Genomic DNA, 72,089 nt, shown 5'->3' on the forward strand with positions numbered 1-72,089 from the left:
GGGCGAGGCGGGGGAAGGTGGCGGTGGGCGGGTGGTGAGTGGCAGGGCTTCTGTCCACCAGTTTACACTGATATTGACTCTGTACCAATCCCTGGGCACAGGATCATTTACATAAAGGGATAGGCATTCATGACATTTACAGGACCTCCTGAGCAATGATCCTTCACGGGATCAGGAATAGCAGAGCAGCTCTTTTCTACTCTGTGGGTGGGGAGAAGACAATCCAATTCCCAAATTCTACCTGCCTTCCTCTCTTGTATATACCACTACCCTATTCTCCCAGGACCAGGAAGGTCAGACTTGTAGTATCTAATCTGACAGCAGATTGCAAGGCCCTTGAAAACCTGGATCAGTGTCAATGTCAGAACTCCATAGATTGATGCTTTATATTTGCAATGGCAGGAGAAATGATCTGTATTCTGTCAACCACACTCCTTCAAGGTAAACTTATTTCTTGACTTTTTTTGGGATCTGTTAATGTATTATTGTGCAGCAGAAGGAGAAATGAATATATTTTTCACACAAACGCATTTCTTGCCTCAGTTCATGCATGAAAAAAATGCTTTCACTTTCTTCCGTTCCATTCAAGAAAGTAAAACAAAAATCAGAATTGAACTATAAATTTAGTTTATAGGTCATCGATCTGAAACATTGGGCAGAATTTTAACACATGGATCCACTGACAGTGGGAGAGGCCGGTAGTCTGTCGGAAATCCGAAAGTTCGAGGAGCAAGTTTTATCGTAGCTCTTTAACTCAGCCACAGCATTAGCATCCCGCCTCCGGTTTCCCAACCAATTGGAGTGAACGGGGGGACAGGTGTGATCAAGACCCACACCTGACTGTGCAATCCTATGTTTCACACAAGTTGGCTCTTTTAGGACCTCAAATGGAAATTGTGTAGTGACAAAAGCTTCTCAATAAAGAATTTTAAAAACTACTGGCGAAGGGAGGGAAGTAGGAACAGAATAAAATCAGGGATCAGGAGATTGCTTGAATAGTTTAAAACCCTAAAACCACGGGACAATAGTTTCCTTCAGCTTCTTCTCTACTTAGGTCTCCCCTGGTAGGCCAAAAGGGCATTCTATTCAATAGCTGAGCCATGCAAGCTCGGGAGGGTCCCAGTTTCAATTTTAGGGCTGTTTTGAATTCGGGGAATTCTTCTTTTCCCTCCCACACTTAGTTACTTCCTTTCTTTACTTTCCTCCTTCAGCAATGAACAGTCGTTCTTTAGCAATGTGTGGCTGACTCCAGCTCTCTCTCACTGGTCATAATGACACATCATCTTCCTTACTTTAGTTTTAAAAAAACTGTTCATATCATTTTATGACATTGATACAATGTTGTTACGACCTGGTGAGAAAGCTGTCTAGGGGTCTCTCTCAGACTTCACCTGGTCTTACTGTAACAAGGTTTAATTTTAAACACGCTGTTTTTAGCTCCCCCTTGGTGAATCCTTGTTCACCACATTCCAATTATAAGGCAAAGAAACCAGCACAAATAGGTTTTCTTAGGTTTAAAGAAAAATGTTGAAATTTATTTAACTTGAACTTAAACTCTAATTCAGTTGACGCCTACAGATGCAGGCCGCGCCCACGCTAGCATGCATACACGATACACACATGCAGACAGAGACAGAAAAGAACAGAAGAAAAATAAAGTGGAAAAATTTGAGGCAATATCTGAAGAGTTTTTGTTACGGTTCTTCGAGCTCACTGTAGAGTCCTTGATTGTAGGTAGATCTTGCTTTTCATTGGGGCCTAGTATTCTTCTTAATCCTTGTTTGCTGTAGGAAACTTTTGTCTCTTGGGGTTCATGTGTCTTCAGTGGATTCAGAGGCTTGTGAGAAATTGATGGGAGCAGACAGGAGAGAGATTGTCTCAGACCAGGAGCAAACCGACTTTCTGAGTTCAAACTCTCTGTGTCCAGTTCAAAAGAAAACCCTGGAACAGCCAGTTAGTCATGTGACCAGCTGGCCTAACCAGTCCTGGACATTTCTGCCACCTGCAGCGTGATACCATCATCAAACACATCTTCCCCTCCCCTTTCAGCATTCCGAAGGGACCGTTCCCCCTGCGACACCCTGGTCTACTTCTCAGTCACCCCCAGTGAGATCAATAATTTTAGATCATAACTTCTACTCCCATTTTCTTTTTTGTGCTTTCCCTCCCCCACCCCCACCCTTTATCTTTCTTAATCCCGTTACTTTATCTTCAGACGGCTGCTGTCCTGCCATCTACACCTCATCCAGACATATCTTTTGTTTCTTTACTTGGCTTTGTACCATAACACCTTTTGTCATTTAATCTCTCCTGCCCTCCATCCTATCACAGACCTTCCCTTTTGTTCTTCTTCTGCCCTCCCCCCCTTTCACTTGTTGAAAACCTATTACATTTCTAACCATTGCCAGTGCTGATGAAAGGTCATCAACCTAAAACGTTAACTCTGTTTTGCTATCCACAGATGCTGCCTGACCTGCTTACTATTTCGAGCATTTCCTGTTTTTGTTTCAGATTTCCAGCATCTGCAGTAAACTGTTTTTATTCCAGATTACAATAAATGTATCCTGATGGAACCATCAACAAAACCTTATTGATTTTGACTCACATCAGAATTTGTGTAAGTGTCACAGTGTCTAGTAGAGTTGCTGAGGTTTAAATACCTCTTTCCCTAACTCTACTGGAATAACATTGTAGCAATATGAAAAGCAATGAATTTGGCCTAACCATCAGCCTCAAGAAAACGAACATCATGGGGCAGGATGTCAGAAATGCTCCATCCATCAATATTGGCGACCACGCTCTGGAAGTGGTTCAAGAGTTCACCTACCTAGGCTCAACTATCACCAGTAACCTGTCTCTAGATGCAGAAATCAACAAGCGCATGGGTAAGGCTTCCACTGCTATGTTCAGACTGGCCAAGAGAGTGTGGGAAAATGGCGCACTGACACGGAACACAAAAGTCCGAGTGTATCAGGCCTGTGTCCTCAGTACCTTGCTCTACGGCAGCGAGGCCTGGACAACGTATGCCAGCCAAGAGCGACGTCTCAATTCATTCCATCTTCGCTGCCTTCGGAGAATACTTGGCATCAGGTGGCAGGACTATATCTCCAACACAGAAGTCCTTGAAGCGGCCAACATCCCCAGCTTATACACACTACTGAGTCAGCGGCGCTTGAGATGGCTTGGCCATGTGAGCCGCATGGAAGATGGCAGGATCCCCAAAGACACATTGTACAGCGAGCTCGCCACTGGTATCAGACCCACCGGCCGTCCATGTCTCCGTTATAAAGACGTCTGCAAACGCGACATGAAATCGTGTGACATTGATCACAAGTCGTGGGAGTCAGTTGCCAGCATTCGCCAGAGCTGGCGGGCAGCCATAAAGACAGGGCTAAATTGTGGCGAGTCGAAGAGACTTAGTAGTTGGCAGGAAAAAAGACAGAGGCGCAAGGGGAGAGCCAACTGTGCAACAGCCCCAACAAACAAATTTCTCTGCAGCACCTGTGGAAGAGCCTGTCACTCCAGAATTGGCCTTTATAGCCACTCCAGGCGCTGCTTCACAAACCACTGACCACCTCCAGGCGCGTATCCATTGTCTCTCGAGATAAGGAGGCCCAAAAGAAATATGAAAAGTAAGAGACCCCGATATTTTATTATAATAAATGGTAAGCACTAATGTAATTAACATTTATGTATCTATTACCACATTCTACTTTAGTAAAATAATATAAATATATTTTTGAGTGTACAAGATGATTAAATTGAAAACAATTTCAAATTTCTAACTCGTTATTTAAAATCCATTGTACACAGTTGAACTCCACCACAATCTTTTCCTGCATGCTGCTAATTATTCTTTAACCAATCTTCTTCAGTAATCTTGTTTAGTCACTAGAATTTCTATCCATGTACTGTGAAGAACTGAACTTTGATATCTATTTCTCTCCTCACGAAAGATTTGCAATTTGTGTTGTGAAGAGACAGATTTGTTGTACAGCATTTTCTCTTTAAGTTAACTGAGCAAGCAGCTCGGCTGGATTCTATCCTTGCTGGGTGCCCTTCTGTTCACTAAGCAGTCTATAGCCGTCTCGAGCTCCAGTGATGAGGGTTCTTCATCTAAATCATCCGTGACAGGAAATTGAGGGAGAGCGTCAAGCATGGACTGGGAGATGTCCGACTCACAGGAGTACAGCTCACAGTAGTGTTCAGCCCCGTGGGACATCTGTTTATTTCTGTTGATGAGTACTTAACCATCTGCCGACTTCAGGGGAGCAACTTTGGTGATGTCAGAGCCAAGCGCCCTCTTGATCCCTTTGTACATAGCGTGTAGATTTTCTTTGTCATAGGCAGTTTGGACTTCTTGACATAAGCTGATCCAGTGTTTGTTTGCACAGTATCTCCCGGTCTTTTTCATGGCTGTCTTGACCACTTTCAGATTGGGTAGTGTCTTAGCTGTTGGGTTTATATTGTGCATCATGTAGGCTTTGTTTTTTGCATCAGTGACAAATATCATCTCAGCTCAGTAGGTCTCAAACCAGCTCTTATTGTGGGTTCCACCTTTACCAAGTGATGCTTCTGTTGCTTCATAAATGATTGAGTTTAGTGACTTCCAAGCTTCATCAATGCTGACATTGGTGCTTCCCGTTGAGGCTTTGGTGGGTAGCAAGCATTCTAGCGACAGTGCGAAGTGCTGGTATTTGGCAACATTGTTTGTGCAAGGGACATTGATGCATGGTGGGCCATCATGTTTGGAGCTGTGGAACTTTTGGGGGTGCACCTTCACTCTGCTGCTCATAAGAGAGTGGTCGGTGTCGCATTCTGCACTATGGTAGGTGCAGGTGTGAAGAACACTGGGCAGATTGTGCCTCCTCGTGATGACTAGATCTAGTTGCTGCCAATATCCAGACCTTGGTGATGCCATGATACTTTGTGAACTCTCAAGCACAGAAAGTCCCATGTATTGCTACACTTTTATGACCTTCTCCTTCTCTGCTGGTAAGTATACTGTTCCACAGGAGATGTGTGACACCAAAATCATCACACTATACAAAAACAAAGGCGACAGAGGAGACTGCAACAACTATAGAGGTATGTCACTCCTTAGCATCATGGGGAAGGCCTTTGCTAGGGTCATACTTAAGAGATTCCATTTACTTGCAGACCGAGTGTACCCAGAAGCGCAGTGCAGTTTCCATGCTGACAGATCTACTGTGGATATGATCTTCTCCTTACACCAGTGACAAGAGAAGAATAGGGAACAGGGTATACCCCTTTACCATACTCTTGTAGATCTCAGTAAAGCATTCGACACCATCAGCAGAGCAGGGCTCGACAAGATTTTGGGAAAAATTGTCTGTCCACCAAAGCTCCTCAGTCTCATCCGCTCCTTTCATAACAACATGCACTGCACTGTACAGTTTGATGGCTCCACTTCCAACAGTTTCAGAGGGAAGAATGAAGTGAAACAGAGTTGTGATTTAGTCCCCACTCTGTTTGGCATATTCTTCTCCATGTTCCTGACCTTCGCCTTCCCTGCAGATATGGAAGGAGTCTACTCGCACACGAGGTCAGACGACAAGCTCTACAATCTATCAAGGCTGAAATCAAAGACAAAAACACATCACATCCTGATCAGAGAACTCCTCTACACTGATAATGCTGTGCTAGTCACTTACACAGAAATTCAGCTACAAAGACTCAAAGACTATCTCTCTCATGCCTGTAACTTGTTCTCCTTGACTATATGCATCAAGAAAACCACGGTCATGGGACAAGGTGTTGCATCTCTGCCCCTGATCAGACTAAATAACATGCCACTGGAAGTCGTTCGCAAATTCTGCTACCTTGGGTCCACGGTGACAGACAATCTGTCCCTACATGCAGAACTCACTACATGCATAGGGAAAGCAGCTACCACCTTTGGCTGACTCGCAAAAAGGGAATGGAATAACACCAAGCTGACCCTTAGGACCAAGTTGATGGTTTATAAGGCCTGTGTTCTCAGCACCTTGCTGAATGGCTGTGAAACATGGGTGACTTAGAGCTACCAGGAAAAGAAACCCAATCATTTCCATCTTCACTGTCTGCAGCGCATTATCAGTATATCCTGGCAGAACAAAATCACAAATATGGCAGTCCTCTCAAAGGCAGAGCTTCCTAGTGTGTTGGCACTAATCAAACAGAGGCGACTTCGATGGATCGGGCACGTCCGCAGGATGGAAGTCAGTCACATAGCCAAGGACCTTCTGTATGGTGAGGTGGCTGGGGCCATACGACCAGTGGAGCGCTCAAAGCTCTGTTTCAAGGATGCTTGCAAGTGTGACATGGAGGACCTAAATGTCGACTATGACACTTAGGAGTCACTAGCCAACGAAACAGGGAAATAAGGACACATCCTGTGGACTGCTCATAGAGTCATAGAGTTATACAGCACAGAAAGAGGCCCTTTGGCCCATCGTGTCCATGCCGGCCATCTAGCACCTATCTATTCTAATCCCATTTTCCAGCACTTGGCCCGTAGCCTTGTATGCTATGGTGTTCAAGTGCTCATCTAGATACTTCTTAAGTGTTGTGAGGGCTCCTGCCTCTTCCAACCCTTCAAGCACCTTATCTACCTGTGCTGTTATCTTCAGTGATCTACAGACAAGTACACCAAGGTCCCTCTGACCCTCTGTACTTCCTAGGCTCCTACCACCCATTGTATATTCCTTTGCCTTGATAGTCCTCCCAAAATACACCACCTCACACTTCTCAGGATTAAATTCCATTTGCCACTTCTCTGCCCATCTTACTAGTCCATCTATATCGTCCTGTAATCTAAGGCTTTCCTCCTCACTATTTATGATACCACCAATTTTTGTGTCATCTGCGAACTTACTAATCATACCTCCTATATTCACGTCTAAATCATTAATGTAAACTACAAACAGCAAGGGTCCCAGCATCGGTCCCTGCGGAACACCACTGGTCACAGGCTGCCAATCGCAAAAGAAACCCTCGACCATCACCCTCTGCCTCCTGCCACTAAGCCGATTTTGGATCCAATTTGCCAAATTGCCCTGGATCCCATGGGCTGTTACATTCTTAACCAATCTCCCATGCGGGACCTTATCAAAAGCCTTACTGAAGTCCTTGCAGACTACATCAATTGCTTTACCCTCATCTACACATCACCTCCTCAAAAAATTCAATCAAGTTTGTTAGACACGATCTCCCCCGACAAAGCCATGCTGACTATCCTTGATTAATCCCTGCCGCTCCAAATATCCTGTCCCTCAGAATCTTTTCCGATAGTTTCCCTACCACTGATGTTAGACTGACCGGCCTGTAATTACCTTTATCCCTGCTACCTTTCTTGAATTATAAGAACATGAGAACATAAGAAATAGGAGCAGGAGTATGCCATTCAGCCCTTCAAGCCTGCCCCGCCATTCAATAAGATCATGGCTGATCTGTCCCAGGCCTCAACTCCTCTTTTGGGCCTGCTCCGCATACCCCTCGACTCCCCGAGATTTCAAAAATCTATCTACCTCCTCCTTAAATACATTTAGTGACCTAGCCTCCACAGCTCTCCGAGGTAGAGAATTTCAGAGATTCACCACCCTCTGAGAGAAGACATTCCTTTGCATCTCAGTTCTAAATGTGTGTCCCCTTATTCTGTAACTATGTCCCCTACTTCGAGATTCCCCCACTAGTGGAAACATCTTCTCAACATCTACCCTGTCAAGCCCCCTTAAAATCTTATATGTTACAATAAGATCACCTCTCATTCTTCTAAACTCCAATGAATAAAAGCTTAACCTTGATAAGACAACCCCTTCATCCCAGGAATCATCCTAGTGAACCTTTTCTGAACTGCCTCCAATGCTAGTATATCCTTCCTTAAATACAGGGACCAAAACTGTACGCAGTACTCCAGGTGTGGCCTCATCAACACCCTGTACAGTTGTAGCAAGACTTCCTGATTTTTAAACTTTAACCCCCTTATAAAGGCCAAAATTCCATTTGACTTCCTAATTATTTACTGCACCTGCATGCTAACGTTTTGTGTTTCATGTACAAGAACACATGGATCCCTCTGTACTGCAGTATTTTGTAATCTTTCTCCATCTAAATAATAATCTGCCTTTTTATTCTTCCTACCAAGTGGATGACCTCACACTTTCCCACATCGAACACCATCTGCCAAGTTTTTGCCCACTCACTTAACCTATCTATATCTCTTTGAAGATTCCTTGTGTCCTAATTACAACATGCCTTCCCACCTATTTTTGTATCATCAGCAAATTTGGATACACTACACTCTGTCCCTTCCTCTAAGTCATTAATATAAATAGTAAATAGTTGAGGCCCTAGGACCGATCCTTGTGGCACCCCATTAGTTACGGTTTTCCAACCTGAAAAATACCCATTGATCCCGACTCTCTGCCTTCTGTGTGTTAGCCAATCCTCAATCTGTGCCAACACATTACCCCCAATACCCTGAGCACATATTTTGTGCAATAATCTTTTATGTGGCACCTTATTGAACGCCTTCTGAAAATCCAAATACACTGCATCTACCGGTTCCCCTTTATCCACTCTGCTTGTTATATCCTCAAGGAACTCTAACAAATTTGTCAAACATGATTTCCCTTTCATAAAGCCATGTTGACTCTGTTTGATTGCATTATGTTTTTCTAAATGTCTTGCTATTTCTTCCTTAATAATGGACTCTCGCATTTTCCCAATGACAGATGTTAAGCTAACTGGTCTATAGTTTCCTGCTTACTGTCTCCCTCCTTTCTTGAATAGGGGTGTCACATTAGCGGTTTTCCAATCTGCTGGTACCCTACCGGAATCCAATGAGTTTTGGTATACTGTGACCAATGCCTCCACTATCTCTGCAGCCACTTCCTTTAAAACACTTGGATGCAGGCCATCAGGTCCTGGCGACTTGTCTGCTTTTAGTCCAATCAGTTTGTCTAGTATCCTTGTGATAGAGATTGTTACAAGTTCCTCCCTCCCATTTACACCTTGTTCATCTATTCTTGTTGGGATGTTTATAATGTCCTCCACCGTGAAGACCGATGCAAATATTGGTTTAAATTATCTGCCATTTCCATGTTCCCTGTTATGAATTCCCCAGTCTCATCCTCTAAGGGTCCCACATTACTTTAGCTACTCTCTTCCTTTTTACATACCCGTCGAAGCTCTTACTGTTTGTTTTTATATTTCTTGCCAATTTACTCTCATAATCAATTTTCTCCCTCTTTATTAATTTTTTAGTCATCCGCTGCTGGCTTTTTAAAAATTCCCAATCCTCTGGCCTACCACTAGCTTTTGCTGCTTTGCACACCTTTGCTTTTGATTTGATACTCTCCTTAACTTCCTTTGTTATCCACAAGTGGTTGATCATTCTCTTCGAGTCCTTCCTTCTGACAGGAATAAAGGTTTGCTGAGTGTTATGAAATATCTGCTTAAAAGTCTGCCACTGCTCATCTACTGACTTTCCCCAGTAGTCTATTTTTCCAGTCCGTTTTAGACAACTCTTTCTTCATACCTCCGTAATTGCCTTTGTTTAAGTTGAAGACACTGGTTTGAGACCCGAGTTGCTCACCCTCAAACTGAATTTGAAATTCTACCATGTTATGATCGCTTCCCCCTAGAGGATCCTTAACTACGAGATCTCTTATTAATCCTACCTCATTACACAATACCAAATCTAAAATAGTCTGTTCCCGGGTAGGTTCTGCAATGTATTGTTCTAAGAAACAATCCCTGATGCACTCTACAAATTCGTCTTCCATGCTACCCTTGCCAATTTGATTTGTCCAGTCTATATGCGGATTAAAATCACCCATGATAATTGCAGTGCCCTTCTTACACGCCTCCATTATTTCCTGATTAATATTTTGTCCTACAGAGAGACAACTCCTCGGGGACCTATAGACCACTCCCACCCATGATTTCTTTCCCTTGCTATTCTTTATTTCCACGTAAACTGATTCTACATCACAATCTATTACACTATATCATTACTCACAACTGCACAGATTCCTTCCTTTAATAGCAAAGCTACCCCACCTCCTTTTCCTTTCTGCCTATTCTTCTGGAAAGTTGAATATATGGTGTTATGGTATCACATTCGCTGTCCTCGAGTCCTCTGGTACCTCTCCTGTGGCCAGAGAGGATTTGAAAATTTGTGTCAGAGCCCCTGCTATCTCCTCCCTTGCCTCACATAACAGCCTGGGATACATCTCATCTGGGCCTGGGGATTTATCCACTTTTAAGCCCGCTAAAGCCAGTAATACCTCCTCCCTTTCAATGCTAATTTGTTCAAGTATATCACAATCCCCCTCCCTGATCTCTACACCTAAATCGTCCTTCTCCACAGTGAACCCAGATGAAAAGTAATCATTTAAAACCTCATCTACATCCTCCGGCTCCACACACAGATTGCCACTTTGGTCCCTAATCTTTCCCTGGTTATCCTCCTGCCCTTAATATACTTATAAAATGCCTTGAGATTTTTATTTTATTTTTTTTATTTAGAGATACAGCACTGAAACAGGCCCTTCGGCCACCGAGTCTGTGCCGACCATCAACCACCCATTTATACTAATCCTATACTAATCCCATATTCCTACTACATCCCCACCTTCCCTCAATTCCCCTACCACCTACCTATACTAGGGGCAATTTATAATGGCCAATTTACCTATCAACCTGCAAGTCTTTGGCTGTGGGAGGAAACCGGAGCACCCGGCGAAAACCCACACGGTCATAGGGAGAACTTGCAAACTTCGCACAGGCAGTACCCAGAATTGAACCTGGGTCGCTGAAGCTGTGAGGCTGCAGTGCTAACCACTGCGCCACTATGCCGCCCTTTATTTTCCTTTTATCTTACCCGCCAGTGTTTTTTCATGCCCTCTCTTCGCTCTCCTGATTACTTTTTTACCGCCCCCCCCCCCCAACACTTTCGATACTCCTCTAGGGCCTCCACTGTTTTCAGCGCTCTGAATCTGCCATAAGCCTCCTTTTTTTTCTTATCCAATCCTCTATATCCCTTGACATCCAGAGTTCCCAGGACTTGTTGGTCCTACCCTTCACCTTTACGGGAACATGTTGGCCCTGAACTGTCACTATTTCCTTTTTGAATGACTTCCTACAAGTAGCTGCTCCCAGTCCACTTTGTCCAGATCCTGTTTTATCATATTGAAATCAGCCTTCCCATAATTCAGTACATTTAGTGGTGTGCACTACCATGATGACCAGTAGCTACAGCAGCTTGGCAACAGGCGCCAACGTCAAAAACAACAACTCACAGTGCCATTTGGCAGCTTCACGTGCAGTACCTATGGCAGAACCTACCTCTCAAGGATTGGCCTTCACAGCCATCACCAAAGGTGCACCAAGAGAAGACACCCCACCTAAATGGATTGTTTGCTGCACATCCATCATCCTTTGCAGATAGAAAGATGCCAACAACATAATTGAGCAAAGTGAGGAATGATAGCAGAGAGAGAGAGAAAGAGAGGGAAACCGGTCACTGAAGACTGCAAGACCAGGTAGGTCTGCTCTGCGGGATGGTGGGGGCCATCTTGTGGGGGGGGGGGGGGGGTTGATGTTGATTATTGTGGGGGCAGGTCATCTGGGAAAGCCATCTCAGAGGGGGAATGGGGGCCGATCTCGGTGGGGGTTGATCAGAAGGGAGGAGATTTGGTTGGGGAGGGGAGCGAAGTCAATCCAGGGAGGGAGTGGAGGGGGAGGTCTGTTGGGTAGGCTGCTGATGCCTGGGAGGAGATCAGAGGCTTCCTGGTTGGGGGAGGTCACAGGCATGCTGCTGTGGGGTGGGCAGGGGGGAGGTGGTTGGATTGCAATCCTGGTGGTGGGGGGAGGAGGTTGAAGGTCTGGTGGTGGGGTGGATCTGAGGCCTGGTGATGGTGGGAAATCAAAGGCCTTGTTGGACAGGGTGGGGATTGGGGGCTTTGTGGTAGGATCAGCAGTTAGGGGGAAGGTCGGTGTCAGGGTGTCCAATTGTGGAGGTTCCTCAGGCAGGTACATGGATTCACGAGATGGATGTAAAGGCATTCACCCTCCAGAATCCACCAAGTCCTCGTTCCTTTAAGCTGTCAGATTTTCTGACGCACATGAAACCCAGCCAACCAGCGCCAAAGTTGAAAAACAGAATGACAATGATGTTCAAAGCCTCACCATCATATTTAAAGTTTCAACCCACTTCCTTGGGTCAGGTTGTCTGCCCGCTCCCCTTCCAGTCTCAGTTAAAGCTGGAAGTGAGCAGGTTGGAGGTGGGTTTGGGTTGGCTACAGAAGAAGGCTGAATGCTTTACACTCCTAAATGCTTGGTGCACAGGAACAGGATCATAGGAAATAGGAGCAAGAGTAGGTCATTCAGCCCATCAAGCCTGCTCCGCCATTCAAACAGATCATGGCTGATCATCTGCCTCTACACTGTTTTTCCCCACTATCCCCATATTCCTTGATGTCATAGTATCCAGAAATCTATTGATTTCTGTCTTGAACAAGCTCAATGATTGAGCTTCCACAGTCCTCTGGGGAAGAGAATTCCACAGATTCACCACCTTCTGAGTAAAAAAGCTAGGTCGCCTTTAAAGGAAATATAGCATCTTATAAAACTGTTTTTCAAGCCTTTAACGGATCTGCTCACAAAACCGTTGCAGCACGCAGCAAATCTACTGTCAGAAATGTAAATTCATAAGCTGCAACAGAAAAGTGGCAACCAATCACAATGCACCTGATATTTTCACACTTCTGGAGCAGTCAAAAAGCCACATAACCAAAATAAGTCTCAACACAAAAAAAATCCAGGTCTCCTGCTGGGGGCTGCAAAGTAACTGTAGGAAATCACACAACGATAGTTCCAGTGAGAGGACTCTGGAGATGCTGGTGAGCTTGATGTGGAGACAATGGGGGTTGGCCAAACCATTAACATGCAAAGAAGGTGCTGAGTGTGACAGTATGTCACTGATGTTATCAACAGTCTCCTCCACTCAGACAATGCACAATTTAAAGAGAAGCACAACGGTAAATTATTGTAAACTAGAAGCATGACAGTAAAAGTTATAAATTATACGTTTAGACAATACCATATCATGTCAAAAGGTTAATAGTACTTTAAAAATGAATTAATTTTGAACTGCAGATAATGTTGTCAAGTTGGCAAAGTAGGAATTTCTATAGGCTAAGTCATGGTGGGATAGAATTTCCAGGAAGAGGGGTCATTTCCCCAATCTCCTACCATAACTTCAGTGGAAATACCAGATGAATGGCCTATGACTACTTATCCTGTATCTCTCAGGTTTCTGACAGTCTTGGGTTAAAGTTACAGAGGGAGATTGGGACAATATCCATGGAAATTGCTGGTGAATGCCTCATACCTCACTGCTCTTGTGTTTTAAGGGATTACTTTAACAGTGCACATCTTCAGGCTGGAAGGTACTCATGCTATCTGATGAGAGAATGGTGGATTTGATTTGCAGGAAGAATCTGGAAGGAATTGATTCTGTGGAAATTGAAGTCTTCAAAGAATTTTTGATAAGTATCATCCTGTAGTTTGTCTAATATGTTGTATGAACATATCTGCAATGCATTAGTCTATTTTGTGATCCAGAAGTGCTTCCCTGCTACTCACTTTGTAATCCTCATTTATGCCAAGTTTGAACTTTAAATTCCTACCTTTCCATAGCTGTGTGCTGCACTCATTCCCTATTTGTGACTTTTAACAAGGTCTTAACAAGTTTAATTGGCCTTTTTATGAACTTCGTGCAATCATTTCTAACATCTGTTTTTGAGGAGCAGAATGCCCAGAGCGTGGATAACTAATCCTTTGCCGCTTTCTCCCACTTCACAAGCTGAAAATTCTGACCACCATTCAAGCGGCTCAGATTTAATCTCCAAAAATTCCTTGAATTACTGAATGATTGCAGCAAAGAAGGAGACCATTCAGCCTGTCATCTCTGTGCTGGCTGTCTGCAAATGCAACTCACCTTGTCCCACAGCACCACCCTGTAGCCCCAGAAATTTTTTCTCTTCATGTGCTGACCCAATTCCCTTTTAAAAGTTCCGATTGTATCTGCCTCCACCATACTCTCAGATAGTGCATGCCAGTCCATAATCATTCGCTGTGTAAAGAAACTTCTTCTCTTGTCGCCGTTGGTTCCTTTGCTCAGCACTTAAATCGGTTTCGTCTGGTTCTCGACCCTTCTGCCAATGGGAACAGTTTCTCTCTATCTAGTCTGTTTAGACCCCTCAATATTTTGAAAACCACTACCAAATCTCCTCTCAACCTTCTCTGAGGAGAAGAACACCAGCTTCTCCAATCTAATCTCATAACTTAAATCACTCAGCCCTGGAACCGTTCTCGTAAATCTTTTCTGCACCCTCCCTAAATCCTTCATATATGTCCTAAAGTGCAGTGCCCAGAATTGGACACAATGGACAGAATTTTACCAGCCCTCAGTGGGGGACTTTTCCCAGCTGTGGGCTGTGAGGCGGCAGCTGATTTGCATACTTAAGGGCCCTATTAAGGGCCATTTTACAGAGCCGCCGGCATTTTGCCGAACCTGCCATGTGGGGAGGCCACCAGATTAGTGGAGGTGGCTTCCCTGTGACAGCCCAGGGGACCATCAAAGCCCGAGGATCCATCACCAAAGAGGGGCACGGGTAGGGAAGGCAACACACCCGGTCCCAACAATCCTTCTGGAGGGATTTCCCCTCCGACGCTCAGCCCCCTGAATTATTGTTATTTACTTACCTGACTGAGGCTCGAGGTCCTCAACCTGCCTCAGCAGCGCCCAACTCTCCCAGTGGCACTGCTGAGGATTCAGAGCTGCTGGCCCTTTGATTCGGTCAGCAGCATCATGAGCCTGCCCGCCATCCTTAATTGGACAGTGGGCCTGCAGTCGGCCAATTAGGAAGCTGCCTGTGGTAAAGTCGCTGAGGCGGTGCTGCTTATGCTGACAAGTGCAGGCTTGGGATCTGCTTTTCGGCCTTATGCCTGGGATGAAGTTCAGTCCAATACTCCAATTGAGGCCAAAACAGTGTTTTATAAACATTCATCATAACTTTCCTGCCTTTGTACTCTACACCTCTATTTATAAAGCCCAAGATCTCATATGCCTTTTAACCATTTTCTCAACCTGCCCCGCACCTTCAACAATTTATGCGCATATATCCCCAGGTCTCTCTGTTCCTGCACTCCCTGTAGAATTGTACCCTTTAGTTTATATTGCCTCTCCTTGTTCTTCCTACCAAAATGTACCACTTCACAATTGTCTGCATTAAATTTCTTCTGCCATGTGTCTGCCCATTCCACCAGCCTGTCTGTCCTCTTGAAGTCTATCACTATCCTCCTCATAGTTCAAAATACTTCCAAATTTTGTGTCATTTTCAAACTTTGAAATTGTGCCCTACACAGCAACGTCTCGGTCATTAACCTACATCAAGAAAAGCAGTGGTCCTAGTACCGACCCCTAGGGAACTCAACTGTATACCTTCCTCCAGTCTGAAAAACAACCGTTCACCACTGCTCTCTGTGTCCTGTCACTCAGCCAACTTCATATCCATGCTGCCATTGTCCCTTTTATTCCATGGGCTTCAACTTTGCTGGAAAATCTATAACGTGTCACTTTATCAAACACCTTTTGGAAGTCCATATAGACCATATCAACCACATTACCCTCATCAACTTTCCCTGTTAATGCATCAAACAACTCAATCAAGTTATTTAAACATGATTTGCCTATAACGAATCTGTGCTGGCTTTCCCTAATTAACAATCCGCACTTGTCCAAGTGTCTTTTAATTTTGTCCCGGATTATCATCTCTAAAAGCTTTCCCACCACCGAACATATGAACATACATATGAACATAGGATTTAGGAGCAGGAGTAGGCCATTGGGCCCTTCGAGCCTGCACCGACATTCAATAAGTTCATGGCTGAACTGATTACTCCACATTTCCACCTACCCCCGATAAACTTCCACCCCCTTGCTTATCAAGAATCTATCTACCTCTGCCTTAAAAATATTCAAAGACTCTGCTTCCGCCACCTTTTGAGGAAGAGAATTCCAAAGACTCACAACCCTTTGAGAGGAAAAAATTATCCTCATCTCCAGCTTAAATGGGCGACCCCTTTTTTTAAACAGTGACCCCTAGTTCTGGATTCTCCCACAAGGGGAAACATCCTTTCCACATCCACCCTGTCAAGACCCCTCAGGATCGTATATGTTTCAATCAAGTCACCTCTTACACTTCTAAATTCCAGTGGATACAAGCCTAGCCTGTCTAACCTTTCCTCATAGGACAGCCCATCCATTCCAGGCACTAGTCTGGTAAACCTTCTCTGTGCTGCCTCCAATGCATTTACATGTTTCCTTAAATAAGGACACTAGTACTGTACACAGTACTCCAGATGTGGTCTCACCAATGCACTGTATAGCTGAAGCATAACCTCCCTACTTTTGTATTCAATTCCCCTCATGATAAATGATAATATTCTATTAGCTTTCCCAATTACCTGCTGTGCCTGCATACTAACCTTTTGCAATTCATGCACTAGCACACCCAGATCCCTGTGCATCTCAGCTCTGCAATCTCTCACCATTTAGATAATATGCTTCTTTTTTATTCTCCCTGCCAAAGTGGACAATTTCACACTTACCCACATTATACTCCATTTGCCAGGTCTTTGCCCACTCACTTAACCTATCTATATTCCTTTGTAGACCCCTTATGTCCTCTTCACAAGTTACTTTCCTACCTATCTTTGTGTCATCAGCAAATTTAGCAACCATACCTTCGGTCCCTTCATCTAAGTCTCTACTCGTTGATTTGCCATATCTTCCCAAATTTGATCCCTTGTCCCCACTATTCAGTTTAAAACCCTCTCTACTTCCCTAGTTATGCGGCTCGACCAGAACACCGACCCCAGCATGGTTTAAGTGTATACTGTCCCTAAAATACCACTTTCCCCGGTACTGGTGCCAGTGCCCCACAAACCAGAACCCACTTCTACCACACCTGTCTTTCAGCCACGCATTAATTTCTCTAATCTTATTTGCCCTATGCTAATTTGCATGCGGCTCAGGTAATAATCCAGAGATTATTACCTTTGAGGTTCTGTTTCTTAATTTGGTGTCTAGTTCCTCATACTGACTATGCAGAACCTCTTTCCTTGTCCTGCCTATGTCATTGGTACCTACATGGACCATGATGACTGGATCCTCCCCCTCCCACTGTAGGTTCCTCTCCAGCCCTGAGCAGATGTCCCGAACCCTTGCACTGGTCAGGCAACACAGCTGTCTGGACTCTCGCTCTTTGCTGCAGAGAACAGTGTCAACCTCATAACTATACTGTCCCCTACTACCAATACATTCCCTTTTTCTCCCTCCACTTGAATGGCCTCCTGTATCATGGTGCCATGGTCAGGTTGCTCATCCACCCTGCAGCCCCCACTCTCATCCAAACAAGCTGAAAGAACCTCAAACCTGTTGGACAATCGCAAAGACTGAGGCTCCTGCACTCCTGCCCTCTGGGTCTCCTTACCTGCCTCAGCTGCAGCCACTGTCCTTCCCTGACCACTGAGCAAATTAGAAGACCCTATCCTAAGGGGTGTGACCGCCTTCTAGTACAAAATATCCAGGTAACTTTCCCCCTCCCTGATGTGTCATAGTGTCTGCAGCTCGGCCTCCTGTTCAATGACTCTGAGCCGAAACTCTTCAAGCCGCAAACACTTACTGCAGACATGTTTGCCCTGGATCACACTGGCATCCAGGAGCTCCCACATGCTGCAGCCGTGACACATCACCTGTCCTGCCATCCTTAACCGAGGTTAAACTGACTGGCCTGTAGTTGCCTGCTTTATCCTTACACCCTTTTTTGAACAAAGGTGTAACATTTTCAATTCTCCAATCCTCTGGCACCACCCCCCATATTTAAGGAGGATTGGAAGATTATGGCCAGTGCTTCCACAATTCCTACCCTTACTTACCTCAACATCATCGGATGCAACCCATCTGGTGCTGATGACTTATCAACTTTAAATACAGCCAGTCTTTCTAATACTGCATCAACTTTTAGCCCATCCAGTATCTCAACTACCTCCTCTTTCACTATGACTTAGGCAGCTTCTTGTTCTTTGTTAAAGACAGATGCAAAGTACTCAATTAGTACCTCAGCCACGCCTTCTGCCTCCATGTGTAGATTTCCTTTTTGGTCTCAAATCAGCCCCACCACTCACCTTACTATCCATTTACTATTTATATGCTTATAGGAGACTTTTGGACTCCCTTTTATGTTAGCTGCCAGTGTTTTCTCATACTCTCCCTTTGCTTCTCTGAATTCCTTTTTCACTTCCCCTCTGAACATTCTATTTTCAGCCTGGTTCTCACTTGTATTATCAACTTGACATCTGTCAACCTTTTTCTGCTTTATCTTGCTCTCTATTTCTTACATCATCAAGGGAGTTCTGGCTTTGGTTGCCCTACCTTTCCTCCTCGTGGGAATGTACCTCAACTGTACCCTTACCATCTTCTCTTGAAAGGCAGTCCATTGTTCTGTTACAGATTTGCCTCTCAATCTTTGATTCCAATTTACCTGGGACAGATCCATTCTCACCTCATTGAAATTGGCCCTCCTCCAATTAAGTATTTTTACTTTAGATTGCTCTTTGTCCTTTTCCGTAGCTAACCTAAACCTTATGATACTATGATCCCTGTTCCCTAAATGTTCCCCGACTGATACTTGATCCGCTTGACCACCTCATTCCACAGAACCAGATACAACAATGCCTCCTTCGTTGTTGGGCCAGAAACAAACTGATCAAGAAAATTCTCCTGAACAGATTTCAGAAACTCTTCCCCCTCTCTCCCCTTTACACCATTACAATCCCAGTCTATATTAGGAAAATTGAACTCCCTCATTACCATTACTGTATAGTTTTTGTACCGCACTATAATTTCCCTGCAAATTTGCTCCTTTATATATCTTCCACTAGTTGGTGGCCTAGAGAATATGCCCAGCAATGTAATGGCAACTCTATTGTTTCTTAACTCTAACCAAGTAGATTCAGTCCTTGACCCCTCCAGGACATCCTCTCTCTCCAGCACTGTAATATTCTTCTTGATCATTAAAGCCATCTCTCCTCCTTTCGTTCTTTCCCTATCTTTCCTGAACACTTTATATCAAGGAATATTTAGTACCCAGTCCTTTTTTGAGTCAGGTATCTGTTATTATCGCAACATCACATTTCCATGTGGTTATTTACACCTACAGCTCACCAGCCTTATTTATCATGCTTCGTGCTTTTACCTACATTCCTAATTTAGACCTTATTGCGTCTCCACTCAGTCTGATGCCATCTAATACCTTACTATTTCTTACTCTAATGCTATCTGCTCCTCCCAATCCTTTGTCCACCTTGTTATCCTTCCTAATGATGCATCCTAGTTCCCAAGCCCCTCCCAAGTTAGTTTCAATCCTCCCCAACAGCACTAGCAAACCACCCCACGAAGACATTGTCCGGGCTCTGTTTAGATGCAACCTGTCTGGCCTGGATCGGTTCCACCTCCCCCAGAATCAGTCCCCAATGTCCCAGGAATCTAAAGCCCTCCCTCCTGCGCCATCTATCCAGCCATACATTCTCCTGCTTTATGCTCCTATTCTATAATCAGTAACATGTAGCATCAGGAGTAATCTGCAGATTACTTTCCCCTGACTACCTTTGAGATCCTGCTTGCTAGTCTCTTTCCTAACTCTCTAAAATCTGCTTGCAAAACCTCATCCTTCTTTCTACCTATGTCGTTGGTACCGATATAGAGTCAGAGAGTTATACAGCACAGAAGCAGGGCCTTCGGCCCATCGTGTCTGTGCCGGCCATGAAGCACCTAACTATTCTAAACTCATTTTCCAGCCCTGTATGCTATGGTGTTTCAAGTTCTCATCTAAATACTTGTTAAATATTGTGATGGTTCCTGCCTCTTCCACCTCTTCAGGCAGTGCGTTCCAGATTCCAACCACCCTCTGAGTGAAAAACTTTTTCCTCAAATCCCCTCTAAATCTCCTGCCCCTTACCTTAAATCTATGCCCCCTGGTTATTGACTCCTTCAGTAAGGGAAAAAGTTTCTTCCTATCTAACCTATCAATGTCCCTCATAATTCTGTATACCTCAATCATGTCCCCCTCAGCCACCACAATTCCAGCTGTTCATCCTCCCCCTCAGACTACTCTGCAGCCATTCAGTTGCACCCTTGACCTTGGCACCAGGGAGGCAACATACCATCCTGGATTCAAAGAACAAAGAACAAAGAACAGTACAGCACAGGAACAGGCCATTCGGCCCTCCAAGCCTGCGCCGATCTTGATGCCTGTCTAAACTAAAACCTTCTGCACTTCCGGGGACCGTATCCCTCTATTCCCATCCTATTCATGTACTTGTCAAGATGCCTCTTAAATGTCGCTAGCATACCTGCTTCCACCACCTCCCCCGGCAGCAAGTTCCAGGCACTCACCACCCTCTGTGTAAAGAACTTGCCTTGCACATCCCCTCTAAACTTTGCCCCTCGCACCTTAAACCTATGTCCCCTAGTAACTGACTCTTCCATCCTGGGAAAAAGCTTCTGACTATCCACTCTGTCCATGCCGCTCATAACTTTGTAAACCTCCATCATGTCGCCCCTCCACCTCCGTCGTTCCAGTGAAAACAATCCGAGTTTATCCAACCTCTCCTCATAGCTAATGCCCTCCAGACCAGGCAACATCCTGGTAAACCTCTTCTGTACCCTCTCCAAAGCCTCCACGTCCTTCTGGTAGTGTGGCGACCAGAATTGCACGCAATATTCTAAGTGTGGCCTAACCAAAGTTCTGTACAGCTGCAGCATGACTTGCCAATTTTTATACTCTGTGCCCCGACCAATGAAGGCAAGCATGCCGTATGCCTTCTTGACTACATTGTCCACCTGCGTTGCCACTTTCAGTGACCTGTGGACCTGTACGCCCAGATCTCTCTGCCTGTCAATACTCCTAAGGGTTCTGCCATTTATTGTATACTTCCCACCTGCATTAGACCTTCCAAAATGCATTACCTCCCATTTGTCCGGATTAAACTCCATCTGCCATTTCTCCACCCAAGTCTCCAACCGATCTATATCCTGCTGTATCCTCTGACAATCCTCATCGCTGTCCGCAACTCCTCCATACTTTGTGTTATCCGCAAACTTACTAATCAGACCAGCTACATTTTCCTCCAAATCATTTATATATACTACAGAGAGCAAAGGTCCCAGCACTGATCCCTGCGGAACACCACTAGTCACATCCCTCCATTCAGAAAAGCACCCATCCACTGCTACCCTCTGTCTTCTATGACAGAGCCAGTTCTGTATCCATCTTGCAAGCTCACCTCTGATCCTGTGTGACTTCACCTTTTGTACCAGTCTTCCATGAGGGACCTTGTCAAAGGCTTTACTGAAGTCCCTATAGATAACATCCACTGCCCTTCCTTCATCAATCATCTTTGTCACTTCCTCAAAAAACTCAATCTAATGAGTGAGACACGACCTCCCCTTCACAAAACCATGCTGCCTCTTGCTAATAAGTTTGTTTGTTTCCAAATGGGAGTAAATCCTGTCCCGAAGGATCCTCTCTAATAATTTCCCTATCACTGACATAAGGCTCACCGGCCTATAATTTCCTGGATTATCCTTGCCACCCTTCTTAAACAAAGGAACAACATTGGCTATTCTCCAGTCCTCTGGGACCTCACCTATAGCCAATGAGGATGCAAAGATTTCAGTCAAGGCCCCAGCAATTTCTTCCCTTGCCTCCCTCAGTATTCTGGGGTAGATCCCATCAGGCCCTGGGGACTTATCTATCTTAATGCTTTGCAAGACACCCAACACCTCCTCCTTTTTGATAATGAGATGACTGAGACTATCTACACTCCCTTCCCTAGGCTCATCATCCACCAAGTCCTTCTCTTTGGTGAATACTGATGCAAAGTACTCATTTTGTACCTCGCCCATTTCCTCTGGCTCCACACATAGATTCCCTTCTCTGTCCTTGAGTGGGCCAACCCTTTCCCTGGTTACCCTCTTGCTCTTTATATATGTATAAAAAGCCTTGGGATTTTCCTTAATCCTGTTTGCCAATGACTTTTCATGACCCCTTTTAGCCCTCCTGACTCCTTGCTTAAGTTCCTTCCTACTGTCTTTATATTCCTCAAGGGATTCGTCTGTTCCTAGCCTTCCAGCCCTTACGAATGCTTCCTTTTTCTTTTTGACTTGGCTCACAATATCCCGTGTTATCCAAGGTTCCCGAAACTTGCCAAACTTATCCTTCTTCCTCACAGGAACATGCTGGTCCTGGATTCTAATCAACTGACGTTTGAAAGACTCCCACATGTCAGATGTTGATTTACCCTCAAACAGCCGCACCCAATCTAAATTCTTCAGTTCCTGCCTAATATTGTTATAATTAGCCTTCCGCCAATTTAGCACCTTCACCTGAGGACTACTCTTGTCCTTATCCACAAGTACCTTAAAACTTATGGAATTATGGTCACTGTTCCCGAAATGCTCCCCTACTGAAACTTCGACCACCTGGCCGGGCTCATTCCCCAATACCAGGTCCAGAATGGCTCCATCCCTAGTTGGACTATCTACATATTGTTTCAAGAAGCCCTCCTGGATGCTCCTTACAAACTCTGCCCCATCCAAGCCCCTAGCACTAAGTGAGTCCCAGTCAATATAAGGGAAGTTAAAATCACCCACCACCACAACCCTGTTACCTTTACATCTTTCCAAAATCTGTCGACATATCTGCTCCTCTACCTCCCGCTGGCTGGTGGGAGGCCTGTAGTAAACCCCCAACATCATTACTGCATCCTTCCTATTCCTGAGCTCCACCCATATTGCCTCGCTGCATCACCCTTCCGAGGTGTCCTCCCGCAGTACAGCTGTGATATTCTCCTTAACCAGTAATGCAACTCCCCCACCCCTTTTACATCCCCCTCTATCCCGCCTGAAGCTTCTAAATCCTGGAACATTTAGCTGCCAATCCTGTCCTTCCCTCAACCAAGTCTCTGTAATAGCAATTCACACCTACAGCTGCTTAAATGCCTGTCTGTTCCCCTAACTATAGAATCCCCTATCCCTATTGCTTTCCCAATCTTCCTCCTGCCCCTCTGTGCACCAGAACTGAATATTGGTTGGAGAGCAAGATGCACTAAGGGGACTCCTGCACTACCTATCTGGTTCTGCTTGACTGTCTGGCGATCACCCATTCCCACTCTGCCAGCACTCTCTTCAGCTGTGAAGTGATCACCTCTAGAAACGTGCTAGCCACAAAACTCTCAGTCTCATGATGCACTGCAATGACGCCAGCTGCCAATAAAGCTGCTCCAGCTGACGATGCTTCCTACATGTGAGGTTGTCCAGGGCACAAGAAGTTAACCTGGAGTTCCCACGTGGAACAACATGTGCATCTGACAGGACTGAGGTGCCCTGCCATGCCTCTATTTATGGAACAACTAACTAAATTTATGAGAAATAAAACTTAAGACTTTGAAAACATACTTAAGGTTTAAAATTTTGTTTAATTATTCTAATTCCTTATCTTAGATCTTAAATCCTTACCATTTATGCTGATCTTAGTTCCCTTGGGTTCTGCCGCTCCTTCTTCTCCACACTGACTCTGACCTCATTCTCCTGATGCTCGTGCTCTCTATGGGCTGCCGCCCTAATGCTCCACCCCCGCACTCCTTGTCTCCTGGCTCTCTGATTTAATAAAATAATGATTACATTTCCCCATCTCTTAGTTTATACAGCTGCCCTAGCTTGTGCATATGGAGCTGAAATTAGTCTTGGTATTTAATGCAAAGCAGGCAGGAGTGAATTGGCAGCCCGTTTCACACCCCACTGACTTTTCCACTGACTTCAGTGGTTGTGCAACATACCTGCAAAGGTTCAGAGACCGGTCATGCCAAGCATAATTTGTCAGCAACGTTATCAAACTGTTGCTGTATGTATTGACAGAAACTCCACAGCATTTTATGGATTAGAAAGGGTGCAACACTGACACTTGTCACTATAAATAGTTATGTTGATGTTTATTTCAATATCAGCTGCTCTTCATGCATAATTTACATGTTGCAGATATTAGCCCAAAGATTTGGTTGATCTTTGTGAGATTCTCTTGACAGTTAAAGGTCACTGGTCATGAATTCAAAATGCACTGATGAATTGCAGATAGTCTAGTGCTGAGGATTTTGGTGCAAAATCACTTCATGCTTTGCTTACATTGGTTGCAGAGATATATGCCAACTATACTTTACCTTATATAGATGCAAAGGCCTTGTGATGCCATGATACTTAACCTGTAAAATTTGTATCATTAGAATACCAGTTGTCTTATTTTAATAGCAAGCATGTATGTGTAAATATTCTTAGTGAATTCCTTTGCTATTTTAGCACTAGCGTTAATCTATTTAAAACAAATACGTTCAGTTCTCATTTAACTAGCAGACAGGGGAATGCCATTCAAACATCCTCAGCATTCATCTGCTAATACAACAAACAGTAACTTTTAAGGACTGTTTTTCTCTAGGTACTACCACACAGGTCTGCCTGAACAGATGCCGCTGCCAAATGGAAACGTGGGTGGAGACCTGTAATGTTAAGTCTCTGATCCCACTGATCTGCCCATGAACTGCCTGCCCTGATCAGGGAAGGCTTCGCAGTGCTGTGCCTGAAGGAGGCACAGGCATTCAAAATAAATAAATCTTGCTGTGTTTATGACGTCAGAACAACATGCAGCCCAATTTCCTGCCCCAGCACTGCTGCAGATCATTTACTCCACGTCGCATAAAAAGAGGTCACCGGAAAACAAAATCAAAGCACATTTGGAGTACTGTGGGGACTAAATCATAAGAATTATATAGTACAGGAGCTTCAGTCAATGACAAAATTAGCTGCTTTGTTGCCATTTTAACCTTAAAGGGGTAGCTTTGCCTGCAGTAAGGACAGCTGCCAAAACTGCATCATGGTAATCCTGTCTGGAATCCCTCTGTACTTGTACTATCTGCAAGAGAATGAGGAGCTGGAAGCTCCTTTGGAATCAAGAGCAGTAAGGCAGCAGTACCACTTCAGAAGTACCTGGCTGAGCAGTAGAGTGAGGAGCAATGCTTCTGTCGGCTCTAGTTCAGTACAGAGGTCATTTGAGAGTAGAGTCACTTGTTAGAAGAGGTCCTGAAACCACAGTCCTGAGACTACACAGCATTGTGTGTGCCAGTGAAGGTCACCATGGCACTCTGGTTGTATGCCACTGGTTCACTGGAGATAGCTTGCACAAACCACTTAGCAGTGCACAGGTGCATTCACCAGGTCACAGATGTCTTGTTTTCCAGGGCAATCATTGTATTCTCCCTGGTTGCTGGGGAGCACCAAGCTTGTACCTTTGGCATCTACTGATTCGCAAGCTTGCATAGGGTGCAAGATGTGATTAATTATTGCATTAATGGCCGTCCAGTGTGTGACCACCATCACAAAATTATGCAGATGAATGTTACGTTCCCTGGCAGTTTGCTTGTTATTTTCATCCTCAGATAATCTAACATTCTACCCTCATTTAAAGAAAGACAAGAATCAAAGGGCTGGCTATTAGGCAGCCAGTTCCAAACTGCTCCTTCTGCCAGCTTCTATGTCATTCTATCTGTAGGCCTGAGAGCTGTCAAACTTCATGATAAGAACATAGGGATAGGAATAGACCATTCAGCTTCTCAAACCTGTTCTGACACTCAATTCAATCATAGTTGATCTATACCTCAACTCCATTTACCCTCCTTTTCTCCATATTCCTGATGACCTCCTCTGCTTGCTCCATTTCTTGCTCTTCAAGTTCTTGCTCTTCAAGGGGGCATCAAGGGATGGGGGGTGGCGAAGTGCACTATTTCCTTTCTTTTGTGAACTACCTCTTCTGTAAGCCTGTCCATGGAGGGTACTGCATTGCAGCTGAAGGTCTGTATTGTAACAGTCTGCACATTTGTGAGAAAACCATGACTCAGCTGCGGGAGGCTGCACCACTGCCACTTACTCCAAGGATGTCTGCATGCTTTCTATACCATCCATCAGCACCTCACACATGCAGCATGTGATTCTTCCATCTTGTTGCCATAATAAGCTGCCAAGCACATGATCCAGAGACTTCAATAATCCATCATACTTTAAAGCATTCTGCTTCTGATTGCAAAAAAAGAGATTTAGGTCCACTTCCTGTGCAGATACTGAACGAGGTTATGTTGTTCTCGAATGAGGAGCCTGCTCTTCTTCCTCTTGCTCTTTCCATTCCTGATCTTCAGTGCTCACTGATTCCAACTCAGTTCTCTCCCCTATCTATAACCTCTTGAGTGGATGTAACTTGCCTGCCACATGCCAAGACAAGGTTCTTCTTGCCAGTTCTGAGGAGAGTCCAACCTCTGATTTCTCTGCAGATCCTGTGAGACATAAAGAGGGACAAACATCAAGGCAAGTTAGATGCATATGTACTAATGGACGTCAGATGCACTGTCTCAGAACAGGAAGGTCCTGAAAATTGACTGGGAATAAAGGAAGGAAAGTGAACAGCAAGGTCTCATTGAGGACATGCCCATCTCCTTCAGCATCTCCTTCCACCTCTGTCAAATTTATTTACTGGAACTCTATTGCCCTTTGCCTCTAATGGGGTGATTTCCTAAACTGTAGTAGATCCCTCTCTGGTAACGGTGGCCTGTCTTCTGTTACATGCTGCCTTCTCCTGCAGAGATCTTTATTCCATAACATAATGCAACATTGTATGTACATACGTACGTATGAACATACGAACTAGAAGCAGGAGTGGGCCATTCAGCCCCTCGAGTCTGCTCCGCTCTTTGATAAGATGATGGCTGATCTTAACGTGACCTCAGCTCCACTTTCCTGTCTGCACCCATAAAACTTCTCCCTTGTCTATCAAGAATCTATCTAACTCAGCCTTGAATATATTCAATGACCCTACTACTCTCTGAGGAAGCAAATTCCACAGACTAACGACCCTCTGAGAGAGAAAATTTCTCCTCATCTCCGTCTTAAATGGGAGACCCTTTATATTTAAACAGTGTCCCCTGGTTCTAGTCTCATCCATAAGTGAAAACATCCTTCCAGCATCCACCGTGTCAAGTCCCCTCAGGATCCTATATGTTTCAATAAGATTGCCTCTCATTCTTTGACATTCCATTGGATACAGGCCCAACCTGTTCAACCTTTCCTCGTAAGGTAACCTCATCATCCCAGGACTCAGTCATGTGAACCCTCTCTGAACTGCTTCTCATGAAATTTTATCCTTTCTTAAGTGAGGAGATCAAGATCAGGATTTCATGCTGGTAACGGGTGTCTCGATGCCTGGTAAAAGTGATGCCAAGAACCCTGCATCGCCTCTTCTGGGGAAGGCCTGGCAAATCTAGTGCTAATCAGATACTTAAGTGGACAGCAGCGGGCCTTCCACAGGATTAAGGACTCTGTCACCGAAGTCCCCCCCCCCCCTCGGAGAACTGCCGGCAAATCAGACACCGGCAGCTGTTCCACTGAGCAGCATCACTGTGGAGGCAGAGGCTGCTGCTGGTGGAGCACCTACCAGAGGCCGAGCGGCAGGGCTGAACCCAGGCTACAGGTAGGTTAGGTGGGAGGGGTCTCACAGGGTGGGAGTCATGGGGGTGGCTCTCAGCAGGACCCCCACTCCTGATGCAGTGTCCCTCATTCGGGTACTAAGTGCCTTTCCCCAGAGCCAGTAAGCATCCTGCAAGGATTTTCTTGCCATGCTTCCCTACAAAGCGATATAGATAGGTTAAGTGAGTGGGCAAAGATCTGACAAATGGAGTATAATGTGGGAAAATGTGAAATTGTCCACTTTGGCAGGAAGAATAAAAAAGAAGCATATTATCTAAATGGTGAGAGATTGCAGAGCTCTGAGATGCAGGGGGATCTGGGTGTGTTAGTGCACGAATCGCAAAAGGTTAGTCTGCAGGTACAGCACGTAATTAGGAAAGCTAATAGAATGTGATCATTTATTGTGAGGGGAATTGAATGTAAAAGTAGGGAGGTTATGCTTCAGTTATACAGGGCATTGGTGAGGCCACATCTGGAGTACTGTGTACAGTATTGGTCTCCTTATTTAAGGAAGGATGTAAGTGAGTTAGAAGCAGGTCAGAGAAGGTTTATTAGACAAATACCTGGAACGGGCAGGTTGTCTAATGAGGTAAGGTTGGACAAGCTAGGCTTGTATCTGCTGGAGTTTGGGAGAGTCAGAGATGGCTTAATTGAAACATATAAGATCCTGAGGGGTCTTGACAGGGTGGATGTGGAAAGGATGTTTCCTCTTGTGGGAGAATCTAGAACTAGGGGTCACTATTTAAAAATAAGGGGTTACCCATTTAGGTCAGAGATAAAGAGAATTTTTTTCTCTCAGAGGGTAGTGAGTCTTTGGATCCCTTCAAAAGGCGGTGGAAGCAGAGTCTTGAAATATTTTTAAGGCAGAGGTAGATTGATTCTTGATAAGCAAAGGGGTGAAAGATTATTGGGAATAGGCGGGAATGTGGAGTTGAGGTTACAATCAGATCAGCCATGATCTTATTGAATGGTGGAGCAGGCTTGAGGGGCCGAGTGGCCTACTCCTGCTCCCAATTCGTATGTTCATATGTGCGGCGACTGGTCCACCTGCCGCACGACTAATTGCAGCAGTGGCATGGTGAGGCCCTTAATTTGGAGATTAGGGTCCCAATTGGCAGTGGGGTGGGAAGGCTGTTCACAGGTCTTCCCGCCCCAGACTAAATTTTGGTGGTGCCGGGAAGGTAGTGGGAAACCTTCTGCCACCATCCCACTCAACTTTATGCCCTCCCCGCCTCCAAACCCACCGTGGGGCAGAGCATAAAATTCCCCCCCAAAACTGTACACAGTACTCCAGATGTGGTGTCACTAAGGCCCTATACAGCTGTAGAAAAACTTTCCAACTTTTATATCCTATTTCCTTTGCAATAAACGACTACATTCCATTTGCCTTCCTATTCACTTGCTGTGCCCGCATAATAACTTTTTGTGATTCATTGTGACCCCTGACAACATGAGCAATGGCTTTCCCTTTGTACTCCAAAGTAATTGCACTTAATGTGAAGGTGGTGGTGCTTTACTGATCATTCATGCATTTGATCCTCACAAATGCTTGAGTGGATTGAGTGTAACTAGTGAGTCAATTATTTTTGTCTATAACATTGTCTGTAACATTCTTATATGATGCTATTTTAACTATCTCATTACGATGGGAAACACTAGGTAGTTCCAAATGACACACAACTGTGTATTTCCCATCCTGGCAAGGCCATTAAATTTCTTTAGGCATTGCCCTTGACATGGTGTTGCTGCGGTTAATGGCCTCCATCACCTGAGGCCATGCCTTGATGCCACAGCTTCACAACCTTCCTTTGTGGTAAGAATGTATCTCACCTCTGTTCTACTTCCTGCAACAGCTGTTCAATGGACTTGCCATCAAAGCAGAGTAGCCTAATGTGACTATCCCTCTTTACTGAAAGATGTAAATGGTCTTTTTTTTACTGCTGTCACAAAATCTTGCTCCTTTAAAAATAATCTCCTGGCAAAGCTCACTTCTCAGAAGCAGTCCAGGATATTTGTCTGCAAGTTGTAGGTTTACACACTGCTCAGCCAAGCATTCCTATTCCCTGCACAGGCTGAGCCAAAGCCCCAAAATATTCCAGCTTTAACCACCCACAGACCTTTAAAGTCTGAATTTCCTGTGCCCTCATGGCTGCATCCAATAGGAGGTCATGGTTTCTCCCTCCCTCTGTTAAATAATGGAGTGACACTTCCAATCCAATATGGAGAGCTTTGGACAATTATGACCAATGCATCTGTAATTTCTCATCTACTTCTTTTAATACTATGGGGTGGAAACCATCAGGTCCTAGATTTGTCTATCCTAGATCCTGTTATTTTACCCATTGCCTTTTTTGACTTATGTTAAATCTACTAAGTTATTTTTAGGTTCCCTTGCACTGCTGGTATTTTGACCTATTTCTCCACTGCGAAAACAGATGCAAGATATTCATTTAACAAATCTGTAATTTTTTTATAATCTACTATAGTCTCACCTGTAACTACTTTTAATGTGCATACATTCCCTTTTATCACTCTGATTCTCTTAATATATGTATAAAAAATGTTGCTGGTAACTTTGATATCCCTTTCAAGTTTTTTCATATTCCCTTTTTGTTTTGCTTTTTATATCTCTTCTGACCTTTTAAATTTCCACTTTTTCCTTGCATTTTCTTTTATCTTAATACTGACTGTTATTTATTGGTTGACCATGGTTGCTTAACTACACAAGTGGAGCCTTTGCCTTTTAGGGATATGTACTGCTTTTATATCGCACCAAATAGTCCTTTGAATGGTTCCCGCTGTTGGTCTGTAAGTTTACCCATTAGCAGTTTAGTCCAGTTTACTGTCGTCAATTTATTTTTCATCCTGTCGATGTTTGCCTTACTTAAATTTAAATCTTGGCTTGTGACTCTTCCTTCTCCCTCTCAAACATAGTATGAAATTTAATCTTATTATAGGCACCATTTGCAAGATATTCCCTTTATGGTCATATTGTTAACTAATTCTGAGTTGTTACTCACCACTGAACCCAGTTTCACCTGTTCCCTTGTTGGTTCTAAAATATATTGTTCTAGAAAACTGACCTGTATTCTGGAAATTTATTGCCTTCACTACTTGGGCTTTTTTTCTTCTCTCAGTCGATGAAAATCTCCCTTTATAGCCACATTATTTTGCCACATTCTTCTTTAATCTTTGTATTTATCCTTCCCTTCAGGCCCCCCACCACCTCACTATATCACTACTATCAGGAGATCTCTAGACAACTCCTACCAGAGTCCTGCATCCTTTGTTGTTTCTTAACTCTACACATAGTGTGCCCTCTGTCTCATCACCTTTACTGAAGTCCTTTCCTTCTAGTGCTAAAATTCTGTCCTTTATCAATATTGCTCCTTCCCTCCTTTCCCAATTTTTCTGTACTGTCTTAAGTTTCTGAAGCCTGGACTCTTTAGCTCATAATCATGCTTAGCTTGGAGCCAGGTCTCTGTAATGGTTAAAAACATCGTACCCTTTTTAACTGAATTTGTGCTTCGAACTCACTTGTTTACTTTCTTACTTCTTTGGTGAAGTAAGGAGAGGGTGATAAGGGTAGTGCATTTGAAGCTGTGCATATGAATTTTCAAAGGCATTTGATAAAGTACCACATAATAGATGTGTCAGCAAAATTGAAGCCCATAGGATTATATGGGCAATGGCTGCATGGTTAGAAAATTGGCTAAGGGACAGAAAGCAGAGAGTAGTGATGAATGGTTATTTTTTAGACCGGAGGTGAGTATGTATTGGTGTCTCCCAAGGGGTCGGTGTTGGGAACACTGCTCTTTTTGATATCAAAGTAATTCATGACAACGCTACGTCATCGCTCACGTCATCAGGATGCGCCGCGGTGCGCACATGAGCAGACGATCTCATGCCCCCTGCGCATGCGCTGCGGTCCGGCTTGCCAGGACCGTTGTGCGCATGCGCAGATGACGCCATCGCGTTACGTCGTCTTCCTCGGGCTACGCGCCAGTTTGGCCTCTGCGCATGCGTCAAAGCTTCGGCGCGACTTTTTGAAAGTGGAAGGAGGAGAGGTTTCGTCGGGCATTTTCTCGCATTTTATCTGAATTATTTATTCGTTTTGGAGACTTGCTTCATTTTTATTTGACACAGGAGATTGTTCCAAGGTAAATTGCTCTGCCTTTGTAAGTTGCTCTGAAAACATTTCCATTGTCTGGGCCACCGCATGTTCTCCAGTCCTTGTTGTGAGTTGCTCTGAAAACATTTCCATTGTCTGGGCCACCGTGTGTTCTCCAGCCCCTGTTGTGAGTTGCTCTGAAAACATTTCCATTGTCTGGGCCACCGCGTGTTCTCCAGCCCCTGTTGTGAGTTGCTCTGAAAACATTTCCATTGTCTGGGCCACCGCGTGTTCTCCAGCCCCTGTTGTGAGTTGCTGTGCGCAGGCAGTGCATGTGCTGCAACCTACCGTCTTAACGGTCACTTTCGTTTTTCAGGATCATAGCCACCTTCAGCGAGTACATGTCAAGGAGCAGGATGAAGGCACAGTGACTGTGATTTCTGCCGCCAAACAGTACACACTGCAGATACATGATGGCCAGGCTACCTGCAGCTGCATCTTCTCCATTCAGACTTTGTTGCCCTGCAAACATGCTGTTGTTGTGCAGAGGCATCTGGGTCTGCCTTTGGACAGGCTCGCCCCCAATTGCCGCTGGCGTGCATCTCAGACACCAACGACGCCAGGCATGGCTGCTGCCATTGTGATTACAGAGGAACAGCCAAGGCCCCTCAACCACAATGAAAAATACCGCTTGCTTTCAGATCAATTGTACCAGCTACAACAGGCCGTTCTGCAGAGTGGAACGGCAGCATTCATGAGGAGACTGGATTGGCTGCGGCAACAGACTCTCCGCTGGCAGCAAGGACTGGCTGATGAGCCCGGAAGCACCTTCGGATGGAGGTGGCCGCGCGCCGGACATCAGTCACGTGTCACAAACCCTGGATCCTGAGCGTCTCACCCCCTGGCCTAATGATCTGATGGACCATACATATGCCTGCCTGTTCAAATCTCCACTTCCCCGACCTGCGGTACCCTCTCCTTGCTGCTCAGTTACACAGTCTCTTGTTCCTGCACCCATCAGGGCAGTGCACATGGACACACAGCCACCTGTTTCCCCATCCGACTTTGAAACAACCATGCAGAGCCTTGTGAGACTCCGCAATTGCCAGCTGCTGCCTGTCAAGCAGAGAGGGCGTCCAAAGGGGTCAAGCACTTGGGGAACATTCAGCAAGAAGAGACTGAGCACTAAAAGAAACAAGCATGCCGTGTCCAGTGGTAGCAGAAATGTGAATGCTCTTGCTGTGAACACAACTGGTGATAGTAGTAGGCAGGATTAAATGGGAATGGATGGAAAGACGCACGAGTAACATAACCACTAGCAGGGAACTGCTGGGCTAAATGGCCAGCTTTATGTTCATAGCCCAAAAGAAATGTGCTTCTTTTTCCAGCACCCTCACATCATTCATGTTTTCCCTGAGAGAAGCATTGAACCATCACGAGATAGGGGCAGTAACATCATCCTGACTCCTACAGCTGAGGTGGGTACTAAGTGATTCATTGGCGGTGTTATCAGTACATGCCTTTACCGCAGAACACAAAGCATGCTCAACAGTAATTTCATTGGAGGGAGGGATGCTCTGATACTGATGTTCTTTCCTTATTTCCTTTCATGTAAAACGTGCCCTTGAAAAAACAATCCTTGACACTTAAGGACGGCATTCCAGCAAAGGAGGCAGTGCGGGAGAGGACGCAAGGATGTGCTGATTCCTGCATCTGAGGTGGGTAATAAGTGCTTCATTGGCGACGTTATCAATTGGTGCCTTCACTGCAGAACTTAAAAAGGGGTGCACAACAGTAATTTCAGTGGATGGAGGGAGGCAAGCTCTGACTCTGATTTGCTTTATTTCTTTTCATGTAAAACATGCTGTCGAGAAAACAATCCTTGAGACTTAAGGTCAGCATTCAAGCAACGAAGGCAACTGGATCATGCTGCGGAGCTGGTCACGATGTGGAAAGGAACATTGCATTTATGGATGAATTGGGAGTGCACATTGGGATGCGTTTGGGGAACATTCAACAAGAATAGACTGAGCTCAGACTCTTGTGACTTTGCCTTCTTCACATGGACAATACAGTAGTGGAATAGAGAGCCAAGCGTTCATTCACCACAAGGCTCTCCAGGAACAATCTCTTTAGCTGTGCATAGCAGAGACTCGGCCTGTCTGTCTAACGGGAATGCTGGAAACACAACACTCATGTATCCATGCACAGCAGTTCCTCGGATACTTAATGAACTTAATAAAACTTTTCAATAATTAAACCCAGAATTGTTGAGGTTTTGTTTTGCATGCTATTTCCCCGACTTTGCAACTGCACTTCAGATATTCAACTATGGTGGGGGGGGGGGTAGAGGGAGGGGTGGGTGAAGAGGGAGAGGGGGAGGGGTGGGGAGAGCGGGGAGGGGTGGGGAGAGCGGGGAGGGGTGGGGAGAGGGAGCATGCAAAATGCAGGGACCAGACAGTTGCAATGCCTGAAGTACTATGGAGAAGTAGAGAAAGCAACTGGGTAGGGGAGAAAGCAACTGGATTGGGCATCCGCAGCTGGAGGGAACGGCTGAATGGAGAGGGCCGGAAGCGAGAGGCCGTAGAGAGCCGCGGGGAGCGAGCGGCCGAAGACCTCGGTGTCACCGGGTCCAGGGACTGGCCAGTAAGTCTTTTGCTGTTGTGTTTATGGCGCATGCACAGAAAAAGGCACTCCTCTTCCATTCCGCTGCTCCCCCCTCCCTCTCCCTCTTTCTCCCCCCCTCCCTCTTTCTCCCCCCTCTCCCTCTCCCTCTTTCTCCTCCCTCCCTCTCCCTTCCTCTCCCTCTTTCTCCCCCCCCTCCCTCTCCCTCTTTCTCCCCCCCCCTCCCTCTTTCTCCCCCCCCTCCCTCTCCCTCTTTCTCCCCCTCCCTCTTTCTCCCCCCCTCCCGCCCCCCGGCACCGCGACCGCTGGTCTCCCCGCGCTGCTCTCCCCGGCCCCCGCGCTGCTCGCCCCGGCCCCCGCGCTGCTCTCCCCAGCCCGCTCCACTCTCTCACTCCGGCCATTGTATTCTGCCACGTGTTTGTTAGGTTGTCTCTCTGTGATTCTTTGACCAGCGCCATCTTTAGTCCTGGCAGCTGCTACAGTCGCAAGCTGTGACGTTTTCGTGGCACATGCTGTATTTGCGCATGTGCCAAAACAGCGCCACCTACCGATCGCGTTGTCAACAATTGCGGTCTTTTGATATATATTATTGACCTAGAGTTGGGTTTACGGGGCATAATTTCAAAGTTTGCAGATGACATGAAACTCATAAATGTAGCAAACAGTGAGGATAGTAACAGACTTTAGGAGAACATAGACAGATTGGTGACATGAGCAAACACATAGCAGATTAGATTTATTGCAGAGAAGTATGAAGTGATGCATTTGGGTATGAAGGATATGAAGAGATAATGGCCGTGAAATTGGCCCCCAGCACCATTGGTGCCAGCACTACGGAAGTCCCAAAGACCTAAAATGGTGCCAGCTGCGCTTCCAGCCACATCCAGCGCATCCCGTGCAATGCCCCTTTGACCTAGCAAGGGCATGCAGTGCATGTGCCAGAAGCTTCAGAACAGATCCTACCAGAATGTCAAACAGCCGTTCCAGCTGATTTGACACCATTTTCCTAACCTGGTCTCCACATGTGCACTGAATGGCGGTGATAATCACTCTCAGCTGAACATGTGTTCAGCAGCACAAGGGACCCCCACGAGCGTTACTTAAAGGGCCAGGCATCCAACTTGCAGGTGAGGTGCTTTTGACTTACTTCTGCTTAGGGAAAGATAGTGGAAGTATTGTGGATTGTGCTTGGAAGTGTTTTGGAGAAATGCTGCACAAAATCAGGGAGGCAACAGGATTTGGTGACCCCACTGTGCACAGGGTATGGGGAATATGGTTGCAGTTCCTCTGGGTCTGCAATATGACCATCAAGTGGAGCAATGGCTGCAGAGTGGGGAAAGTCTGCAAAGAGGGAGGAAGAGGAGGGCTCGCCACAGAAGGCCCTACTCACCACTGGTTTTTCAAGAGTACTTCTACCTCCACCCAGCACAGGAACAGTGCCTGAGGCCACTCAGGTTCACCAGCGAGGTGGTGACAGAACTGTGTCACTTTCTTTAACATGACCTGGTACCTTGCACGAGGGCAAGGACGGTGCTGCCAGTGGCCATAAAGGTCACATTGGCATTGAACTTTTATACATCCGGGTGATCCAGGCGGACATGGGTGACATCTCAAACATTTCTCAGTACACCGTCCATTGATGTATCCGGAGGTGACTGAGGCCAACTATGCCGGGGAGGCAAATACATTGTTTACGCCCCCAGCAGGGAAAAGTGGAATGAGCGGGCACATAGCTTTGCCAGAATAGCAGGATTCCCGATGGTGCGGGGGGACGGGGAAATCATCGACTGCACACAAATGGCTCTGCAGGCCATTCCCCCTCCCCACCCCCATGTCAATGGGTGAAGGCAAAAGAACCACAAGCGCTACTGTTCTATTCATGTCCAGTCGGTGTGCGAATATGCGCAGTCCACCATGTCGGTGAATTCCTGCTATCCGGGCAGCAGCCACAAAGCCTGAGGTGTATGTCATTTCCAACTTAGAGACTAGGTCTCCATGGAGAACCAGGGGGTGGCTATTCAGGGACAAAGGTTACTCCTTGTACAAGTGGCTTATGTCTCCCCTCTGCCATCTGACTATGTGAGAACAATGCACATGTAATGGAGAACCATGGAACCACCAGGAACATCATTGAGCAGACCATCAGTGTGCTCAAGCACTGCTTCCGATGCCTAGACCACTCGGAGTTGGCCCTCCAGTACACACCAGAGCGGGTGTGCAGGTTTGTGGTGCAGCACCCTCGAAACATTGGCATCATGAGGTCTCAGCCAATGGCACCAGGAATCTGGAGGAGGAGGAAAAAGAGGATGAGGAGGAAAAGGAGGCTGGTAAGATGCATCTTGGATCATTTTAATCCAGATGGGCTGTCCAAGAGTGCTGCTCAAACTCCAGTTTCCATGAAAATACTTCCTTTGCCAGCATGGATCCACCATATCCGACTGTTACATCCATCTGAGTTGGCCCATCACAGCATTCCCTTGGCCACCATCCTACAATAAAAGATACCCACAAAAACCTTTTCATTAACATCTTTATCCAGTAACACATCTATTTATACAAACAGAAATGAACAATTCACCCTTATGAATTTCCTTAGTGCCCGTCTGTGGGTGCCTTTGCCTTTTCTAATGCTCCTACACAGTGCTACCCCTGTGGCTGCAGCATGACTGGTGGAAGGCTGCTGACTTTCACTGGGGGAGACTACAGATGGCCTTGCAGGATGCCCTTGAGCACCTTTGGGCCTTGAGGGTCCGGCTTCGGACTGCACCATTTCAGCATAGGCAGCAGCAGTCTGGACTGGCTGGCTGAGAGGCAGCAGCAAAGGCAGAGTGGCAGTGGTGGGAGCATGAATGCTGTCATCCTGAGAGAGGGCAGCAGGAATGAGCTCCATGTGTCACTGTCTCGCCCACGTGCAGCACCTCAAAAATCCTGTCGTCTGTTGGAGGACCGATTGCTGGACTGCTGTGACAGGCTGCAAACCCTTTGAGCACTGAGATCCGCAGCATGATGGCAGCAGTCTGAGCCTACATGGCAGCAAACATAGATCTCATGACCTCCGTCTGAGCTTCCATTGCAGCACTCGAATGTTGGGTGGTTTCGGCTTGAGCCGCAATGGAAGCTGAGACAGCAGCCACCAGACGCTGCATCAAGGGCTTGTCTGCCAGTTTTTTTTTATTTCCAGAATATACTTTATTCATAAAAATCTGTAAAAACGTCATTACCAAATAGTTTCAAACAGCACCAAGTCAAAAAATACAGACAGCGCAAAGGTGATCAGTTTCCTTCAATACAATCATGAGTTGCCTCACAACCCTGCCATTTCATTTGTCATGCACATATACATTTTTACTTTTTACAGCAAACGAAAATTTTTCCGATACAGTTCGAGGGCTTTCCCATGGATCCAGCCCCTCCGTTCAGCTTGGTGGGGGAACCTTACACAGTGGTCTTTCCCCATTGAGCCTTTGCTGTGGCTGCCCCAAGCTTTAGTGCGTCCCTCAGCTGGTAGTCCTGGACCTTGGAATGTGCCAGTCTGCAACATTCGGTCATGGACATCTCTTTGCGCTGGAAGACCAGCAAGTTTCGGGCAGACCAAAGGGCGTCTTTCACCGAATTGATAGTCCTCCAGAAGCAGGTGATGTTTATCTCGGTGTGCGTCCCGGGGAACAGCCCGTAGAGCACAGACTCCTGTGTTACAGAGCTGCTTGGGATGAACCTCGACAAAAACCACTGCATCTCTTTCCATACCTGCTTTGCAAAGACACATTCCAGAAGGAGGTGGGCAACCGTCTCTTCCCCACCACAGCCACCGTGAGGGCATTGTGCGGAGGGGGTGAGACTTCAGGCGTGCAGGAAGGATCTGACGGGGAGGGCTCTTCTCACCACCAGCCAAGCTACATCTTGGTGCTTGTTTGAAAGTTCTGGTGATGAGGCATTCCACCAAATGACTTTGGCGGTCTGCTCGGGGAAACATCAGACAGGATCCACCGTCTCCTTTTCCCGCAGGGCCTTGAGGACATTCCGTGCAGACCACTGCCTGATGGATTGGTGGTCAACGTGCTTTTCCACAGAAACTGCTCCACGAAGGATAGCCCTTACTTCCACATTGGAGAGAATAGGCTCCAAGCTCAGTGCAATGCCCTTTGCCACATTGGAGCCAGACTCCTTTACGGTGACAGGAGGCTGTCTGGCAAGTCAACCAATGCACCCAGCATCTTGGTGTGCACGTATTCAGCATTCACCGGCATGCTGCCCCCATCAAAGTCCTCAGACTGGATTTTGTGTAGAAGGCAGGGCTCCTGCTACCTGATCAAAAAGACAGGGGAGCCCTGCCTCTGCCATTTCGCGCCTCACCACACCACTCCCCCCCCCCCATCCCCGCCTCCCCCGAGCAATCCTCTGATCCTATTCAATCAAAGAATCAGGAGCCGAGATCTCCATCCCTTTAAAGACGGGGATTCTGCCTCCATGAGCTTCTGGCCAATCAGAGGGCCGACTACTCAGTCGTATCGGCAACGCCTCCAGGAGCGTTGGCTACTGCCGGCACTGCAGAGGCCTCGGACTCAGGTCCAGCACTGGAACCCTGGACAAGAGGTAGGTGAGGCAGGATCTCTGGGGCCAGTCGGAAGGCACAGGCGAGGAGTGGTGGGGGTGTCGACGTGCAGTCCAGGGGGAGGGTGGGTACCAGGGATAAAGTGGTTCCTGGGGAGTTCCTCCGTGGGCCACAAACATCCCACGAATGAGGGACCACCCCACCCAAGCCCACAGGAAGGGTGCCTCGTGTTGCAAGGCATCCTCCCCATGCAGCGCAGGCACCCCCCGCTCGTAAGATCCCATCAGAGGCAGGAAAAGGCCCTTAATTGGCCATCAATAGCTCACTTACAGGCCTCAATTGGCCTCTGGGCGGGAAGGCCATTGTTGGCATCATCAGAAGATTGCTTGGCGACGGAGAGAGGACAGGCCCCCTGCCACGCCTCCCCTCCACCACCCGTCGCAATAATCTGTGACCCCCACCTGCACCCGACCCCCACTCAGGGGGCCACATAAAATCCAGCCACTCATTTGAGTCCCCATAGTAGACTGAAGTGCGACCTCACCCTTCTGGGTGCTGGCACACAAGCTATCCTTTCCCCCTGACCTGGCCGCAAAACACTCATGCCCGGTGATTCACCACATGCTGAACCCGACTCTATACTACCCTCTAAGGTATGCACATTGCCAGTATGTGAGCTGGTGGCTGCGAGCGTAAGATCAAGTGGTGGCGCTTCTTCCCCGGAAGTCCGGTGCAGTTCTCTCTCTCTTCCTCCTGGGGCTGCTGTGGCTGACCAGGCAGCAGTTCTTGGGTATCTGAAAACAAAAATCAGAAGGGGAGGGTTGGGGTGGGGGTGGCGAGCTGGTGGATGGAGTGGGTGGTGTGTCAAGCAGGAGGTCCATGATCACAACATCAGTAGCTTGTTCATCAGGCCAGATACCAGCATGAGGGTGCGCTGGGAGGTGAGAAGGGGCATGAAGCAAGAGCATATCATCATCCTAATAATGCCAGTTGGTATGGACCTCATGATGCACCGCACTATCTCCTCTGTTGGGCTCAGTGTTTGAAGGCGCGTGGGTACCTCGCTGGTTCGGCTTTGCCTCCTTCTATTGTGGGTAACCTTGTCCTGCAAGGAAGAGGGCAGTGATTGTGTTGCACTGTATTTGGATGATGTGCCTGTCATAGCTGAATAGCTGGAGGTATGAGGAAGCAGCGAGAGCTAGGTGTGAGGCTGGTATCATTGGAAAGTGTGCGAAGGTGAAGTGAAGTATCTGGATGTTCAGCGTGAATCCTAAGTGTCAGGGAGCATTGCTGAGTGAGTGATGGGGGTGTGGTGGATTGAGCAGCGTGAGAGGTTGGTGTTGCAGTGGGTAGGTGATGTCATGTGAAAATGCATTCACTGACCTTAACCACCCACGTGAGGTCATTAAACTTTTTCTGGCATGGCTGCCAGGTCCTTGGGGCCAGACTCTGGGCCACCTGCTCCCACTCCCTTCAGAGGGGGGTCTTTGAAGGCCCTTGTCGCCTCGAGGAAATATGGCATCTCTCCTGTCCATCTCCATGACTAAGGCCGCCAGCGCCACATCTGTGAATGGCAGAGGTCTCTTTCTGCCCTGGTGCTCCATTTCCACTTTCTTTGTTTCCTTCCATTCAGTGCAGCTTCCCTTTAAAAGGTCTTTACTGCCTTTAAGAGCTGAAAGTTAACTGCAACACTAGCCTTGCACACTGTTAGACACCTTGTTATGCGTGCAGCCAGCCAGCAGCACAGATTGCACTGGGCTGCACGCAGATATCATGGAAATAAGGACGCAGCACAAATTTCTCAAACGCCCTGCCTGAAAATGGGCCTTAATGAATTTTTAGCCCAATTCAAACTTAATGATACAATTTTAAAGGGGATGCAGGAACTGAGAGAGCTAGGGGTGTACATGCTCAAGTCTTGAAGATGACAAGTTGAGAAGGCTGCTGAAAATGCATAGAGAATCCTGGGCTTTATTAATGGAGGCGTAGGAGTTAGGCTGAACATTTATAAATCACTGGTTAGACCCCAGCTGGAGTATTGAGGCCAGTTCTGGGCACCACACTTTAGAAAGGATGTCAAGGCCTTAGAAATGGTGCAGAGAAGATTTACTAGAATGACACCAGGGATGAGGGACTTCAGATATGTGGAGAAATGAAATAAACTAGGATAAAAACAGAAAATGCTGGAAATACTCAGTGGGTCAGGCAACATATGTGGAAAGAAAAATGGAATTAACATTTCAGGTCCATAACTTTTCGTCATAGCTAGAAAATGTTTAAGATACAACAGGTTTTTAGAAAGTGCAGATGCAAGGAAAGGAGTGACGGGGGGAAAGAACAAAATAGAAACTGGGATTGCTCTTCTTAAAGCAGGGAGGGTTAAGAGGAGATTTGATAGAGGTGTTCAAAATGATGAATGGTTTTTATACAGTAAGTAAGAAGAAACTGTTACCAGTGGCAGAAGGATGAGAAACTAGAGGACATAGATTTAAGATAATTGGCAAAAAAGCCAGAGGTGACACGGGGAAACATTTTTTACACAGCGAGTTTGTGTGATCTGGAATTAACTGCTGAAAAGGGTGGTGGAAGCAGATTCAATAATAACTTTAAAAAGGGAATTGGCTAAATACTTGAAGTTCAAATAGTTGTAGGGTTATGAGGAAAGAGCAGGGGAGTAGGATTCATTGGCTAGCTCTGTTAAAGAGCTGCCACAAGCACAATGGATTAAATGGCCGCCTTCTGTGCTGCATCATTCCATGATTCTATTATGCAATGTGCATGAATGTACAGAACCTTTATCTGGGTAACTGAACCCACACTGTTCACATGTCCTGCTGGTTTTTTTCTCATGCATTTTAACTTACTGTGTAGATCTTCCCCAGTGTCTAACGTCCTTTTGAATTTAGGTTTCCCTTTCATTCTGTTATCTTCAGCTCCACCATCACACAGTGTGACATTCACTCACATTAATTGGAATAGATTAGCATATATAAAGTGCCCATTCTTGATCCTTGAGCTTGTAGATTTGAATAATTCCAATTAACTTTTGATTACTGTCTTAACCTATTCCCTGAGGCATGTTAAGATACTGTGTATAATAATTTACATCATTTCTACATCATTGCATTCAGCATTACTAATTGTCCAAAGCAACCAATACACACATGTGAATTATGGCCTCTTTGATTTTTAAAAGGACCATTGATGGTGAAATCTCCTCTTTAAGGAGAGAACTTATTTCTATCTACTGTAGCTCATTTATTGTGTTTGCAATAATGCAGAAAATCTCCAGATAATTTAGTTTTGCTATTAGGAATGCCAGAGTTATGGTGTAACCAATAACTGAAGAGCTAGAAATACAGCTCTATAGTGCCATGGAAATGCACTATGGAAGCTAGAGACTGCGTGATGCCCATGCTAGGATGGGCGCTAACATAGGCGTGCCGTGCGTGTGCTGGATAGGTCCCAACTGGCTAGATCATGGCATCAAACAGCCGCTTCTGCTGATTTGATGCACATTCGTGAAACATGAGTGAAGCGATAGGTAGGAGATGTCATGCGACGATGAATTCACTGACTTTGACCACCCACGTGAGGTCTCTGACACTGCCTCGGGCCAGACTCCAGGCATTGACTTCCCTGGTCACTTGCTCTCATTCCCTTCGGAGGATGATCTTTGAGAGCCCCCTGGCTCCCTGCAGAAACATGACCTCTCTCCTCCAGTCCATCTTTACCATTAAGGCTTCCAGCACTGCACATGTGAACCTAGGAGCCCTCTCTCTTCCCTGGTGCTCCATTTGTGCAGCTCCTACTTGCAGCCAGTGTCAGTACAGGCAGCCAGCAGTGTGGGCCCTGCTTGACCCAATGCTACAATCAGTTAAATGAGAAGGCAGCACGAAATTTGCATGCTGCCTACCTCAACAGGAACGGGCATGGGCAGATTGTGAATCAAGATCCTCGCAGCTGAAAATGGGCATTAAGAAATTTTTCACCCAAAATCTCATATAGTTGGTGCGAAATTAATTTTAAAATTATTAATGACTTTTAAAACATTTTCATTAAGCCAGCCTCACCCATTTGTTATAGATTTAAAAACATTAAATCTAAAATTATATACATGTTTCAAAGATGATAATAGTCGCACTGGAAAATTCATGTAATCTTTAAAGTATTTTAAGCTCTATTCTATTTTTCTGCAAATCCTTTGTGTAGCATTCTTAGTGAGCGTTACTTATTATGTCTGCACAGCATACATTTTGCATAGCATAACATCTAACTTAATTTTATTTTTGCAATTAGACCCAGGCAAAAATTAATCTCCAACATTTAGAAGAAATTACAGTTCCCATCTCCTAGAAGTGTAGTTACTTATTTTGTAGTTTTCTATTCCTCATCAGCAAATTGCCATTGTGAGTGCTTAAAAATGTTAAGAATGTAACAAGGCACTCAAAATAGATCATTTCAAATTGAATGGCCATCCCCTTTACAATATATTAAAAGGAAAAAAGGTATTTTAAATTGCTTTTGGAACAAATATACGAAGATAACCTTGATTATTTCTTTAGACCATAAAGCCTCTTACAATGACTTACCTGCTCAGCAATTATAATGAGTTAATACAAATTCTGCTCTGCTTCTAGTTCATGTATTTAATTTTAATTCATACAGATTTGCTCGTGGACATATGGAGTCCAGAGTAAAAAGTATCTCTTGAATCACACATTTCAGATTTCTGCTTGTTGGTAAGTGAAGGCTGGGGAAGAAATGGAGGCCAGGGAGGAAAATCAGAAATGAGGGGCCAAGTGAGGCAGGAGATAGGGCCTCTGAAAGCCATCAGTATTGGAGGGGACGAGAGGGCCTCAGGGAAGGATCAGTTTCAAAGGGACAGGAGATCAGACCTCCGGGAGAGATCAATAGCCTGGTATAGCAGTGGGAGAGGTGGTTGCAGCAGTGATTGGAAGGGGGTGGGGGGATCATCGCAGATAGAGCAGCTCTGGATGCAAAGCCAAGATAAACCACATTCCAACCCTGTTGTGTAACAATGGCCCCACGTTCAAAGACTTTGAATGGACACACCAAAAGAGAGCATCTGTGGTCACCTGACAGAAACCCAACCTGACAAGGGCTTTGCTTAAAAAAAGAGATTTCTCTGAGAGAGAGAGAGAGAGAGAGAGAGAGAAAGCCAGCCAGTGAGAAGCTGCAACATCCATTCCAGCCAAGACTAAAACCCTGCCTGTAACTTCTGTAAACCACCGGAGTGGAGATTCCAAAGGTGACCTTGAAAACTCCCCATCTGAGAAATTTTAACAAGATTGTCCACCGACTTTGACTGAATCTTAAACAAAGGAATCTGCAAAACTTGTGAACCAAGACAAGGAACATCAGGCCTGCAACACTGTAAAAAAAATCCTCCCGGAAAACCAAGAAGGTTTTCAAGTGAACTCTTTTTACAGCACCCAGCCTCCAAGCCTACCATTCAGCCCATTAACTCTGTTTCTCTCTGTACAGATGCTACCTGACCTGCTGAGCATTTCCAGCATACTCTGTTTATATTTTATGTGAGGACCCCAAGAAATCACCCCATCACCCCTTTTTTATTTTCTTTATGTATCACTTTGGTTTTCAACATTCTGTGTTTAATATGTAATTGGTTGTAAATATACCTTCTGTCAGTTTTTTCTCTTAAAAGTCAATTCACAACAAATACCTCCCATAGAGACAATGGACCAGTCTGCCAGGAGAAGGCAAACTGTGCCTGAAGCAACAACTTTATCACTTCTTTATGCTACTCCAACTGACAAACAGTGTCTCTCCTGTTTCTCTTGTGTCTCAGACAAAATGACACATCACCTCCCACACCCCACTTCAGGCAGGATATTAGAGGAATGGAGTCAGTGGCTAGGGAACAGAGTTTATAATGGGGATGAAAACAATTGCTGCGGTCTTTTCAATATTTAGTTGTAGGAAATTTCTGCTTATCCAGTAATGGATGCCAGACAAGCAGTGTGGCATATCAGAGGCAGTGGAGGAGTTGAGAGAGGTGTTGCTGAGGTAGAACTGGGTGACAGCAGCAACATGTGAAACTTGACATGCCTTTAGATGATGTCATCGAGGGGCAGCATGTAGAAGAGAAATAGGAGGGGTGCAAGGATAGATCCTCAGGTGACTCCAGAGGTAAAGGTGCAGAAATGGGAAGAGGAGCCATTGCAGATGACTCTCTGGCTGCAACTGGATAGGTAGAAATGGAACCAGGCAAGAGCAGTCCCACTCCATTGGACAATGGAGGAGAGGCATTAGAGCAGGATGTGGTGGTCAACCATGTCAAATGATGCAGACAGATCGAGAATGATGAGAGGGATAGTTTACCATGGTCACAGTTACCTAGGATGTCATTTGTGACTTTGATAAGGGCAGTTCCAGTTCTGTGGAAGTCATTACTCACACCTCAATAACATGCTGAAGAAGCTAATGAAAACCACATTGTTACAGTCAAGTGAGGAGGAGTTGAAGGGCTTCCCTCCAGTCAATGGATTAAAGAAAATTATCATTCAACAAGCAAGTTGGCGTGACAACATTGTAATAAAAGAGACAAGAACACTTGAATCCAAATGTCTTCAATTTATATACTTCCGCAAACTACTGATTAGATCGCAAATTGTGTTTAACTAACTTGATTGAGTTTTTTGGTGAGATAACACAGAGGGCTGATGAGGGTAATGTGGTTGATGCAGTAGATATGGACTTCCAAAAGGCATTTGATAAAGTGCTACATAACAGACTTGTCAACAAAGTTGATCCCATGGAATAAAAGGGACAATGGCAGTATGGATACGAAGTTGGCTAAGTGACAGGAAACAGAGAATAGTGGTGAATGGTTGTTTTTTAGACTGGAGAAAGGATTACATTGGGATTCCCCAGGGGTCAGTACTAGGACCACAGCTTTTCTTGATATATATTAATTACCTAGACTTGAGTGTACAGGGCACAATTTCAAAATTTGTGTTGTGAATTGTGAGGAGGATAGTGATAGACTTCAAAAGGACATAGACTGGTTGGTGGAATTGGCAAACACATGGTAAATGAAATTTAATGCAGAGAAGTATGAAGTGATACATTTGGTGGGAAGAATGAGGAGAGGCAATATAAACTAAAGAGTACAATTCTAAAGTGGGTACAGGAGCAGAGGGACCTGGAGGTATATGTGCATAAATCATTGAAGGTGGCAGGGCAGGTTGAGAAAGTGGTTAAAAAGGCAAATGGAATCCTGGGTTTTAGAAATAGAAGCATAGAATACAAAATCAAGGAAGTTATGCTGAACCATTATAAAACACTGGTTTGACCTCAGCTGGAGTATTTTGTCCAATTCAGGGCACCACACTTTAAGAAGGATGCGAAGGCTTTAGAGAGAGTGCAGAAAATATTTACAAGAATGGTTCCAGGGATGAGGAACATAAGTTACATGGATAGATTGGTTGTTCTCCTTAGAGAAGAGAAGGCTAAGAGGAGATTTGATGGAGGTGTTGAAAATCACAAGGGGTCTGGACAGAGTAGAAAGGGAGAAACTGTTTCTATTCAGGAATAGGCACCAACATGTTGCACCATGGACATTTGACAAAATTATTGACTCAGCTACAGACATGGGGTATTTAATCTGTATATAAAGAAACCTGGCATTGTTTTTGTTTGCACAAGTAGTCAACGTTTGCCCGGATACTTGATGTGGCGATGCAGAGAATTGGGATAGATGTCCCTCTGACAGGAGTTATCGGGATCTCTTCCTCTCCCCCCTCTCTCTCACTCTCTCTCCCCCTGTCTGTGTCCATCCCTCTCCCCTCCCTGTGTCCATCTCTCTCCCCTCTCTCTCTCTCTTCTTTCTCTCTACCCCTCTGTGTCTATGTCCATCCTCCCTCTCTCTCTTCCCTATGTCCCTCTCCTCCCTCTCCCCCCCCCCCAATCTCTCCCCTCTCTGTGCCCATCTCTCTCCCCTCTCTCTCCCCCTCTGTGTCTATCTCCCTCCTCTCTCTCTCTCTCCTGCCCATGTCCCTCTCTCTCCTCCATCTCTCCCCCCCCCCTTCCAATCTCTTCCCTCTCTGTATCCATCTCTGTCCCCCCTCTCTCTTCCCCCTCTCTGTGTCTATCTCTGTCCCCTCACTCTCTCCCCCTTCTCTGTGTCGATCTCTCTCCCCTCACTCTCTCCCCTCTCTGTGTCTCTCCTTCCCTCTCTCTCTCCCGTCTCTATGTCTATCTCTCTCCCCTCTCTCTCGCCCCTCTCTGTGTCTATCTTTCTCCCTTCACTCTCTCCCCTCTCTCTCTCTCCCCTCTCTGTGTCTCTCTCCTCTCTCTCTCTCTCTCTCTCTGCTCTCCAATCAGTGCTTGTTTAAAGGGCTGTCTGACACTCAGTGTGTTCCCTCAGTGCTACAGCACGCCGCGCCACACTTGTCTGCTTCCTGCTCTCCCCTCAGCCTCTCTCTCCATCTCCCCTGTAGCAGCCATTGCTGCTCACTCCCTGAATCACGCAAATACAACAGGGGCGGCCAATCCCAGCCCGCGACACTGTCACAGACACTGAGCAATCACAGACAGGAGTCCATTGCCTATCAGATGCAGGTCCCGCCTACCCCGACTGCCTAAAGCACACTTTAATAGGAAAGCCATCAATCAAAGTTGAGACAAGAGCAGCCAGCTGTCAATCACAGAGCATTGACGGGGCGGATGGAAACCTTTAGCTGGCCGGATTCTGGCCAGCGGGCCGTATGATGGTTAACCCAGTTTTAAAATAATAATCTAGCCGCTATGTTATTTTAAAACACATGTTTAAAGGCTTGAAACAAGACATCTAAAGTTACCATGGACCTCAAACATTTACCACAGAGACTGGTATCGATGAATGGTCATGTTGTCAACCCCTGTTCCTATTGGTGGAAGGGTCGAGAACCAGAGGACACTGATTTAAAGTGATTGGCAAAAGAACCAACGGCGACATGAGGAAAAACGTTTTTACGCAGCGAGTGGTTAGGATCTGGAATTCAACGCTCTGAGACTGTGGTGCAGGCAGATTCAATCGTGACTTTTAAAAGGGAATTGGATAAGCAGCTGGAGATATTTGGAGAAAACTTGCCAAGAGAGCATTACCCAGCTCAGTCTGTTCCAACTCTTTGAAAAAGCCTGCTAGTTTTTCATCTCCTGAGAAGCAGGGAAGCAAGTGTAAGAAACTGCCTGAAACCCCTGTTACTGCATTTTCCCTGGAAAGCCTGCCCAAACTGATCTTCAATGTCACCTGTCAAGAACTGTTCTAGAAAGATCCCAGTGACAGCCGTATATGCGTATTTGAGATGCCAAACCAAAAGGGACTTCTGACATCTTTTCATATCTTCTCTTTTTTCTTCAAGAATTAGCAAGTATTTTGGCCAACGCATCCTTTTTTAGTTTTTTTGTACTAGAGCTCTAAAGAATAAATCTCTATTTTTTCAGGGTGTGTGTGTGTGTTGTGTGAGGAGCTTAGGTAAAAAGGGAACTTTTATATTTTGATCTGTGTGTTTATACTTTGCTTCATTACTGGTTAAGACTTGTTTTATAATAAACTGATAATTTTGTTGTTTATTAAAGAAACCTGGTTGATGTGTTTTATTCTGGGATAAAAATAGAGTCTATGATTGACTGTATCAGTAAGTGTGAGAAAATTTAAATGTGTGTTGAGTCCTGTGAAGAAATGGAACTAGAATAAGCAGTGCACTCCTCCTCGGTCGTAACAATGCGTAGTCAGAAGTTTGTGTTGGAAAGTGCATTGCCCTCTCTTCACTCTTCTCTCTCTTGCAGGTCATGTACAAGAACAGACAGCTTCAGAGCCTGCGGGACAACCTTCCAACTCTGAGGAGGAGAAGGAGACCTCTGAGGATGCAGCATCACATCAGGTTCAGGCATCAACAAGGTGGCAGGTGCTGGAGCTGTAACATGAGGTGTGTGAACATCTGGCCGAGCTTCCAGAGGCTCTGCGCACCCATGCACAAATGATGGAGGTGGCCATCCAGGCCATCAGTGTAGCCATGTCTGTGGTGTTTGTGCAGATGGCATCCTCTATTGAGTGCATGGCGACCCTCTTGGAGAGCCACATCCAGCAAACCACACAGTGAATGCCGGAGGCACACATGGACCTGCATGCCATTGCCTCCTCCATGAGCTCTGTGGAGCAATAGAATAATGGCAGGGCAAGAGGGGAAATGAGCCACCTGGAGCCATCGCAGGTCCTCAAACTCCTCAGGTGAGGAGGGAGGGACAAGTGTGCCATGAAAGGGAAGAGGAACAGCTGCCTGAAACATCTGCGGGCTCCTCTCAGGGCGCTCCTGGCATGGGCAGAAGGTCTTTGCCCCATCTGATGGTAACACCAACGCCTCAGGAAGCCATGATGACCCAGATGCAGCTGCAGCTCCTGTACAGAAGGCCTCCAATATACAGGGACCCTCAAGGCCTTAGGTGACCAGAGGACAACCGCCAGGGCCATCGATAGCCATAAAGCAGCAAGATCAGCAGCCTGCCTCCACCTCATCTGATATTGCAGGGGGAGCACCATGTAGGAGCACTCACAAGTGCATGAGAAAGTTCACCTAGCTGCACTTGGGTTTCACAGGGTTATATTATGTATATACATGTTACCTTGCTGTTTATTTGTCTGTAATAAATTCTGAAGTGATGCACCACAGAAAGATTCCTTCACACTACTGGGTGAGTAACAGAGGGATGTCTCTTGCAAAGGGTGTGATGGGAAGGAGCACACTGGGTGAGGTCCATGCATTTTCCATTCCGTTGTCTCGTGATGAGGATGCAGGGATATGGTAAGTGCATTCAAGGAAAGGGCAACAGGGCTGTAGAAGATAGAATATTTATTTGATTGAATGGGTGTGTAAGGAAGGCTCATGAGAAACATGTCTGGATTAGCGAGTCATGAGCCTCCCTTGCTCGTATTTCATTGCACCTTGCCTGCGGTCCCTTGGGGCCATCCCTCTCCATATCCTCATCATTGGAAGAGGCATCGTGCTCCAGGATGTCCTCATTATTCAAAGCTTCTTCTCTCTGTAGCACCAGGTTGTGCAGATCACAGTACACCACAACAATACATGAGACCAATGCTGGGGCATATTGAAGGGGTCCACTAGAACTATCAGGGCACCTGAACCACATCTTCAGAAGCCCTATGACCTACTCGATGGTTGTTTGAGTTGTCCCAGGTGGGTGTTGTATCTCTCATATGCTTCGGTACTTGGATTCCGCATAGGCCTAAGGAGCCATGTCTTCAGTGGGTAGACCTTGCCACCCAGTATCCATCTTTGAAAGTGTGCAAGGGGGAGCCTAGAAAGATAGGGCACCTGGGACTGCCATAGTATATAGGGGTCATGACAGCTTCCCGGAACTTTGCACAGACCTTAAGGATCCGTTTGCAGTGGTTGCAGACCAGTTGTACAATGAGTGAGTGGAAGCCCTTCCTGGGGATGAAAGCTGCTGCCTGGTCTGTGAAAGCTTTGATGGCCATGTTTGCAGTCAATGATACCCTGCACCTGGGGAATCCAGCGACAGCCCCGAATCCTGTAGCCTTCTCAGCCTGACAGTCTGGATTGGTGTGAAACTGTACGTATTGGTTGGCCACCTTGAACATGGCATTGGTGACCACCTTGATGCAGCTTGAGCCACAGACTGGGAGATCCCACAGATATCTCCAGAAGATCCCTGGAATGATCCTGAGGTGTACAAATTCAGTGCCACAGTCACCTTCAGCACCACAGGCAATGGGTGCCTACCACTCCTATTGGGCTTAGATCCTCTCTAATTGTGCACAGCTTGGTGACTGCCTCCCTAGAGAGGCGCAGTCTTCGGTGACACTGCTGTTCCACCAGTTTCGAGAAGCAGAGCCTCTGATGGTAGCCCTTCTCTGGTGAGTACCGTCTTCTGCGTGCAAGAGGCTAGTTGCGTGCTGCTTTGTGCCATCCTTGTCCCTGCCCTCTTCCAGCCTCATGATCCTCATGCCCCTCTAGTTGCTGCTGCCCCACTCCCAGTGACTGCAGTTCTCTCCTTCTCTGATGCTTCTCCTCACTGGAAGTAAGGCCTGACTAAATGAGGCCCATAGCAAATTGCCACACTCAAGTCCTCAGGGCCTCCCACTCTCCATTCACTTCTCAAAGCCTCCGAACCCCCTTACGCTGTACACAGAACTGCCAACTCAGAGAGGGCACTCAACCAGAAAGCCTCCACTGTGGTAGCCAAGTTTGGCTTGCCTCCAGATTGCTACTGCCACTGTCTACTCAGTTTCATCCTCCGTGCCAAGCCACACTACCTCTTGTGATAACTGCCGACTTCAGCCAAGACTGACCTTCCACTGAGCTTTTGTTTCCTTTTAGCTGGCAAGGTTCTGAAGCTCCATGGTTCTTGTGTGCCCCTTCCAAAATGGAAAAACACTGGTAAAATCGCAATAAATCGCCTATTTAACAGGCTTACTTACCTTCACGCCATCTTCATGTGTGGCCTCCTCCCACCAGCCTGGCCAGCTCTGACAATATCCCCTGGCAGCGTGAACATGCCAGGCTTCCTTCCCAAGCCTTTCACCGCTATTTTCCCACTCCTCCCGCCTCCCAGTGCTTCTCTAATGCGCTGGCAAAATCCCAGCCTATGATTCTTATGAGATCACTATATATGTGGTACTCAGTAAATCTTCCAACTGTACCTATGAGTTTTGTCCAAGATGGAAAAAAACAATTCAAATTTAGTACTGCAAAGATAAATAAATAAGAGTTTTAATTGAAGATGTGAAAATGTTTTAATCAACAATGTGCAATTGACCTGGAAACTGTGAATATGACTGCATGTGAGAGATTCAGTAAAATTGTGTTTTAATCAGAATTTCAGCCCTATTGTACTGTTTGTGTCCCTGAGTGACATCGTCTTATTGCAATCTCAGTTTTTCCATGACTTGATATTTGGTATTGTAATTTTATCAATATGTAGTTCATTGTTTTGAACCATTGGACCTGAAGTGTGGTAGAGTGGGCTGTAAATCTGCCAGTGTCAGGTAATCTAGACAAATTGTGGAGCTGTTCAAATAGGGGTGGAAGTCATTTATGTGTCAATTTTAACATAACCGTCTCCTCTGAGATCGATTACCTTTATCTGTGACATATCTGTGACTTTTCCTGGAGCTTCCAGAACCTCACAATAACTCTCGGCTGGCAAGAGTTCTGTCGACACCTTATAAAGGTCATACTTGTCTGAATTTCTGTGGTAACCTCAGAGCTCCCTACAAATGGCTGTTGTTGCAGTGTCAGGGTGGGGGGGAGGGGGGGTGGTGCGGGGTTGTCATGAGTGGAAGAGCCATGCTCGCCTGACCCATTCCCTGGTAATTTAAAGAGGAATGCCCCAAGTTCTCAGCTTATCCACTCAAGTTGCATCATTGGACGATTAGAATTTCGTATCTATACAGTTTTGCAACAGAGTAGGATGGCCATTTGGCCCATCATATCTGCAACAGCACTCTGAAAGATATATCCATTTAGTCCCATTCCCCTGCCCTTTCTCCACACCTTTTAAAATGTTTCTTTTACTAAAATTTAATCAGCTTCATTTTGAAAGCTATTATGCAATCTGTGCCATGGAATGTTCTTATTGTTGTGAGCTACTGCGTGCTCGGCATTGAAAGAATTACTTCATTTCTGAACGATGAAATGGAGAACATCACAAGTTGACCACGTTGTCCTGATGAGGTGTAACAGCTTCTTATTCCCAACATTTCCATGACCTTTCCTCTGACCAGCAGCAGAAATATTGGTCGGTATCTGTTAGATTTGATATCAATTCCTTATATACTGCTTTCAATTTAGAGGAAAGAACAGCTGAAATACACAGACAAGAGAAGTGTTAATAAAAACAAGAGATGCTGGAAATACTCAGCAGGCCTGGCAGCATCTGTGGAGAGAGAAGCAGTTTTAACGTTTCAGGTCAGTGACCCTTCTTCAGTGTTAACTTCTCTGAAGTGATTGAGAACCTAAATATGTATCAGGTACCAAGGCTTTTCAGAGCTGTTTCATTTTCTTGAACTTTATCTTTATTATTTTAATTGTATTTATCAACTGCCAAGGAGCTTCTGGAGCCTGGATTTCAGATGACTTTAATTAGTTAGGTGTTCTTTGTATTCATACTGGCGAAGGATATTAGATCTGGGGAGTGAAACACTTTTTTCCACATTTGTCATCCAGTATCAATAGCAAGTATTCCCGGGTTAGCAAAACCAATGGCAGAATGGAACTTTCTTTGCCCGACAGACAAATAGAACCCTTTGCACAAAGATGAAAACCTTGAAATTCCAATGGTTTGGTTAGGTGTAAAACCAACAAATCTTATGGGGTGGTTGGAATTTGAGGAGGTGAGATAATCTGCTGCTGTTATGCCCCATTTGAATTCCCATGAGAGTTAAGAGTTCTTCAAGGGACTGGCAGAAGCTATGTGGAAATTGGGGATAAAGGACATTTCCATCATTTCCCTGGGCATACTGCCAGTCTCCCACTAGAGTTACAGATAAGACTGTTAGAACTCCATGTAAGTTCAAAGTGCTTAGGCCAGGATCAAACCATCCATCCTATCTTATGTCATTTCTTCCCTAAAAACGGCCCATCCACTGTTACGACCAGGGTGGGAGAAGTCTTCTAGTTCCACTTCTCCACAGGTCACAACATCTATTCAAATGTTTACTCAGCTACCGATACAGCCAATCATATACTCTAATTTTTATCCCAGAATAAAATTCAGCAACCAGGTTTCTTTAATAAACAACAAAATTATCAGTTTATTATAAAACAAGACTTAACCCATAATGAAGCAAAGCATTAACACACAGATTAAAGTATGAAAGTTCCCTTTGTAAAAATTCCCCAACTACACTCACACATACACTGGAAAAAATACAGAAATTCACTCAGCAGAGGTCTGTTACAAAGAAAAAAACAAAAAAAATACTTTGGTCAAATACTTGCTATTTGTTGATAAAAGAAAAAGATATGGAAGGAAGTCAGTCGTCCCTTTTCTGGTCTGGCATTTGGGTATATGGAGACGGGTCACTAGGATCGTTTCAGAAGTAGTCCCTTCTTGAGATGTTGAGGATTATTCTAGTAGGCTTTGTAGGAGAAATATGGCATCAAGGTTTTTCTGCCAGCATACACTTGAATCACAGGACTTTTGCCAGCTCCTCAGGATTTCTTCAGAAAGGTGGAGAAGAAGTGAGCCGGGTGATTTCTTTTCTCCTTTGCAGGAAAACACCAACTGTCTTCAAACAGTTCACACCACAACTAACTGAAAACAATGCTTAAACTCCAAACAGTAAGTTGACCTCCTGACCTCCGTAAACCTTGACCCATGGTTTCTCTGTAACTATTTATTTTCCAGCTCAGCAAGGGTTATGCTGTTTTCTGAGCCTAAATCACAGGTGGCCTCCAGCACATGTGGCTTTCATTCAACATCTTGTCCTGTCGGTGAACTTGGTAAAAAAAAACACATCAATGGAATCTTTTCAATTTTAACACCATCTTCTGCCATAATGAGTCAAGAGTATCTTGGAAAAGGAAGCAGCAGAAGTCTGATGGTGCCATTTCTAAGGTGAATTGCTGTGTTTAATTTTATTTTATTTTTTCGTGGGATGTGGGTGGCGCTAGCAAGGCCAGCATTTGTTGCCCATCCTAATTGCCCGTGAGAAGGTGGTGGTGAACTGCTGGTAAATAAGGACTCACAAACCCTAGCTTAATTTGGAAGTCCCCATCAGGCTGATGTTTTGTTTGGAAAAGATCCCTAATTTATACTGTATGGCTGCAATATGAATTTTTAAAATTCTTTCATGGGATGTGGGTGTCGCTGGCAGGCCAGCATTTGTTGCCCATCCCTAATTGCCATTGACAACTGAATGGCTTGATAGGCCATTTCAGAGGGCAATTAAGAGTCAATCATATTGCTGTGGATCTGGAGTCACATGTAGGCCAGACCAGGGACTGAATTTTACGCCACCCCAGCGGGTCGGATGGTGGCGTGGGGCGGCGTAAAATTGAGTGGGAGGCTCCGGGAGGCCTACCTGCCCCACTTCCACCTCCAGCCAAGTTTACGGCGTCGGGCGGGGTGTGGGAAACGGCCCACCCACCCGAGGCCAATCAAGGCCCTTAAGTGGCCACTTAACAGCCACTTCAGAGCCCTTGCCCGCCTCCACGGGTATTTTATCCATGGCAAGCAGGCGTGCTGGGGACGTAACAGGCCGCCCAGTGATAGCTGCCGGCCTTTCCACACCCCCGGGGTGGGGGCATGGCAGTCAGGCACAGGGTGCCCGACTGAGGGCCACCCCCACCTCCCAACCCACTCCCGGGACCCAAGACGCTCCTCTCCCCCCAAATGGCCACTCCAGCCTCACCAGGGAAGGTCCGATCCCCCTGGTGAGGCAACCCCAACTTACCTTCCCTCCAGCTTCCTAGTGTCGGCTGGGCTGCAATCCCAGCAGTGGCCACCGCTCCTGGTGACACTGCTGGGATTAAGAGCTGCCAGCCTGCTGATTGGCCGGCAGCTCACTGAGGCGTGACCTCCTCCCTCAAGTAGGTGGAAGTCCCACCTCGGGACAATTAAAGCCCAGGGACCCGTAAAATGCGGGACGGATCCCCGGGCAAGGCGGAAGCAGGTTCGCCACTGACTTTCACGTCAGTGGCGAATTCCCATCCACCTAAGGTAAAATCCAGCCCCAGGTTAAGGACGGCAAATTTCCTTCCCTAAAGGACATTAGTGAAACAGATGGGTTTTTACGACTATCAATCATAGTTTTCATGGCAGCATTACTGAGACTAGCTTTCAATTCTGGATTTTTATTAATTAATTGAATTTATTAATTAATTGAATTTAAATTTCACCAGCTACTATGGTGGGATTTGAACCCATGTCCCCTGAGCATTTATCTAGGCCTCTGGATGACTAGTCTTTATGAATCAAATCTTCAAGAGGTAGAGGAGAAGAAACTAGAGAAGTTGGAATGCCAGATTCATAAAGTAGCATCGCAGAGATCGAGACTCTCCTGCAGACATTCAGCCAACAGAGTATATAGGCCGAGAAGATTCTGTTTGAAAGCTCCCTTGATTTGTGTGTAAAGAATCCATGATTCACCCCAGAATCCATGGAAGATTATTGCATTACCTCACATTGTTACAACCCAGGTTAGAGGAGTGCATTGTCTCCCTCTAGTCCTACTACTCCACTGGTCACAACATATATTTAAAAACATTTTAACCAGTTATGGATATGACCAATTATATACTTTTATCTATCTGTTTCAGAATACAAATCCACCTATTAGGTTTCTCTAATAAATAACAAAATTATTAATTTATTATAAAACAATACTATTCAATAAAGATGCAAAGTTTATTAACACAGGTTGGAATATGAAAGTATAAATATATTCCCTTCTAAATAACCCAACACGCACACACACCAACACTGGTTAACAAAAAAATAACAAAGCTTTCTCTGCAGAGATCAACTTTACCAAAATGAAAATATTTTGGCCAAATACTTGTTAATTCTTGAAGAAAACAAGGAAAAGATATGAAATGTTCCTGCTGGCCCTTTGGTCTGGAGTCTGGGTATATGTAGACAACTGTCACTGGGATCTTTCTGCAGAATTTCTGTTCAGGAGACATTGAGGAGTACTCTTGCAGGCTTTCCAGGGGAATTACTGCATCAGTGGGTTCAGCTATCACACTGGATTCTCAAAAGATTTTTCAACACAGGTGGCAAAGGATGAGTTAGATAATTTCTCTCTCAGCCGGATACACACCAACTGACAATTCAAACAGTCCAAAACAAAACCAAAAATCTCCTGACCACCATAAATCTAGGCAAGTGACTTCTCTGTAAACAACTCCGATTAGTTCCATAGTCCATAAGGCTCTAGCTGTTACTTAGCTTAAGACATGTGACTTCCAGTGTTTGTTTTTAAACAAAGTCCCAACTGTCTTTCCAGTGACCCTTTAGAAAAAAACAAGTCCAGCATCTCCTCAGGTATTTTCCACAGTCTTTTACACACAAGCCCTCAAACATATTAACAATGGAAGTACATTCATGACCTCAAGAAACATGGCAATACTTATTGTTGTTCAGAATGTTATTACATTTAATTTCCTGGCCACTGAGTCATTCCATGGGGCATTTTACTAGGTCAGCCAATTTGCTGTTTATTCTTTCTTAAGGCAAATCATTAATGCGACTTTTGATTACATCTGACACAGGAGCAAGATATTTGAGTGAGTGGGTCATTAATTTTCATAAAGTCACTGCATTTCCACATGTGCCTAAATAAGTTCCTACTATCAACCTACACCATTATGTCAACTAGAAAGGATTTCACTCCCTTAATGTCCATTACTGTGCAACTATAGGCACAGGATTTCCAGACCTCATTTGCCAGTACACAGGGAGCTGCCATGATTCACTCATCCTTCAGTAGTTCAGTGTCCATGGTGGGGTGGAAAGTGAGCACAAGGGGAACCTGTCGTGGTTCTGGGAGGGAGGGGAAGAGGCAAGGGCAGAAGTGCAGGAAATGGGTCGGACACGGTTGAGGGCCCTGTCAACCACAGTGGGTGTGGGGGGGGGGGGAATTCCTCGGCTGAGGGAAAAGGAAGACATATCAGAAGCGCTGTTGTGGAAGGTTGCATCATTAGAACAGATGCGTCGGAGATGGAGAAATTGGGAGAATGGAATGGAGTCCCCCTCCCCCAACCCTTTTTCCAGTACATTGATAGTATCTGTGCTGTTTCCTGCTCTCATCCCGAACTGGAAAACTTAATCAACTTTGCTTCCAATTTCCACTCTTCTCTCACCTATAAATGGTCCATCTTTGACACTCTCTTCCCTTCCTCGACTTCTCTGTTTCCATCTCTGGGGATAGACTGTCCACTAATATTCATTATAAGCCCACTGACTCCCACAGCTATCTTGAATGTACTTCCACACACTCTGCTTCCTTCCCTCCCAGAACCGCGACAGGGTTCCCCTTGTCCTCACTTTCCATCCCACCAGCCTACATATCCAAAGGATCATCCTCCGCCATTTATGCCACATCCAGCGTGATGCAACCACCAAATTCACTTCCCCTCCACCCCTGTCAACATTCCAAAGGGATCGTTCCCTCCACGACCGCCTGGTTGGCTCCTCCATCACCCCCAACACCTCGTCCCCTTCCCACTGCACCTTCCCATGCAATCACAAGAGGTGTAATACCTGCCCTTTTACCTCCTCTCTCCTCACCATCCAAGGCCCCAAACACTCCTTTCAGGTGAAGCAGCAATTTACTTGTACTTCCTTCAATTTAGTATACTGTTATCGCTGCTCACAATGCGGTGGCCTGTACTTTGGGGAGACCAAACGCAGATTGGGTGACCGCTTTGTGGAACACCTGCGCTCAGTCCAAAAGCATCACCCCGAGCTTCCGGTCGTTTATCATTTCTCTTGCTTTTATACCCACATCTCTGTCCTGGGCCTGCTGCAGTGTTCCAGTGAACATCAACGCAAGCTCGAGGAACAGCACCTCATTTTCCAATTAGGCACTCTACAGCCTTCCAGACTGAACATTGAGTTCAATAATTTCAGAGCATAAATGGCCCTTTTTTATGATTATTTTATTTTATTTTGTTTTATCAGTTTTTACCATGTGCCTGCCTTAAACTTGGTTTTCATGTTTCTGCTTTTAGACAGAGCTGTTCATTATTCTGTCATTAACACTCTCTGCACTAAAGCTTTGTCTTCCACCACACCATTCGCACACTCCCTTTGCCTTTGCCCCATGACCTCCTTGTCAGTTAATGTCTCCGACCCTCTGTTCTATAACACCTTCCCTTTTGTTCTCTTTCCACCCAGCCTGCTTCATTTACTGAAAACCTATTGCATTTCTAACCTTTGCCAGTTCTCGTGAAAGGTCACAGACCTGAAACACTAACAGATGTTGCCAGACCTGCTGAGTACTTCCAGCACTTTCTGTTTTCATTTCAGATTTCCAGATTTCTGCAGTATTTTGCCTTTTTTTAGAGATAAGGCCTTCTCTGATCACTTCCTTGTATCACTCTCCACCCACACCCTCCTTTCATATCCCAACCCTACTTCCTTCTGTATCTGGCCTGGAAAATGATCTCCCAATTCACTTATGACTGCACTTTCAAAGTCCCAACTAGCCTTTGGTCCTCCATTCATACGAACATAAGAAATAGGAGTAGAAATAGGCCATTCGGCCCCTCGAGCCTGCTCTGCCAGTCAATAAGATCGTGTCTGATCTGTTTGTGTTTCAAATTCCATACTGCTATCTACCCCCAATAACCTTTGATTCTCTTGCCTAACAAGAATCTATCTATCTCCGCCTTCAAAATATACAATGACCCCACCTCCAGCACCTTCTGAGGCAGAGAGTTTCAAAGTCGCACAACCCTCTGAGAGAAAAAAATTCTCCTCATTTCTGTCCTAAAAGGGTGATCCTTAATTTTAAAACAGTGTCCCCTACTTCTGGACTCACGCACAAGAGGAAATATCCTCTCCACATCCACCTTGTCAAGTACGTTCAGGATCTTATATACTTCAATATTTTATTATATATAACTTTATATACTTCGCTATTGATTTATTCAACCACACCCTCATTTCCACCTTTGATGCCCTTGTCCCCCAATAAAACCATCACTTTCTCTCACCCTGGTCATTCCCCCTTAAGCCCAAGGGATGTAAATGTGAAATGATTTTGTGGGAAACTGGTTTAACCATCTACCACTAGATCTGGCTGGACCACATAAAGCATGATCTCTCATAGGCTAAAACTGCTCACTATTCCAGGATCATCCTGGAATGCAAAGATAATCCCCAGCTTCTTTTCTCTGCTGCAAACTGTCTTCTTAAACCCCTCCCCCTGTCTCCTCCACCCTCACCTCCAACAATAAGTGCGAGGAGCTCATGGACTCTTTTATCACTAAAATCGAGACCATCTGATCAGTTGTCTCTGCCATGTCTCTCCCTTCCACTAGCCCATTGGGCCAAACGTCTTCTAAACCTCCTCTCTACCCTTGCCTTGAACTCGTATCTTTCTCCAGTTTCTCTCTTATCTGCCTTCATGACCTCTCCAAAATCATCTTATCCACGAGACCCACCTCCTGCTCCCTCAAAGCTATTCCCACTAAACTGCTGACCACCAAACTTCCCTTCTTGGTCACCATGTTAGCCAATATCTTTAATGGTTCTCCCTCTTCAGGTGTTATCCTTATCTCCTTTAAATCTGCCGTCATCACCCCTCTCCTCAAAAACAGCCCTTGACCTCGCCGCCCTTGCAAACTACTGCCCCATCTCCAACCTCCCTTTTCCCTCCAAGGTCCTTGAATGTGTTGACTACTACCAAATCTGTGCCCATCTTTCCCGGAACTTCATGTTCAAATCCTTACAATCAGGTTTCTACCCCTGCCACAGTACCAAAACTGCTCTTATTAAAGTCACAAATGACATCATTTGACTGTGACCATGGTAAACGTAGATTTATATAGTACCTTTAACAGAATAAAAAGTCCTAAGGTGTTTCACAGGAGCATTATTCATAGTGATATCGTTACTGGACCAGTAATCCAGAGGCCTTGACTAATGCTCCAGAGACATGAGTTCAAATCCCACCATGGCAGCTGGGGAAATTTATATTCAATTAATAAATACATCTGGAATAAAATGCTGGTCTCATTAATAGTGATCATGAAACTACCAGATTGTCATAAAAACCCACCTGGTTCACTAATGTCCGACAGTGGGAGGAAATCTGCCAGCCTTACCCAGTCTGGCCGACATGTGATTCCATGCATCTATCCATGACAATATTCGTAGAAGTGATCTTCGCACAGCACTTGTGGAGACAAAGTCCCCTCTTCACACAGAGGGCACCTTCCATCGTGCTGTGTGGCACTATCACCATGCTAAATGGGATAGATTCAGAACAAAACTAGCAGCTCAAAAATGGGCATCCATGAGTCACTGTGCGCCAGCAATAGCAGAAGTATATTCCACCGCAATTTGTAACCTCATGGCCCAGCATATCCCTCACTCTACCATTACCATCAATCCAGGGGTTCAATGGGGAATGTAGGAGACCATGCCAGGAGCAGCACCAGGCATACCTGAAAAAAGGAGGGGGGGGGGGGGTGCAACCAGGTGAAATTACAACACAGGACTACAAACATGCTAAGTAGCAGAAACAGCATGCAATTGACAAAGCTAAACAATCCCACAACCAATGGATCAGATCAGAGCTCTGCAGTCCTGGCACATCTAGTTGTGAATGGTGGTGAACAATGAAACAACTAACTGGGTGAAGGAGGCTGCATGCATATCCCTATCTTCAGTGATAAGAACATAAGAAATAGGAGCAAGAGTAGATCATACGGCCTGTCGAGCCTGCTTCGCCATTCAGTACGATCATGGCTGATCTTGAGCTTCAACTGCACTTTCCCACCTGATCCCTATATCCCTTGATTGTTTGAGAAACCAAAAATCTGTCCATCTCAGACTTAAATATATTCAATGATTGAGCATCCACAACCCTCTGGGGTATAGAATTCCAAAGATTCACAACCATTTGAGCAAAGAAATTTCTCCTCATCTCAGTCTTAAATGATCGACTCCCCTATCCTGAAACTATGCGCCCTTGTTCTAGATTTCCCAGCCAGGGGAAACAATGGGCTGGATTTTGTGCTGGAGCTGGGGCTTCCGGAATTGAACCGAAAAGGCGGGGAGGAATCCCTACCTCGACCTTCTCGCGCCAACCCGGAGCGATCCTCCAATCATTTTCAATCAAAGTTTCAGGAGCCGATATCCCCGCCCCTGTAAAAGACTGGGATCCCGCCTCCATGAGCTGCCAGCCAATCAGAGGGCTGGCAACCACCGGGAGGGGTGGCCACTGCTGGTACTGTAGAGGCCTCAGACTCAGGCCCAGTGCTGGATCCCTGGAGAAGAAGTCGGTGAGTCAGGATTGCCGATGCCAATCTGGAAGGCCTTGGCAAGTGGATGTCTTGGGATGGTCGTGCAGTCTAGGGGGAGGGGTTCCCAGAGGGTAAACTGTTTCCTGATGGGGTCCTCCGTGGGCCACTAATTGCCACCCCTTGCAAAAGTCCACAAGGAGGGAACCTCGTGTTACAAGGCGTCCTCCCCGCAATACGGGAAGAGGCCCTTATTTGACCGTTAATAGGCCACTTAAGGGCCTCAATTGGCCTCTGAGCGGGAAGGCCATCGTCAGCCTATCCCACCCCCAGGAAGTTCGCTGGGTGACAGGGAGGCGATGGGCCCTCTGTACCCAACTCGCCCCCGGCACCTGTCATGATACTTCGGGCCCCTCCCCCCACCTCTAACCCCACCTCAGGAGGCCACACAAAATCCCGGCCAACATCTCAGTATCTACCCAGTCAAGCCCCTTCAAAATGTTGAATGTTTCAATGAGATCACCCCTCATTCTTCTAAACTCTAGAGAATATAGACCCAATTTGCTCAGCGTCTCATCATAGGACAACCCTCTCATCCCAGGAACCAATCTAGTGAACCTCCACTGTACTCCCTTCAATGCAAGTATATCCTTCCTTAAATATGGAGACCAAAACTGCATACAATATTCCAGGTGTGGTCTCACCACGGTCCCGTCACAATTGTAGCAAGACTTCTTTATTCTTGTACTCCAATATCCTTGCAATAAAGGCCAACATGCCATTTGCTTTTCTAATTGTTTGCTGTATCTGCATGCTAACTTTTTGTGTTTTGGTGGCACTCAGTATGTCAACCATCTTCAGCCAAAAGTGCCGAGTGGATGATCCATCTTGGCGTCCACCTGAGGGCACCAGGATCATAGGTGCCATTCTTCAGCCAATTCAATTTAGAACAGCAAAGGCTGAGGGCTCCAACAACATCCCAGATGTAATACTGAATACTTGTGCTCCAGACCTAGCCATGCCTCTAGCCAGTACAGCTACAACACCGGCATCTACCCAACAAAGTGAAAAATTGCCCAGGTGTGTCCTGTACACAAAAAGCAGGACAAATACAATCGGGCCAATTGGGAACATAGGAAGATGTTCCATTCAGCCCCTCGAGCCTGTCCCGCCATTCAATGAGATCATGGCTGATCCGCGGCCTAACACCATATACCTGCCTTTGGCCCATATCCCTTAATATCTTTGCTTAACAAAAATCTATCTATCTCAGATTTAAAATTAACAACTGTTTTAGCTTCAACTGCTGTTTGTGGGAGAGAGTTCCAAACCTCTACCACCCTTTGCGTGAAGAAGTGCTTCCTAACATCTCTCCTGAACGGTCTGGTCCTAATTTTTAGACTATGCCCTCTAGTTTTAGAATCTCCAGCCAGTGGAAATAGTTTATCTTTATCTAGCCTGTCTTTTCCTGTTAATATTTTGAAGACTTCGATCAGATCACCCCTTAACCTAAATTCGAGCGAAAACAGGCCTAATTTGTGTAATCTCTCCTCGTAACTTAACCCCTGTAGTCCAGGTATCAGTCTTGTAAAACTATGTTGCCCTCCCTCCAAGGCCAATATATCCTTCCTAAGGTGTGGTGACCAGAACTGCTCACAGTACTCCAAGTGGGGTCTAACCAGGGTTTTGTACAGCTGCAGCATGACCTCTGTGTCTTTATACTCCAATCCTCTAGATATAAAGACTAGCATTGCATTAGCCTTTTTGATTATTTTCTGCACTTGAACCCCCAAGTCTCTTTGGACATCCACTGTACTTAACTTCTTCCCATTTAGAAAGTACCCTGCACTATCATTTTTTTGATCCAAAATGGATAATCTCACACTTGTCCACATTGAAATCCATCTGCCACAGTTTTGCCCATTCACCTAGTCTGTCAATATGTCTTTGCAATTTTATGCTATCATCTAGACTGTCTACAATGCCGCCTAACTTTGTATCATCAGCAAATTTGGTTATATGACTTACTATGCCATCATCCAAGTCATTAATGAATAATGTGAATAATTGAGGCCCCAACACAGATCCCTGCGGGACACCACTAGTTACATCCTGTCAATTGGAGTACTTACCCATTATCCCCACTCTCTGTCACCTACCACTCAACCAACTTTCTAACCATGTCAATAATCTGCCCTCAACTCCATGGGCTTCTACCTTAGTTAACAGTTTCTTATATGGGACTTTATCAAATGCCTTCTGGAAGTCCATATAAATAACATCCATGGACATTCCCCTGTCCACTACCTTTGTCACCTCTTCAAAAAATTCAATGAGATTTGTCAGGCACAACCTTCCCGTCATGAATCCATGCTGGCTGTCCCTGATTAACTGAAATTTTTCTAGGTGTTCAGTCACCCTATCCTGATTATAGGCTCCAGCAACTTGCCCACCTCAGATTACCACCCCATCAGTCTTTTTATTTTATTCATTGGATGTGAGCACCACTGGCAAGGCCAGCATTTGTTGCCCATCCCTAATTGCCCTTGAGAAGGTAGTAGTGAGCCACCTTCGTGAACTGCTGGAATCCATGTGCTGAGATCAATTTTGGGTGATCCATCTAGTTCCATTCTTATTTGTCTTTTTCCTATAGTGGTTTGATATAACTGAATGGCTTGCTAGGCCATTTCAGGGGGCAGTTAAGAGTCAACCACATTGCTGTGGGTCTGGAGGCCAGACCAGGTAAAGAATGCAGATTTCCTTCCTACATGTGACTCCAGACCCACAGCAATGTGATTGACTCTTAACTGCCCTCTGAAATGCCCTAGCAAGCCACTCAGTTCAAGGGCAATAGGGATGGGCAACAAATGCTGGCCTTGCCGACGACGCCTACATCCCATGAACGACTTTTTTAACAAATTACTAGTCCAGTGACATTACCACTATGCTACTGTTCCTTACTCACAATCATCAGCAAAGTGATGGAAGGGCACTGGTATCAAGCGGTACTTACTCACCAATAACCTGCTCACCGATGCTCAGTTTGGGTTCTGCCAGGGCCACTCAATTCCAGACCTCATCACAGCCTTGTTCCTGTAATATTCTGATGCTGACTAGTCTTGTTTATGTTTAGTTTAGTTTAGTTTAGTTTAGAGATACAGCACTGAAACAGGCCCTTCGGCCCACCGAGTCTGTGCCGACCATCAACCACCCATTTATACTAATCCTACACTAATTCCATATTCCTACCACATCCCCACCTGTCCCTATATTTCCCTACCACCTACCTATACTAGGGGCAATTTATAATGGCCAATTAACCTATCAACTAGCAAGTCTTTGGCATGTGGGAGGAAACCGGAGCACCCGGAGGAAACCCACGCAGACACAGGGAGAACTTGCAAACTCCACACAGGCAGTACCCAGAATTGAACCCGGGTTGCTGGAGCTGTGAGGCTGCGGTGCTAACCACTGCGCCACTGTGCCGCCCTTATAACACAATATCTGAGAGATTGACAGTTACTGGAACAGAACTTTATTTGCTGCTATCTATGGCTTCCAGATTCACTCTACATGAGATTCTATACAGGTTCTGTTACAACACTTCCTGTGATGACACTCACAGACTATTTATATATTCTGCCCAGTAACAACCCTATATAGCATTATACTTCATTTCTGCCCACCCCCCCAAGTTTCTGACTTCACTTCTCAGAATGTCAGCCGCTGTAATGTTTTTACAAGTCTGCCATAGTGCATTCTTCTCTCTGTCGAAGATGTCTGGGGTTTCGAGTCTTTTAGCTCTTCCTTCTCATTCTTTTGGACTTCAGTAGAACTATTTGATGACTCAAATTCTTTATTCGGGTTGTCCTCTGGGTTGATATCTGATTGCAACTCTGTGGGTTCATCAGCTTCCTGAGCTGCTTCTTTGGTATTGCCACCAATGATCTTCTGTTTCTTCTTATCCTCCCTTGGTCAGTTTGGACAATATACAATCGTGGATATGGTGATTGCTCGACTACTTCTCCATACCTTCTCTGATATGTAACCCAAATTGGTTCTCCAGGTTGTACGTCTGTCAAATTTTTCGTTCTGTGACATCTGTCATAATTCTCGGATTGAATAGATCTTCCTCTATCCTCTCACTCATTTTTTCCAAGTCTTCTGCAGTCACTTGTGATTTAAGTATTCTTGGAAGTATAGGAAGTTGTGTTCTTAACCTTCATCCCATTTCATGGGGCTAAACCATTCTGAAGTGGTGTTGTTCCATCGCTTAAAAGTGCTAACTGGAAATCTTCATTCTTTTTAGTAAAGATTTCAGACCTTACACCGCTCTCAGCTTCACCATTTGCCTGAGGATATCTTGGTGAACTAGTGATGTGAGTAAAGCCATATGCCTCTGTGAACTCTTTGAAACATTTGTTCGTGAATTGTGGTCCATTGTTGGATATCACTAAAACTGGGATCCCGTGCATAGCAAAAATTTCTCTCAAGGATGTAATTACAGCATTATCTGATGGAACCAAGACTAGGGGACACACATTGAAGGTTTTGGACAAGAGATGCAGGGGGAATGTGAAGAAGAAATTTTTAATACAGTGCATGGTAATGACCTGGAACTCGCTGCCTATGAGGATAGTGGAGCAAGAGACAATCCATGCTTTCAAAAGAAAATTGGATGGACACTTGAAGGAAATAAACTTGCAGGGCTATGCGAATAGAATAGGGGAATGGGATTGACTGGATTGCTCTATGGAAAGCTAGCATGGACTCGATGGGCTGAATGGCCTCATTCTATGCTGTATATGACTCTATAATTACAGCTTCTGAGCTCTCACCTTGTAGCTATTTCACGTCGACCCACCTAGCTCTGTTGCTGATACGTCCGCTGCTATAATGGTTGGCAATTTTGGGTCATAATATGCTAGTACCTCTGCTTGATTTTTTTCAAAAGCTTCTTGTTGGACCTCACTCCAACACTAGGCCTTGTCATTCTTTAATAACTGTCTCAGTGGTTCATGTATCAAAGCCATCTTTGGCAAAAACTTTCCCACCTGATTGACTATGCCCATGAACCTTCGCAATTCTGTGATTTTGTTGGCTCAGGAAAGTCTTTGATGACTTTCTTCTTTTGAGGGTCTGCTCTGATGCCTGATCCATCAATAATATGACCTAGAAATCTCACTGTTTGTTGTGAATAGACACAATTCTCATTCGATGTTAGACCTGCTTCCTGAATTCTCTGCAACGCTGCTCGTGCTCTCGCATCGTGTTCCTGCTGACTTGCACCATGGATCAACACATCATCCATGTGACAGATGATCCCAGTTATTCCCTTCAGAATTCTGGACATCGTTCTTTGGAAAATTTCCAGTGCTGAAGTAATTCCAAAAGGTAATCTGTTAAAACAGTATCTTCCAAATGGTGTTATAAAAGTCGTCAATAGTTTAGATTCTTCATCTATAGGCACTTGCCAAAATCCACTGTTAGCATCTAATTTAGTGAAAATCGTGCTTTTCCATATCTTTGCCAAACTCTCATCCACTGATGCCATTGGATATATTTTACACTCTACAGCCTTGTTTAATTACATAAGATCTGCACAAATTTGGATGGATCCATCTGGTTTCTTTACTGGAACCATACCTGAGCACCATCCAGTCGGCTTAGCAACTTGTAAGATGTCTTCCTGTTTGCTCATTAGCTATTTTTCTTTCTTAACTTTCTCTGAGAGTGGGTGTGAAACTTTTCTTGGCGTGAACAATGGTTCTGCATCCTTTCTTGATGTGATGTGTTCGGCTGTTTTCAGTTTTCCCAATCCTGTGAATAATTTAGGGAATTCAGCCCTACAATTCCTTGGCTGTTCCTCTATGCCTTTCAGCTCTTCAACTCTGCATATTAACTGTAAATCTATGCAAGCTTTTCTGCTCAATATCGAGCAATTCTAATTCTTAATAATATATATCTCAGAAATTTCTTTTCCCCAGTAACTCAGAATCGTTTTCAACTCTCCAATTACCTTCAGCTCGTTGCTTCCAGCTCCATAAAGATTTTTACCTGAAGGTCCAATGTTATTCTTCTTCAGCCACAGTTCCATGTCTGTCAATACTGAAACTGCTGCTACAGTCTCCAGTTTGAATTTTGTCTGATTGCCTCCTATCAAAATCTCTGCCGTCCAGGAATCTTCACTTGCTCCATGGATTTCTCCCAGAAACGGTAATTCAACACATTGTACATCTTGTACTTCATTAATTTTCTTATTTCCTTTAGGTTTGCATTTTCTATTTTGCAGTCCTGGTTTCTTGCTGCAGCATACCAATTGGAAGTGCCCCCTCTTTTTACATATGAAACACTCCGCTTCTCTGGCTTGGCAATTTTCCCACCAGTGCCTCACACAGCCACACCTACTGCAGTGAAATGCTGCTGCCTCTAGATGCTCTTCCCGCCTTTCCTGTCTTTAACCGCCATTTTTCGCTTTCGCTTTCTTTAAGTATTCAATTAAGTCTGCTACTGTTGAGATCGGACTCTCCCTGTCCCCTCGAACAGCAACACGGTTATATTTTCTGACTTCTGCTTGCCTGCTTAGCAGAATCACCTTGGTTAATGTGAGATCATCTCTCAACTGCAGATGATCTGAGAGAGCGTCGTCTGCCACTCCAACCACAATCCTATCTCTGTTTAACTCTTCCCGCAAACTGTGGTATTCACAATCTTTGGCGAGCTTTTATAAGTTGTTGATAAACAAATCAATGCTTTCTCCTCTCTGCTGAGACCATTTATTAAACTTGGCACGCTTGAGGATCACATTTTAAAGTATGACTCCAGAGCCTTAATAACCTCCTCGTACATCGCCTTTTTCTTCGTCAATGCCCTGTGTTATGAAGATGTTGTCTGCGCACTCCCCCATGGCGTATAATAATGTACTAACCTGCTCCTTGTCTGGCTTGTGCACGAGACCCGATGACGGCACCTAGTAAATTGTTAGACCCATTTCAGCCACACCTCTGCTTGGTTCTGTCCAGCTACTTTCTCGAAGTTCTCCGGTAAGGGCAGTGATTTTTCCATTTCTTCTTCAGATTACCATTGCCACCATGTAATATTCTGATTCTGTTTAGTCTTATAACAGAATATCGGAGAGATTGACGGTTACAGGAACAGGAGTTTATTTACATGCATCTGCTTTCTATGGCTTCTAGTTTCACTCTACATGAGGTTTTAGACAAGTTTTGTTACATCACTTCCTGTGATGACACTCAGACTAGTTACATATTCTGCCCAGTAACAACCTGATACTACAGATACAAACATGGATAAAAGAGCTGAATTCCAGAGTTGAGGTGAGAGTGGCTGCCCTTGGCATCAAGGCAGCATGTGACCGAGTGTGGCATCAAGGAACCCTAGTTAAATTGGTCAGTACGAGTCAGGTTGGGCGTGGAACTCTCCACTGGCTGGAGTCATACCTAGCACAAAGGAAGATGGTCATTCTTGTTGGAGACTAATCATCTTAGCCACTGGACATCACTGTAGGAATTCCTTAGGGAATTATTCTGGGCTCAACCATCTTCAGCTGCTTCATCAATGACCTTACTTCAATCATAAGCTCATAAGTGGGGATGTTCTCCGAAGACTACAAAGTTCCATTTGTAGCTCCTCAGATATTGAAAAAGTCTATGTCCACATGCAGCAAGACCTGGACAATATTCAGGATTGGGCTGATAAGTGGCAAGTAACATTCACACCACACAAGTGCCAGGCAATGACCATCTTCAACAAGACAGAATTGAACCACCTCCCCTTGACGTTCAATGTTATTACCATCATCGAATTCCTCCACCATCAACATCCTGGGATTATCATTGATTAGAAACTTAACCGGACCAGCCACATAAAAACTGTGGCTACAAGATCAGGTCAGAGGCTGTAGTGAGTAACTCACTTCCTGACTCCCCAAAGCTTTTCCACCATCTACAAGGTACAACTCAGGAGTGTGATGGAATACTCCCCACTTGCATGGATGAAAGCAGCTCCAACAACACACAAGAATCTCAACACCATCCAGGACAAAGCAGCCTGCTTGATTAGCATCCCATCCACTACCTTAAACATTCATTCCCTCTACCACCAATGCACCATGTCTGTAGTGTGCACCATCTACACGATGCACTACAGCAACTCCCCAAGGATTCTTTGATAGCAGCTTCCAAACTCATGATCTTTACCATCTAGAAGGACAAGAGCAGCAGGTGCATGGGAACACCACAACTTCCAAGTCGCACACCATCCTTACAAAAGCAAAATACTGTGGATGTTGGAAATCTGAAATAAAAACAGAAAATGTTGGAAATACTCAGCAGGTCAGGCAGCATGTGTGGAGAGAGAGTTAAAAGGTCAGATCGAAGACCTTTCGTTAGAACTGAAAAAAATTAGAGATGTAACAGGTTTAAAGCAAGTACAGGGGGCAGGGAAAGAGTGCAGGTGGGGAAAGAACAAAGGGAAGGTCTGTGATAGGGTTCAAGACAGGCGAGATTAAATGACAAAAGGGATGATTGTGCAGGGCAAAGGGTGATGGTAATGGGACAAGTAAAGAAATGAAAGATGGATCAAAAGGAGGTGTTAATGAGAAAACAGAATCATCACCAACTGCTACCACCCAACAAAAAAATGGGAGCAGAAGTTATGTTCTGAATTTGTTGAACTCAAAGTTCAGCCTGGAAAGCTGTAAAATGCCTAAGCATCTTAAATGACTACCCCTTAACATCACCTGGTACCTGCCTTTTGTACAAAATGATCTCCACTCGCGCCAAAAGCAGGTCCAACTCTTGCTTGAATTAATCCAGTGAATCGACATCCAGTGTTCAAGCCAGAAGCCTATTTCTGCGGCACAGTGGCACAGTGGTTAGCACCGCAGCCTCACAGCTCCAGCGACCTGGGTTTGGTTCTGGGTACTGCCTGTGTGGAGGTTGCAAGTTCTCCCTGTGACCATGTCGGTTTCTGCCAGGTGCTCTGGTTTCCTCCCACAGCCAAAGATTTGCAGGTTGGTATGTAAATTGGCCATTGTAAATTGCCCCTAGTGTAGGTAGGTGGTAGGAGAATTGTAGGGAATGTGGGATTGATGTTGGATTAGTACATATGGGTGGTTGATGGTCGGCACAGACTTGGTGGGCCAAAGAGCCTGTTTCAGTGCTGTATCTCTTTATGATTCTATGAAAGATGAGGTGCTATTCCTTTTTCCACAGATGCTGTCACATCTTCTGAGTATTTCCAGCATTTTCTGGTTTTGGTTGACTCAAAACTATATTGCCTTTCCTTCATTGTCAGTGGGTCAAAATCCTGGAACTCACTAGCTAACAGCACTGTGGGGGTACCTTCACCATGAGGACTGCAGCAGTTCAAGAAAGCAGCTTAGCACTACCTTTTCAAGGGCAATTGGGGATGGGCTATAAATGCTGGTCGTGCCAGTGATGCCCAAATCCCATGAATGAATAAAAAAGTCACTCAACTTAGTCACAATTACCAGCTCAGATACTGGCACTGCACATACTTTAGAGGATAGGACAGAGGAGATCCTGCACGTGGTGAGACAATGGACACAAGTGCACTGCAACCAAGGCAGGAGCAAAGGACAGAGCAGGTGCCAGATCACTGGAGAGTGAAATCGCACATTAGTTTTGTTGAAAAGGACTCAGATGATGACTTTGATGGGCCAGGCTACAGAAGAAAGGTGATGGGTGTACACACCCAAATGCTTGATGCACTAGAAAGCTTGCCAAAAAGTTTGCGTTCAATGTCAAGGAGCATGGAGGAGTCCAGCACTAACTTGGCACTGGGCTTTGGGCAGAGCTTGGAACTCCCTTTCCAACATGGAATGGGGGCCACCTCCAGCAACACACCTGTCATGAGGCAGCATCTGATGGCCAAAGTCTCAGCTTCCAGTCCACACAAGCAGCATTCATCCAACATCTGGTTGCTGCCATGAAAGCACAGACTGCTGCCATCATGGTTCTGAATCCGAGTGTGCAAAGGGCTTCCACGGTGCCACAGCATTCCAGCAATCTGTTCTCCAACAAGTCTGCTCCCTAAATACCCTCTGTTGATGTGGTCTCCTGCTGAAAGCCCTTCATT

This window comes from Heterodontus francisci, chromosome 2, assembly GCF_036365525.1.
Source record: "Heterodontus francisci isolate sHetFra1 chromosome 2, sHetFra1.hap1, whole genome shotgun sequence".
Classification (NCBI taxonomy): Eukaryota; Metazoa; Chordata; class Chondrichthyes; order Heterodontiformes; family Heterodontidae; genus Heterodontus; species Heterodontus francisci.